General features: G+C 51.2%; 4 protein-coding genes and 1 pseudogene across 7 annotated transcripts; 3 read left to right on the plus strand and 2 right to left on the minus strand.

Moving 5' to 3' along the window:
* Positions 1 to 5,374: 5,374 nt before the first annotated feature.
* Positions 5,375 to 8,691, minus strand: TMEM270 (transmembrane protein 270; the record flags this gene model as incomplete). Its single annotated transcript, XM_079789627.1, has 5 exons — positions 5,375 to 5,674; positions 5,819 to 6,253; positions 7,935 to 8,012; positions 8,156 to 8,240; positions 8,675 to 8,691. 5 exons carry the CDS (start codon positions 8,689 to 8,691, stop codon positions 5,375 to 5,377), a joined length of 915 nt encoding a protein of 304 aa, XP_079645753.1.
* A 5,198-nt stretch (positions 8,692 to 13,889) lies between these two features.
* On the plus strand, positions 13,890 to 14,784 carry LOC307112109 (large ribosomal subunit protein uL22-like; annotated as a pseudogene). The gene is made up of 2 exons: positions 13,890 to 13,944; positions 14,212 to 14,784. The product of its transcript is annotated as a large ribosomal subunit protein uL22-like (transcript).
* Positions 14,785 to 25,272: 10,488 nt separating this feature from the next.
* Positions 25,273 to 29,911, plus strand: METTL27 (methyltransferase like 27). 3 transcript variants are annotated; one of them, XM_079782969.1, is made up of 6 exons: positions 25,273 to 25,304; positions 25,582 to 25,711; positions 26,304 to 26,432; positions 26,624 to 26,759; positions 27,089 to 27,181; positions 28,801 to 29,911. In XM_079782969.1, exons 2-6 carry the CDS (start codon positions 25,589 to 25,591, stop codon positions 29,079 to 29,081), a joined length of 762 nt encoding a protein of 253 aa, XP_079639095.1. In that variant the 5' UTR covers positions 25,273 to 25,304; positions 25,582 to 25,588; the 3' UTR covers positions 29,082 to 29,911. The 3 variants fall into 3 exon arrangements, with proteins under 3 accessions (XP_079639095.1, XP_079639094.1, XP_079639096.1); XM_079782970.1 differs by lacking the exon at positions 25,273 to 25,304 and adding an exon at positions 25,424 to 25,442; XM_079782968.1 differs by lacking the exon at positions 25,273 to 25,304 and having other exon boundaries at positions 25,316 to 25,711.
* A 99-nt stretch (positions 29,912 to 30,010) lies between these two features.
* CLDN4 (claudin 4) lies at positions 30,011 to 31,711 on the minus strand. Its single transcript, XM_079782996.1, has one exon. It carries the CDS (start codon positions 31,464 to 31,466, stop codon positions 30,837 to 30,839), a length of 630 nt encoding a protein of 209 aa, XP_079639122.1. The 5' UTR covers positions 31,467 to 31,711; the 3' UTR covers positions 30,011 to 30,836.
* A 24,700-nt stretch (positions 31,712 to 56,411) lies between these two features.
* On the plus strand, positions 56,412 to 57,887 carry CLDN3 (claudin 3). The gene has a single exon (XM_079795523.1). The coding sequence runs from the start codon at positions 56,878 to 56,880 to the stop codon at positions 57,538 to 57,540; it is 663 nt and encodes a 220-aa protein (XP_079651649.1). The 5' UTR covers positions 56,412 to 56,877; the 3' UTR covers positions 57,541 to 57,887.
* Positions 57,888 to 69,737: the final 11,850 nt, after the last annotated feature.

Raw genomic sequence — 69,737 nt, forward strand, 5'->3', positions numbered from 1 at the left:
GAGCTGTGTCATCCAGAAAGGAAGAGTGGACCCTCTACACACAGAACCCCTCCCCAGAGCGGGAACCCCGGGCAGCATTGACTCCGTACCCAGCCAGGCAGGGGGTGAGGCAGGGCGGCCACAGGGCTCCAGCCATCCAGATGTGCGGCCAGCATTCCTCTGTGGAGACGGTCGGAGCAGCAGCCAGGGGCCCAGATGGGTCTCATTAACCTGGGAGCAGGCTCTTTGGGGCCCAGATGCTCTGTGTTTAGTCGGCTAGCCGGCTTTGGGCTCCAGATGTGGGCCCGGGTGGGGGAGGGACACAGCTCCAGATGTGTGCAGTCTGAGCAGGAGTGGCTGTAGGCTCAGCTGCAGCACCTGGACCCAGGAAGCCTGAGGCCTTGGGGGCTGGGCCAAGGGGTCTCCCCACTCACGCCCTTTCCAGCACCCCAACCCCAGCCCACAGGCCCCAGGGCCAAGAGGGGTTCAGGGTTCCCAAAAACTCTGACTCAGGAATCGCAGAGCCCAAAGGCTTATGCGCCATTGCTTGAGCCCAGGGACCTGCCCGGGGTCGCACAGCCAGGGACAGACAGAAGCCCAACAGGAACAAGGAGTCCGAGGTCCCTTTAACCACAGGCAGCTTGTGGGGGACACTTGCGGGCAGATGCCAGCCTCTCCCCATTCCCACACAGATGCTCTCAGCCCCACACAATTAGGCAACCTGGACATCCTTGGCTGAGCCGTGGAGGAGGCACTACCCTGACTTCAAGGCAGGGTCTGAGGGATGGGGCAACCCCAGGAGCATCTTGGAGGATGCAGCCTTGCCCTGTCAGCACCCTGATCTGGACAGTGCTTCTCCACTTGGGAAGTGGAGGGGCAGGAGCCCAGCTAGGCTGACCGCTGACCCCCAACCCCAGGCACTCAGCTGCCTAGCTGAGGTCGTCAGAGGCATTCCCACTCACTGGGCACCCCCACCTGCCACCGTTTCCCACAGCTCCTCTGTGGGATGGGGTGTCCCCAACGCATAGGTGGCAGCTCCCAGATGAGCCAGCCTGTCCAAGGCCACCAGCCAGGCCAGGCCGGGCTAGAGGAGCAACGAGGGGCCTGCCCTGGCCTGGGCTTGGTCCGGGGGCTCTGCTGGCTGGGGGCGCAATGGGGTGTCTGGAAAAAGCATTTCTAAGGAACACAGAGAAGGTGCCCTCCCAGGGACCTGGCCCTCCTGTCCCCATAGAGCATATCTGCCCCCCATGATGGGAGGGAGAAACCCAGAGACCCCTGCACTGAGTCCCGAGACCTGACCCGGGGGCCTCTCACCACCCAGGGGCCTCCGCCCAGGGAACTGGAAATCTCCCAGCAGCCCCCTCCTCAATACCACCACCTCCTGTCCCCTCCCCACCCCCTTCCACCAGACCCTAGAAGGATCGTGAGAGATCAGGGATGAGGGCAAAGGGAAGGCCCCTTATCCTCCAACTTCAGTCCCCACGTCTACGCAGTGGCTCCAGCTCGGGACTCCGAGTCAGGAGGGCATGGCAGCTGCATTGGGCAGAGGTTGGAGGTCAGGCTCCTGCAACCACGAGGCAGCTGCCAGGAGGCCCAGCCAAACGAGGCCTCTGGGTGGATAGCAGCCCCAGGACCCCAACTTAGGGCAGGGGTGAGCAGTCATGTTGCCCTGTGGGGTGGCTGGGCCTCCCGCAGCCTCCTCCTAACCTTGTCCTGGCAAAGCAGCCCGGGAAAGGGACAGCAGGACCAGCACAGTCTGGCCTGGGCGGGGAGGCTGGCTGGGGGAGCATGCTGAGGCGAGGAGCACTAATAGGTTATGTCAGGCGAGTGCTCTGGGGAGGGGGCCGCGCCTCTCAGCTCTGGCAGCCCCACCTGGGGCCCGCGCCCAAGAGCTGGAGCCTGGAGAGAGATGCTGGCTTGGGTCTGAGTGCAGGATGAGGGCTCGGAGAGGGGCTGCTGGGCCCCGAGCAAGGAACCTCATTTAGCCATGGTGGCCAGGAAGGCAAGAGAGGATGAGCCCCCACCCCGTCAGGCCCCTGTTGGGTGGTAAACACAGAGACCACCTCCATGGACTGGGGTCCCGTGGGGAGAAGCTGCAGGTTCTGTCGAAGCATGCATGTGGCTTGGCTTGGTGGGGAGCAGAGTCCTGGGGACAATCCCTAAGCTTCAGGAGGGCCCCTCATGTCCCCCCACTTTCACTCCTGCCCAGAGCCCCACCCAGGGCTCCATCCCAAGTCAAGGACTCTGGTTCCTCACCCCGTACTCTCACTGCCCTGCCCAGGGTTTGCCCAGCAGCCCCCATCCTGCAAGCTGCACAGTGACAGCCCCTAACTGCCTCTCCTCTGGGGCTGGGAGGGTCAGGAGCAGAGGGGGGGGGGGGCAGGGGAAGATGGAAAGGAGCCCCTCTCTCAGGGCTGTGGGCTCAGGACTTGAAGGGGAGCTCATACGTGTAGGCAGGGGGCTCAATGCAAGGGAGGTCAGCGAAAGGCCAGGGACTAAGCCTGGGACTGAGGAGGGGGCCCCTCGCAGTCATCGCAGGGCGGCCAGGGCCCTGTGTGTCTTGGCCCAGCAGGACCCCTAGGCCGCCAGGTATGTAACAATTCCAGCCATTTCCTGCCCTATTAATGAGAAAGGGGCTGATATAAATACACGCTCAGCATAAATAAATACAGGCCAGGCCCCGGCTGCATAGCAGACAGATTGCGTGGAGCTGCTGGCCAGCCCTTCAGCCAGTTCCCCCCACCCTGCCCTCGTCCCCTCACCTCCCCCCAGCAGTCCAGGGCCCCTTCACACTCAAAGGCCTGAGACAGACAGACTGACTGCCCTCACCCTTGACCTCAGAACGGGGTCCCTGTAGCCCCTGGGGAGGTGGCAGGCCCAGGAGAGGGGGCTGGGCTCCCAGGGGCTCCCAGCACCTCCCGCCCCAGGCCTGGAGCAGGTGCTGCTCATGCACAGACAAGGCAACAGCCCTGGGAGGCCCCAGGTGCTGTGCTTGTGCCTGTTCACAGGTGGGGAAACTGAGGCTCACAGGGTTCAGGAACCAGCCCCAAGGTCACACAGCCAGGAGGTTGTGGGTCCAGGATTCAAAGCCTGAGGCTTTCTGATCCCAAGGCCTCTGATCTGCCCACTGTGTGCAAGGGGCAGATTCTCTTCCCTCCCTTCCTCCACAGCCCCAGCCCCAGGACTCCAGGGTCCTTTACACTCAGGGCCTGGACGCATATGTTTTATGGAACCAGATCTCAGCTCCTATAAGGGCCCTGCCCACAGATCTGCACACGCAGGCCTGGCGCCTCCTCAGCCCCAGACCAACTCCTAGCTAGGGCATTCAGGACATTGAGGTCTCTCAAATGCTGACTGTCTCCTCAGAGATCACCTGGTCACCCCACGCTGCACAGACGTGGACACTGAGGGCCAGAGGGGTGAGAGCCTGATCTAAGGTCACAGACACAGGGCAGAGCCATGGCGCCCAAGCATCTGCCCCAGGCCTTCTCCTCCAGCCTCTGGCTCAGCGTGGGAAGGGCCGCGTCCTCTCACCAGCCTCTCCTTCTCAGGGCTTCCCCAGCTCTCCAGCCTGCACACTGCCCAGGGCAGACCCAGAACCCAGCCTGGAAAGACGTGCGGGACACAGTGGACCATGTTTTCCTCCAGCTTAGAACCAGAGAACAAGGAAACATTTTTACCTTAACGTCTCTGTATCTTTGGTGGTTTTTTTTTTTAATTTAGTAGAAGTAAAAGATAGCAGTATCACATGCACGGCCCAGAACCTCCCGGCTGGTCCTGGCCTTCAGCCCATCCATCCTCCAGCTCATCCTGCCTCCGGTCCTCTCTCCCCAGGCACCCCCTTCCCCCTTTGAGGCCTTTCTCCACCTGCCCCTCCCTCCCTCCCTCAGGCCCTGCAGGCCCCAGCCTTGTCAAGCACCGGCTTGGTCCTGGGCAGTGCAAGGCCCATCCAGCTCCCCATGCTGCACTGGGGCGTTCTCCCTACCCCCCAGGCGCACACTTCTGCACCCAGCTTGCCCTGTAAGCTGGGTGTGTGTCCTGGAATCCCAGGGCCGTGGAGAGCCCTCCCCAGCAGGTGTTCTGCCTCATTGGCCAGACCGGAGCCCTTTACAAGTCTCCCCACAAGGACAGGCTGGGACTGCTCCTCGGACTTGGAGGAAGAGCCTGGAAATTCACTGCACACCCACCCTGGGCCATCTGCAGGTCCATATGGGAGGCAGGACAGAAATCCTGCCCTAACTTCCCTGGGAACCAGAATGGAGAAGGAAAAGCAGGGCAGAGCTCTTTGGAACATCCTCCCGTACTCACACCGCCCTCAGGCTTGGGGGTTAGTGGAAATTGATTGCCAACTCTCAAGAAATCATCCCTTCCCCTCCACTTTACCATATCACTCACCTAAGTGGTGTCTGGGGGATTTGACCCACTGCAGCTTGAACTCTCCTAGCTGTATGAGCCATCCCTCAGCAGGACTGGGCAGCTAGGGGTGAGTGCTGAGATAATGATGTTTCCCTCTTTCAGGAGAGAATGGATATATGGATCTGTGAATGGATTTGTGAGTATGCGGATGGGTAGACAGGCTGAAGGATGGATGGATGGATGGATGGATGGATGGATGGATGGATGGATCTGTTGATGGATCTGTTTATGGATTTGTGGGTGAGCAGGTGAATGAATGGGTAGGTGGGAGGGTAGATAAGCTGAGGATGGAAGGATGGATGGTTGAGTGGGTGGGTGGGCGGGTGGGTGGACATATGGATGGATGGGTGGGTGGGTGGGTGGGTGGGTGGGTGGATTGGGTGGGTGGATGGAAGGGTGAGTGGGAATTAATTGGCTAAGTGTGTAAATGAATGGATGGGTTAGCTACAGACTGACTCAGGAGTAACTACTTCTCAAAGGAATTTTCTAAATCTCTGAAATGTGAGGCCCTGGCACCCCCCAAAGGCCAGAGTCTCTAACTACCCATCTCCTCTAAAACACCAGATACCAACAATCCTGAGAACCAGGGACAGGGCCTAGAGAAAGTTAGGGGTTCTGGGAAACAAAAAATCTAGGGTCCAGTGCTGGCTTTCCCCCTGATTTACTCTGGGCCCTTGGGATTGTTCAACCTTCTGAGGCTCAATTTTCTTATCTGGAAAATGGTGCTAATCAAACCTGATGCCTGTGTTACTATGAGATTTAAACAAAATCACGTGTGTGAAGTGTCTGAGATGGTTATCTGGCATGTATCATGTGCTCAAAGAATGTGATTTCCTTCCCAGAGGCAGCCCTAGGGCACGCATGCAGGCACACACATGCATACATATATATGCACACACACACATATGTGCACACACATCCCTCCAGCCCAGTGAGACCCTAGACCAGGCAAGACCAGGAGAGGCAGATGAAGACACATTTATTCTCCAATGGTTTCACGCTCTGGCAGGACTGGCCCAGCCTTGAGAACCAGAGACTCAAAGAATGGGGACTCAAATAAAGACTCGGCTTCCTGGGGCTCAGCCTCCTGGGCCTGGGCCTGGGCCAACTGGGCTGTGTGCTCAAAGGCCGCCTGCAGCAGGTGGGAAGCAAGGCAGGTGGTCCAAGTGACCAGATAGGCCAGGTGCCAGGCGGTAACCACTATCGTGCTCTCCACCCACCAGTACAGATGCTTCGTCAGTGCCAGTAGCCCCAGGACCACCTGGTTCTCCAACAGAGCCTGGAGGGACGAAGAGGATGGGCAGGTGGCCACCACGAGCTCACAGGGCTGCACTGCCTGACGGCTAGCCCTCTAGCCCAGCCCTGGTCATGCCCAGCACCCCAGGCCTGCCCTCAGCAGCGTGCCCTGCACCCTGCCACCCACCTTGCTGGGCAGCCAGCCCAGGCTGCAGCGGTGGGCCTTCCACAGCAGCCTGCAGGCGAGCAGCAGCAGCAGCAAGGCCGCCAGCATCAGGCTGTGCAGACACGACAGGAGTAGGTCCATCCAGGTGGCCGCAGAGAGACCCAGCTGCTCCCAGGCACCTCGCTGCTTCGGGTCCAGGCCCAGGGCCCGGGCACAGCCCAGCATTCCCGCCCACACTAGCCTGGGCACCCTCAGAACCAGCCACACAGGGACCTCCATCAGTGCCAACCCAGCCCGTAGGACGGAGCCCGCTGGGCAGGCTGTGAGCACGGGCAGGGGGTGGGCCTGCTGGCTGCAGGACCCCTGGGCCTGCTGGAGCAGCCCTGACAGCCAGTGGTTGAAGAGGATGATCTTAAGGAGCAGAACATTGTAGAGGTGGACCCGGTTCTGGACCAGCTGCAGGAAAAGGGGAGACAGTTGTCACCCAGCGTCACTCAGTGGGGGCAGGAACCCTGCCTGAGTTTTATTGTAGTGGTTGGGGCTGCCAGGTCACCTTGAGCCAGGCCCTCCTCCTCTTGAGGCCTCAGATACCCCACATATAAGAATGATCTTTATCTGTTCACTTCTAAGGGCTCCGTTCTCTTAGAAAGTGTCTCATCTTACATGTGGTTCTCTCTCTTGTGGATTTAAATAATTATTTCTAGAACTCCAGACTGAAGGAGATTGACTGACGGTGATGATAATGATGATGTCGATGACATAGGAGTGACCATGCCCCTCAGCCCTCTAATCCTGTAGGATTTGAATCCAGGTCAGTTTCTTCTCCCAAGCATCTGGGCTTTTCTGCACATCGTTGCTTCTTGGTATCATGAGCACAGCTGGTAGCAAAGGGCAGTGTCATTAGGGGTAGAGAGTGTGAGGCATGGGGGACAGGGACAGAATGAATGAATGACTGACCTACTGAGAGGGGTGAAGGAGAGGGAGGGACCTAGGATGATGTCCATATTTCTGTCCTGGGTGACAGGGTGGACATGATGTCTCCCATCCATGGGGAGGAAGTGGGGTTGGATGGGGAAAGAGTCTGTAAATGAGAAAGTTTCACTAGAGTCTTGGAGCTGAGAAGCCCCTCCTCAGAGCCCCGAAGCCCCCAGCCCCTGAGTAACACCAACCCACCAATCTGGACCCCGTGTGTCCTTGTCCACAGGACCAGCTGGAGCCCTAAGGGATGGGGTGAGAGGCAGCAATCTGGGGTTGACTGTATGCCCTCCCATATGGGGGATCGGCAGAGCTGAGGGGATGGAGCTGTGCTGAGAAAGGAAGGGAACACAGGGGTCCAACTACAGGAGGAATTAGGATGGAGGCAGGAAATGGCATCTGCCCCCACCCCCACCAGCTGATAGTGTGGAAACCAGGGAGGAGAGCAGCCTCCTATATCCCACATGACCTATAAGGTCCGTTATGGCAGAGAAAATGGAGGTTCAGAGAGGTAGAATAATTTGCCCAAAGTCACACAGCTAAAGAGCAGAGCAGCCAAGATTCAAATCCAACTGTCCGTCTCTTTCTACTACACCATGTCATCTCCCCCGTTCTGTGCCACAGCAGCCGGCCCAGGGGACCCTTTTCTGATAACTCAGCCCACTGAGCAGCTAGAACTCAGAGATGTGGCCCCAGTCATCAGCATTTGCGTGTCTTAAAACAATGAATGGGGCCTGGCCGACGTGGCTCAGTGGTTAAGCTGAGGTCACAGTTCAATTCCCGGTCAGGGCACATGCCCTGATTGTGGGCTCAGTCCCCAGTGTGGGGCATGCGGGAGGCAGCCAATCAATGATCCTCATCATTGATGTTTCTCTCTCTCTCTCTCCCTCTCCCTTCCTCTCTGAAATCAATAAAATATATATAGATATGTTAAATGGATGGGAAAAGCAATGCCTATCCCACAGGAGTGATTCTCTAGAGAAAATGCCGGCCCTGTGCCTTGGGGCGGGGCTCCTGGGGGCTGCCAGATTATCCAGGAGGCAAGCAGTCACCTAGCCTCCCTGCTCAGACGGGTCACCAGGTCCGGCGGCTCCTAGGTAGCTGTGAAGAGCCAGGTGTGTGGCCCAACCCCTCCCCCCTTTACCCCCGGACCCCCACTTACCAGCACTGAGAGCTTCACCACCAGCAGCAGAATCCCCATCAGGCTGGATCTGGAAGGAGGGGCGGCCCCCACGTCCAGCTGGGAGAGGCAGGTGACCTCACAGACACCGCAGGGCGGGGGCCAGGTTACCGTGGGGACCCAGTTGCCACAAGAGAATGACCTGCTTCCCTCCCCCTTCGCTGCACCAAAACTGGGGTATTTGTCTGCTACGTCCTGTCCACCTTCTCGTTGGAGACTGCTCCTAGGGACATGGACTCCCCAAACGCCCAGCCCCACACGGAGGGCCTCAGGGCCTGCAGCAGGCAGCTGGAGCAGTCAGGGCGGGCGGACAGAAACAGGCTGCGCCTCCCCACATCCTTCCAACTCCCCAAGTATCCAAGGCTGGGAAATAAAAATCTCTACCTCAGGGCCACAGGTGACAGGATGCTTGGAGGCAGAGGGAATTGAGGATGCTCAGCTGCCCAAAATGGAAGGGGCCTGCCTAAGCCCCCACACCCATTCATTCCTGCATTTTACTGAAGGTTGGTCCCCAGTCACAAAGCAGGGGGGTGAGGTTGTGACCTTTATTCTCCGGTCTTAGTGACACTTCAGCGGTGTTACAGAACAGAAAGACTTCGTCTACAGCAGTAGCAGAACCGAAACACGAAACAGACCACTAAACACGGAGAATTGCCGTGGAGAAATATCAGCTATTTTATTATGAATGGAGCCACCAAGGAGAACGGGACACTGATGCTCACAGGATGAACTTCCCCATGGCATGCAGGTTACATACAGGGCAAACACCACCAGACACCGTGGGTGAGGGGTGAGGGGTCCTGCTGGGAGCTGATTGGTTAGACAGGAGGTGAGGGCACTAACTCATCTCTTCAGGTCTTGAGGGCAGGCAGCTCTAGGCCTTTCCCCGCATCCCTTGGTCTGGTTTCCTGCGAAAGCAGCCAGGAGAAAACAGTCCACCTTAAGGCTCAGGAACTAAAACATACTAGTAATGTAGGTCAAAATGTTATCTTTTGCCTGCCAGTGGTCAGAACCCTGTGACCATTCCTTAGGTCCCGGCTACTGTCCCCTGCTGCCTCAGGGATTGCTGATTATAGGGAGGGGTGGGGGAGGGGGAAGGCTAGGTGAGAGGGGGGGGCGGGAAAGAAAGAGGGAGAGAGAGAGAGAGAACTTCTAGAGCTAGGGTTTATAACTAGTTAATCAAAGTCATAAGGACTCTTGGTTTCGGTGGGTTCTGAGACTAGGTAGAGGAGAGCAAGGAAGAGAAAATGTGCCTCGGAATGTCCTGGAAAGGGACATGTCCTGGGGGAAAGGGGGCAAATCTGCGGAGCGAGCCCCCTCAGGGCCACAAGAGGCCGCAGGAGGCCACAGGCTGCCACCAGAACGTTGGAGAAATTGCTGGAGCCATTAATTAGAATACTTAGAATTCTGGGGGAATCCGGAACCTGGGGCACAGCTTTCTCACACTGCTTTCCTCTGCAGGCGGCCCCAGGGGGGTGGGGGAGGAGGCTCTCACCTCTTTTAGAAATGTTTCAAAGCACGCTCCCTGGGGCACAGGCCACTGTGAGTGCCGGGGAGAGGGCCCCTCCGTGCAGACCGGAAGGATGAAAGCCACCGGCCCTTGCACGCAGCCTGGTTTCAGTCCTCACCATTCCCTGGGCCTGGCGCCCTGTGCAGGGCACAACCTGCCCCACTGTCCCCGGCAGCCTGCCAGAATGAGTCCCTGGAATGTCAGCGATGACCTTTGTCCCGGGCAGCCCCGTGGACCCACTGGTTTCCTTTCCTGGGGCAGGAGCTGGGGCCTGGAAGGTGGAGTATTCAAAGTCCCTCCATTCTGTCCTCTGCCTTTGAGCCCCTCCCCACCCTCTCTGTCTCCAACACTATGGCACTGAGAAGTCATGAGGGCTTCAGAAAGGCCTCGGGGAGCTAGGTTTTGAAGGATGGGTAGGAGTTGCGCAGAGAAGAAAGAGAGTGTGAAGGATGGTCCGTGCAGAGGGAGCAGCTTGATTTAAACAGTTCAGTGTTACCAGAGCATAAAGTGGGACGTTGAGAGGAGCACAAAGTACGTAGGTGGTGAGGTCAGCAGGGGCCACATGGGTCAAGGAATATTCTGTTAAATGACAGGAGCCATTGAAGAGTTGAAGCAGCAAGGCCACTGGAGATCACTGTGGGCTTCAGAACAGCCCCTCTGGCTGCATGAGGAGGCTAGATGAGGAGGGAGAAGGGGTGAGGGGATGTGCTAGGAACCCACAACAATAAACCCTCCGGGCATGAGATGATGGGAGCCTGGACTGGGGCTGTGGCGCTGAGAATGGAGAGAAGTGGGCAGATGCCAGAAATGCGTGGAAGGTGGAACTGAGAAGGATGGAAGCTGTCAAGAACGGTGAAAGGTCCAAGATTGTACCCTGCTTGCAAACTCACCAGTCAGCCTGCCAGAGACTCCTGGATGCTAGGAGAAGGCGCAGCCTCCTGGGTCAGAGATGAAGGACCAGTTATTACAGCACCAGCAGTAAACTAGAGTCTAAGTATTTTGCATTGACTCTTTGAGTCCCAAATCCCGCAAGGTGACGTGATTAGAGCCAGGTGACACCTGAGCACCCTGCAGGTGTATTACCGAAGAGAACCCCTGAGCTTAAGGAACCCTAGTCTTTTATAACAGGCAGAAGCCAAGCCTGCTCCTTGCTCCTGAGAGACACATTATCCGCCTCACGTTGGACCATGCCTGTGCTTCACTCCAGAAGGAGACATTATACATTCCAAGGTGGTTTGATACACAAACATTCTGGAAAAGATCATTCAGAACAAAGAGAAATCAATTCCTTTGCAGAAACACAAGTGACCTATGGAAATTTTGCCTCCCAACCAGAGGACTGAATAGGAAGAGGGGTAAATTGAGGCAGGGCTCAGGATCCCCCTCAGAAGGCTTGGTTGGGCAAAGGGTGGGTGGTGCTGCTGCCCACTGAGGTGGGGTGGGGAGTTGAAGTGAGTTTGGGGAAGAGTCTGAGAGATTGCTGGGAGTCAGATGGTGAGGACTGAAACTAAGACTTGCAACTCATTTCCCCTCCTCACCTCTTTGGCTTGCTCCCCACCATCACCGGCATCACATACCCAACACTTGTCCCTGAGTTGATGGTCCTCAACCTCATATTGACCAAACTGCCTGGACCACGTGGCCCAGGCAGGAGCTGGAGTTGAAGAGACCTCATCCTGCCGCACTGGCCCTCAGGGTGGGCCCCTTGGGGTATCTCTTAAGTCCCATTAGGATGCCAGGGCCAAGTCTCAGTCTCAGCTCCACCAGCAGCTGCTGCAGAGAGCCCTCAAACTTGAATTCTTCAGCAAAGAGCCCTCCACCCCCTAGGTTCAAGGCCACCCCTGCACTATTGTGCTGTGTGTTACCTTGGGCAATACCTCCCCTCCTGAGCCAGTCCTCACCTTGCAGGGTAACAGAGAGAACCTGATGAGATAACCCAGTTATCAATGAACATTGCCTTGCACGACGTCAGGGGGCACCATTCCCCGGTCCCTGCCCTGAATCCGAGAAGATTCTCCTCCGCTTCCAGGACCAATGGCGGCGAGAGTAAAGGCAAGGAGCCCCCCTCAGAAGCTTCCCACCCACCACCAGCGTCCAAAAGCTCTCAGGTGCGCTCCCCTACAGGTGCAGGACCACGGCGCGGCCGCACGAGGGCAGCAGATACCAGGGTTGCGGGCCGACACAACTGGGCGCGCAGAGCAAATTGGTGGAAAGTTTTCAGTTGCTTCTTTCGTCCTCTAGCCTGCAAGGACAAAACGTTGTGTTAGCCCTGTAACAACAGTGTTGCGGTGTGTTATCTCCAGGAGCTCGCCGGGTGCAGGTCCCGCCATGCCTGGGTTGCTGGGGATGAAACCAGCAAGAAATGATCAGGACATATGTATCTCCCTTCTCTCATGTTCTAATGTTAAAAATTCACTTTATTTCAAATATTTACACCCCCCCCTCCCCCAAGTATGCAAAAATGATAAACATGCCTTCATACTTCTTGGAACTTGTATTTATTCTTTCTAAAGATGATTTTTATCGAAACCACTTGAAATGCAAGAATAATGATTAAAAGCTTGTGAAAGCATGAGGGACCTGTCTTGTTAAGGGGATAGAAGGGTTTGAACTGACCTCTGTGTCTTAATTACAAGTCTGTGCTGCAGGCCGTAGTTTCCTTATCTGTGAAAATGGGGTATACATTGCAGAACCTGCCAGGTGAAGTTGTAGGGAGGAGTCAGTGAAATAATAGGGTCTGTGAGTGCTTTGGGCAGTACCTGGCCCACAGCAATGCTTGGGGCTGGTGGGTAATGAAGTCATCATTGGTGGATGATAAAGAAGCTCCAGATTTTTTAAAGTAAAATAGACTGCAAGTTGGACAAAACTACTTTAAAATAAATGCAAATTTGTATTTTTTTAAATTGATTTCAGAGAGAAAGGGATTGGGAGAGAGAAACATCAATGATGAGAATCACTGATTGGCTGCCTTCCACATACCCCCACCGTGTGCATAAATTTTATTAATTTATAAACCAATATGTGGAAATATTCATTTCAAACTGCTTTCAGGCAATTCATTTGGAGCCTGAAATTTACTCGATTTCCCCCAAGAAAACACTGCCAAATATGAACAAAGGTCATTGCTATTGTAAAATTTATTTTAAAATTTTTAACAGAAAAATGAATGAAATGGTTCAAAAGTGGGGTTTTTTTGGTGCCAAAACCCAGAATAAAAGCATTTTTAAAAGGATATAAACTTGCCAAAGCACTCCATTGTTCAAGAACATTATTCACCCCCAAAATAAAGGTTCGCATAAAGGTACAAAACACATAAATGCCAGCAACTGAGTGCAAAGTCACACCTGCGAGGTACAAAAACCAACATGAAAAAATAGCGATGATAAATACATTTTTTCCAATTCATTTATTGATCAGTTTGTTCAGAACCAATGTGTTTAGTGCACTTGTTTTCTGCCTGTTCACCTAGACTTCTCTCTGGAATATTCTCCCACCCACCAGCTACCCATCTTCAACCACAAGCACTCCTTTTTTCTCTGTTTGCTCTTTTACCTACAGGCCTCTTCCATTGGGAAGAAAATGTTTCTCGCCCGACCTATGTGGCTCAGTGGTTGAGCTTCGACCTATGAACTGGGAGGTCATGGTTAGATTCCCAGTCAGGTCACATGCCTGGGTTGCAGCTGGGTCCCCAGTGCAGGGTGTGCAGGAGGCAGCCAATCAATGACTCTCTCATCATTGATGTTTCTATCTCTCTCTCTTTCTCCCTTCTTCTCTAAAATCAATAAAAATATATTTTTTTAAAAAGAAAGAAATGTCCATCCATTCATCAAAGGCCATTTAGGTTGTTTTTATATCTTGGCTATTGTAAAAAATGCTGTAATGAAAAATAAATGCATCGGGCTATATCAAACTAAAAAGCTTCTGCACGGCAAAAGAAACTGCCAACAAAGCAAAAGGCAGCCAACCAAATGGGAGAAGATATTAAAAACAACAGCTCCAACAAGGGGTTAATACTCAAAATATATAAAGAACTCGTACAACGCAACACCAAACAAACAAAAATCCAATTAAAAAATGGGCAGAAGCCTGGCCGGTGTGGGTGTGTCATCCTTTGCACTGAAAAGTTGGGGGTTTGATTCCCAGTCGGGGCACATGCCCGCCTTGCAGACTCCATCCTCAATTGGGGGCGTGCAGGTGGCAGCAAATCGATGTTTCACACTCTCTCTCCCTCTTCCTTCCTCTCTCTCTAAGAAGAAATCATTTTAAATTAAGAAAAGAAAATGGGCAGAGCACCTGAGACACTTCTTCTAAGACATACAATGGTCAACAGATATAAGAAAAGATGCTCAACTTCACTAGCTATTAGGGAAATGCATATAAAAACTACAATGACTCTTCCTGTAAGCAGCCTGAGCTGACCTCTGAAAATGGTGTGCTATTCACCTGACCCAGAAAACCCCACAAAACCATGCAAATCAAGAGGTTCAAATCTGCTCTGGCCGGGTAGCTCAGTTGCTTAGAGCGTTGTCCCTATAGGCCAAGGTTGCAGGTTCGATCCCCAGTCAGGGCACATACAAGAAGCAACCAATGAATGCATGAATAAGTGGAACGATAAATTGATGTTTCTCTCTCTCTCTCAATAACTAATTAAGTAGTTATTTTTTAAATCAACCCATGGATGCATAGATAGGTAGAACAACAGATCGAAGTTTCTCTCCCTTCCTCTCAAATCAATAATTTTTTTAAGAGGTTCAAATCTTTGTGTTCACTTTAAGAACACTCGCGAAACTGCCCAAGCCATCAAGGGTATGTATATCTGAAAAGCCACCAAGTATCTTAAGGGTGTCACTTTACAGAAGTGTGTGCCATTCTGTTGTTTCAATGGTGGCGTTGGTAGGTGTGCCCAGGCCAAACAGTGGGGCTGGATACAGGGTCAGTGGCCCAAAAAGTGCTGAGTTTTTGCTGCACACGCTTAAAAGCGCAGAGAGTAATGCTGAACTTTAGGGTTTCGATGTAGATTCTCTGGTCATTGAGCACATCCAGGTGAACAAAGCTCCCAAGACGTGGTGCAGAACTTACAGAGCTCCTGGGTGGATTAACCAGCGGTCGGCAGCCGGTGGTCTGAGGGCCACTGGTGGTCCGTGAGGTCCGAAAGGTTGGCGGCCGCTGGATTAAACCATATATGAGCTCTTCCTGGCACATTGAGATGATCCTCACTGAAACAGAGCAGATGGTTCCTAAACCAGAAGAGGAGGTGGCAAGAAGAAAAAGATACCCCGGAAAAAAAACTGAAGAAACAAAAACTTAATGGCCCGGGAGTAAATTCAGCATGAAATAAATACTAATAAATGCAAAAAGAAAATACAATAAACTACAATGAAATACTACCTCACACCTGTTAGAATGCCTATTATCAGTAAGACAAGTAATAACAAGTGTTGGAGAGGTTGTGGGGGAAAGGAACCTGGTGGAGATTTGACTGGTGATGCGGGCTGTGAGCGAATTCACAACTGAAAGAAGAGATAGATGCAGAGAGGACGTTTATTTTACTTTCCCTGAAGGGAAAGGGGTTTATTTTACTTTCCCTGAAGGAAGACGGCCGGAGCATTGCTAATCCATACAAGGGCAAGAAAACAAAGGACAGCTTCCCCTTTTAAGCCCCGGCTAAGCAGCAAGGAAGGGCAAGGGGTTGGGGGCCCCTGGGGGTTGTAGTTTGTTTTGCAGGACACGGTCCTGGCAGATGTCCTAGGGAGGCGGCTTATCAGTGTTTCTTCCCAAGCCTGTAAGACAAAATTATGAAAAGTTCCAAAGAGGCTTGTTTGAAGGTAAGGGGGGAAGGGGACTTTCTACTAATTATCCCTGAGTTGTAAAAACAGCAGGGAGGAGGTATATGTAAGAATGTAACCTTGAGAATAGCTTATCTTGTCCCTCAGTCTGAACAGAGGGGCTGTTTGAATCAGAGCTAAGAATCTTGGGGTTTAATTACAAGGTGCTTCTCATAAGTTGTGGAAAGCTACAGCAAAGAAAAGGAAAGGCCTTGTTCTACCCTAACATTGCTCTCGTTCACTGCTGGTAGGAATGTAACCGGTACAGTCCCTGTGGAAAGCAGTATGGAGGCTCCTCAAACAATTAAAATAGAGTTGCCATGTGACCCAGCAACCCCTCTTCTGGGGATCTACCTGAAATTTTTAAAAACATTTATTTGCAAAGGTAGATGCACCCCTATGTTCACTGCAGCACGATCCACCATGGCCAAAGCATGGGGACCACTGAAGTGCCTTACGACAGATGATTGGATGCAGAGGATGTGGTACATACATACAATAGAATATTGCTCTGCCATAAGAAAAGACGGAATACTGCCATTTGTGACGACATAGTGGACCTTGAGCATATCGGACGAAGCGAAATCAGTCAGGCAGAAAAAGTTAAGAACCATATGGTTTCACTCATATGTGGGATATAAACTTGAAAGCAACAAATAAACAAATAAGAAAAGCAAAAACTCGTAGACAGAGACAACAGTATGGTGGTTACCAGATGGAAGGCGGGGAGGAGGAGAGAAGGGTGAAGGGGGGCCAAATGTATGGCGACAGAAGAAGACTTGCCTTTGGGTGGCGAGCACACAATGCATTATACGGCAGTTGTGTTGCAGAATTGTATTCTTGAAGCCTATATAATTCTATTAACCAATAAATTCAGCTTTTAAAAAATATAGTGCCATGAATATGGGAGTGCAGCTATCTCTTCACAATCCTGGTTTCAGTTCCTTTAGATAAATACCCAGAAGTAGGATTGCCAAATCATGAGGTAATCCTATTTTTAATTTTTTGAGGAGCCTTCATACTGTTTTCTATAATGGATGGCTGTACTAATTTACTTTCCCACATGTGATTATATATATATATATATATATATATATATATATATATATATATATATAATGGAATATTATTCAGCTCTTAAAAAAGAAATCCCTCCATTTGTGACAACATGGATGCTAAGTGAAATAAGCAAGACACAGCCCTAGCTGGTTTGGCTCAGTGGAAAGAGCATCAGCCTGCAGACTGAAGGGTCCCAGGTTCAATTCCCGTCAAGGGCATATGCCTGGGTTGCGGGCTCGATCCCCAGTAGGGGGCATGCAGGAGGCAGCCAATTGATGATTCTCTCTCATCATTGATGTTTCTATCTCTCTCCCTTCCTCTCTGAAATCAATAAAAAAAAAAAAAATTTTTTTTTAAAGAAAAGAAATAAGCAAGACTCAGAAAGAGAAATACTTCCTGAAGCTGAACTCTTAGAAACTGAAAGTAGAATGGTGGCTGCCAGAGGCTGGGGTTGTGGAAAACAGGGTGTTGTTGATCAAAGGGTACGAAGTTTCAGGAATACAAGATGAATAGATCTAGAGAGCTAATGTACAGCATGGTGATGATAGGGAAGAGGATAGGCTTTATTAAATCCTCTCAACACACATACACACAGATGGTAGCTATGTAGAGGTGATAGATATGTTCACTGGCTGGATGGTAGTGGTCATTTCACAATGTATATCAAAACAGCAAGTTGTGCACCTTAAGTATATACCATTTTTATTAAAAGAAAATAATGTCCCTCAGTCCCCGAAAGGAGTTCTGCAGCCACTTGGTCACTCCTGCCAGCCACCGGCACCCAGCTTCTGCCCTCACCGCCCACTACCACTGCCCTGGCCTCTCAACGATAAACGTCTTGTTGCTGCATGTAGTGGAGAGACACCACGAGCAAAGCCAAAAGGTAGTTGAGAGCCTGGGAGAAATGCTTACAACCCATGAAACAATCCAAGGACCAGTACCCAGAACACCCAGAACTTCTAAGTGTTACCGGTACAAGGTTCGTGTGCCTGATGCTTCAAAAAGGAGGCAAGTGTTCAATACATCCCAGTTTGGAGTAAGGGAAGGCTTATTGATGGAGAAGGCCCAGCTCAAGAAGATGAGAGTGCCTTATGGCTTCCACAAATCCATCTTAAGAGAGTCTAGAATGCCCTGGCCTGGGTGGCTCAGTGGGTTGAGCGTCATCCTGTGCATGGAAAGGTCACCAATTCAATTCCCAATCAGGGCACATACGCAGGTTGCAGGTTTGATCCCCAGTAAGGGAGTGTATGAGGATTTTTTTTCTCTCTCTTTCTCTCTCCCTCTGCCTTCCTCTCTCTCTAAAATCAATAGAACCCAGCCAGTTTGGTTCAGTGGATAGAGCGTCGGCCTGTGGACTCAAGGGTCCCAGGTTCAATTCCACTCAAGGGCACATGCCCTGGTTGTGGGCTGGATCCCCAGTAAGGAGCCTGCAAGAGGCAGCCAATCAGTGATTCTCTCTCATCATTGATATTTCTATCTCTCTCTCCCTCTCTCTTGCTCTCTGAAATAAATAAAAAAATATATTTTTAAAAATAAAATAATAAAATAAAATCAATAGAAACTTTTTTTAAGAAAGCCTAGAATTCAGGCATCTATTATGTCACGGCCAGGGAGGAGGAGCCAAGCAGGAGGAGTTCTGGAGGCTCTTGTACATCTCCAATAAAGAATTATCATTTTGGCCAAAACCGGTTTGGCTCAGTGGATAGAGCGTCGGCCTTCGGACTGAAAGGTCCCAGGTTCGATTCCGGTCAAGGGCATGTACCTTGGTTGCGGCCACATCCCCAGTAGGGGGTGTGTAGGAGGCAGCTGATCGATGTTTCTAACTTTCTATCACTCTCCCTTCCTCTCTGCAAAAAATCAATAAATATATATTTTTTAAAAGAATTATTATTTTGTACAAATCCCCCCCCCCCCCCCCCAACCTCCTGTCTTTGGAAAAGCAACCTCTGACAAGGGGCTGCTCAAGCCTCAAGCAGAATTCCTCTAGCTAATTAGCATATCGGAGGCAGGAGCTATTAGCCTGAAGGAGGTGGAAGAAATACAAGCTAGAATTAAGACCCAGAGCAGGAACATTTCATTCTGTTACACAAGGAACTCCTGCAAATATAAATAAGATAAAATCAAATGGCTCAAAAGCACACATAGGCAATGGCAATTCACAGAAAAGGAAACCCAAGAAGCCAATAAACTTATGAAAAGATGTTCAGCTTCATCAAATCGAGGGAAATGCAAATTAAAACCGTAATGTGATACTATCTCGTTTGCAAAATCAAAAGAAGTCAGACAATACACTGAGCACTGACGAGTTCCTGGGGGAAACAGCATCGATTCCACGATTCCACGCTGGTTTCCAATCCTCACAGCCACCCAAGGTAAGAAATGTGTTGCACAAAGCCACCCGTTACAAGCATGTGAAACTGACGCAAGAAGTTAATAAAACAATAATTACCCATCCAACTTGCAATGCAATTTTTTATTTCCTATTCATTCTATTTCACAACTGACTGAATTGTTTTCACTACCCCCTAATGCGTTACAAACTCCAGTCTAAGAAGCACTCCTTAGAGAATCATCCACTTGCAAACAAAAAAAAACATGTGCAAGGCTATTGATGGCAGCATTTTTTCCCCATCAATAGGGGACTGGATAAACGAACTAGGTGTAATCGCCTAACGGATGACTAAGCAGTGGTTAAAATGAATGAGATCTATACCCACCAGAATGGAAAGATCTCAAAAATAGTGTTAAGTGAAAAGGGAAATAACAGCTATAAAATGATAAAATTTATATAAATTTTTTTTCAAACCCGTTGAGCAATCGTGTATGTTGTTTGGACACATATGTAGTGAAAATCTAAGAACAAGACCTAGAATAGTGATGGGCAACCTTTGGAGCTTGGTGTGTCAAACTTCACCAAAAAACTGAGCATAACTCGGGTAGTGTGTCACTTTGAGGAAAAAAACATTATTTCGCAAATGTTTCATCCTCAGGAGCAGCAAATGTTTCATCCTCGGCAAGCAGCCACCTCAAGACGTTAGGTGTTTCATCCTCGGCATGCGGCCGCGTGTCATCAGAAATGGCTACGCGTGTCAGTGCTGACACGCGTGTCATAGGTTTGCCATCACTGACCTAGAAGGTCCTCACCCATTTATGCTGGTAGCTGGTTCCCAGGGGCAGCAGATGGGGAAGGGGGAAGTCCGTGGGAATGTCAGCTTCATCTGTAATGATTTCTTCTTCTACTACTTTCAAATAATTTAAGGCAATAATGGCAGAGTGCCAACATTTGTTTACTTAGGGTGGTAGATGCCTGAATGTTCAGAACAAGTCAGTCAAGCAAAGGTCTGAAGGAAGAGTGATCTAGGCCCAAAAATAGCCATGCAAGGGCCCTGTGGTAACTGCGGTAACCATGCCTGTTCCAGGGACAGAAGAGGCCTGGTGAGGGAGAGGGGAGGAGACAGGTTAAGGGTGAGGTTAAAAAGAAATTTGGATTTTCAGTTTTACACAGGGAAGTAAGTTCATCAGATTTATATGTAAAAACATCATTCTGGTTGGGCTTTTTTTTTTACTATTGAACAGAGTGATAAAGAAATACATTGCAGGGGCGGGGGGGGGGGGGGGGGTTATTGTACTAATCTCTTCTTTTCTGTGTATTTGAAATTTTCCAGGAACAGAAAGGGTAGATGAGAGCAGACTGGCAGAGGTGGAGGGACGAGGTCACAGAAGGTGCTGATGGGCAGAACATGGGACAGGAGAAAACTGGCTTGGGCTGAGCTCCTAGCTACACAGAAGTTTGGGGGCTCTGCAGAAACAGGGGGCCGAGGAGGAGCGGGCTTTGGGGGTGTGGAGAAAGGGAGCTGGATTGGGGCACATTGCCAGCCAGAGGCCGGTGGCCTCCCAGGGGAGACGTTAGGTGCACAAGTCCAGAGTTCAGGGAGAGTCAGGGCTAAGCGCCACCTTTGGGAATGACGGGCACAGGAATACTGGTTAAAAGCACGGGGCTAGATGAGATCACCTAGCAAGTGGGTGTAGCTAGAGAAGAAAGGAGGACCCAGGACTGAGCCAGGGATCTCCTACCTGGAGGTGGAGGAGGAGGCTGCAAAGCAAACAGAAGAAGCAGCTTCTGGGGTGGGAGGTGAGCAGAAGGAAAGGAAGTTGCTCTCTTGTCCCCCCAAACCCCACCATCTGCCTGTCAACCACAAGGCAGCCCCTCCATGGCAGCCCCTGAACCAAACCCCAGCCTGGTAGCCACACTCCTCGTGGCCCGGGCCCTGCACACATCAGCAGCCACACCTGTGTATCAGACACACACACAGCGTCGGCGAACACATTCACACCCCCCCCCCCCCAGGAGCAAGCGCCGCGGCTGGCACCAGCAGCCATTCATTCCCTTCTCCCTCCTTGCTGAAGGCAGCCTTCCCTTCCCACACGGAGCCAGGAAATGCCAGACCACACTTTCCCAGCATCTGGGGCTTCTGGAAAAATATTCACCACCACCAGCACCCAAAGACAAAGAGAGAGACCAGGAGACAAGGCCCTGGCCTGCCTCGGGGCTCTGCATGTGAGGACTCACGAATGCCTGAGCTGCTGCCACCCTCTTGTGACCAGAAGTTATCGACAGAGCAAACCCAGCGTGGCAGACAAGAGAACGGAGCTTGGGTCCGTGGTGAAATCAGTGGGCCACTGGGCCCACCTGGGTACGGCTGACCCCTGGACTTCTTGTAAGAAAACGTAGCAAACCTTAGTATTTAAGTGACCTCAAGGTGGGTTTTTGACACTTGCATTCAGATGCTTCCTCACACACGCCCCTCACAGCCTGGCCCCTGGAAGTTGTGCTGTCTCCCAGGACTCATGCCCACCAGCATCACCATGTCTTGACCTGACAGGCCCTCATCCTCAGAGTCTCCTCAGCCACCCACGGCCATTGGCCTTTGGCTTGTACATCTGTGAGACTGGACAATAGTTTTGAAACGTGAACTGCTGCTTTTACCACCTCTCCTCACCCCCAAACTATTTTGTTGCCCAGCCCTTCTCCCCACGGTGGTGGCAGCTTGACTAGGTGTATCCACTGCCTCAGGAGAGCAGCATTTTCAGCAAATGACAGAAAACACTGTTGGGTTCCAAAAGCTCAGGACCCGAAGGGAATGGGGATTAGAGGAAACAAAAACACTTCATGAGTCAGAGAAAAGCTTCTTGCCCCAAGGCTGGCGCAGGTTCCTGGGCTCAGGAGGGAAATAAATGGAGTGGGCTGTGTGGAGAGAGAAGTCAAGGGGGGCCCAGGGTCCACCCACAGAAGGAGTAGAGCAACATCCAGAGACCACCAGCCCTCACTGGTGTCCCTCATGGCAAGTCTCATCTGCCACCAGGGCCCGGGAGCCATCGTTGTAGGAGCCGTGTTGGTGCCCACAAACTGTGCAGCCCCCATCAGTGAGCGAGATACCACTGAGAGACTCAGAGGTCAGACATGCAGGCATCCCCAGGACCCCCACCAGGCCTTCCCTGGAGCAACCCAAGCCACCCTCTGATGGCCCAACAGGACTGCCTTTACTGGGGCCATCCACCTTACACTCCTCACTACCACGTCTCCATAGCACCCACACACTCCCCGTGCCCCACCCCAAACAAAGGAGTGGCTCTGGACGCCTCGTCAGGGGTGTTGGCTTAGAAGGAAAGCCTACACGTGGATACTGAGGAGATAGTGAACAGAGCCTGAACAGAAGAACACTCCTCCCCCGGGTTAGAGTCGGGCTGTTTCTGACTCATCTCTGTGACTCCAGTGCCCAGCCCAGGGCTTATAAAACAGGAGATGCACAATAAATATTTATTGGCCGAAATGAACTGTGAGGCTGCAGAGCTGGGGCCCATACAGTCAGCTGGCTGAGCCAGCCTCCATCCCAGCCTCCCACTCGCCTTTCAGTGAGGACTCAGGCGTGGTCATGTGACCCATTTTGGCCAATAGGATAAACCAGAAGTCATGGGGTGGGGTTTCCAATAAGCTTTTGTGATGACAAATACACTCAGCTGGCCTAGCTTTTTGTCCTTTCCCCTTAGTCCTGTCTGGAGGTGTAGCAGCCAAGACAAGGTGACAGCGGTGAGGACAAAGGCCTCCATGCAAAAGGTGGCAGAGAGAAGATGACAAAAGCCCGGGTGCCTGAGGGCATAACTGAACCCCAGACCCTGCTGTCCAGTCTCAGCTCCCCTTTTCAGAGCAGTAAATCTCTAAGTCACTGCCATGCGGGTGTCCTTTTATTTGCAGCTGAGCACAGAAGATTCACACATATTCAGCATACACCTTTGGACTAAGACAGATTTTGATTTAGATCCACTCCCCCAAAACTGCTCTTACCAAAGTCACTACATGAACTAAAGGAAATGACAACAGCTATTGTAATAGACAAATCCTTACATCTCAGTAACTTAGCACAATGAAAGTTTATTTCTTGTTCATGTTGTTAACCTAAAAATAAAGGTTAGGCAACAAGGGAGAGGCAACAAGCAATTATTTGACATCCAAAAGATAGCTACGCAAGAAGCTGTCGACCTAAAAATGTCCAAACATGTAGGGAATTTTTATAAGGACTTATTTGAGCAAAATTGACAGCATAGGCCAGGAAGCAAGATCTCAAATGCCTCCCAAAATGGCAGCATACAGTTTCTTATACGCATTTGATATGAAGGATGGAACATAAGGAAGATTACAGGAGGGTAGGAAAAAGCAAGATGGGGATGGGATTGCAGGTTAATGAGATTATGTCTTTGCTTGAGGTGGTCCCCTTTAGAAGGAGGGTCCTGACGTGAAAGGGTGGATACATATTAAGAGCCTCTGAAAGGGGGCATTTTAAAGGCATGTTAATCTGCTTACATACACAGAGACAATGGACAGGGCTTGCTTAAAGCAAAGATAAGCCTTTTACTAAGGAAGTTATTCCTGGGAGGTGACTATGCACCATGACCTGCACAGTTAGGAATTTATGCTCATAACACCCTGTGATGTTACATTCCATAGAACCCCTTTTTTTCACCCACAGAGCTATTGTAAACTGATTTAGGCAGAAACTCATATAGTATCCAATCAGGAGGTGAAAGCAAGAGGTATTTATGAGAAAGGGAAGGGGAATAATTACATGAACCAAAGGAAGGAGTTTCTATAGGTGCAAATAAGCTAACATAGTGATGCTAATACTAAAGAATGTCTTTAATTTTCAGTCCAGTAGTCATAATGTCTGCTTTTTTTTTTTTATTAGCTTTACAAACAGTTGTTTGGAATGCAATGCTGCTTTAGGCCCAGTCCAAAGGTTATTTTGCCTACTTTTAATACGCCAAAGGTTTGAGTAGTAAGACCTTCGAGGCAGTTACTCTGGGATGGTCGCTCCAACTTCAAAAAGTAGCTCTGCTTATTTTATTTTTCACGATGTTACAGTCCAAGGCAGACGGATGGAGAGGGCACTGCTCCACACAATCATTTAGGGTCACAGACGCCTTCATCTTGTAGCCCTACTGCCCTCTGGGTGCTTGGGCCCACTTCATAGAGAATCGTATAGTGGTTGTTTTTTATTGTCCAGGTCTAGAAATGGAATGCTTCAACCCCTGTTAACGAACATAATTAAACCAAGTAAGCTGAAGATCTAACTGGCTTTATTAAGTGGTTCATGGATGGAGCAGCATCCCATCCATCAACTAGAAGGGCACTTGGATGAGTTGTACGAAAAGGAAAGAGGTTTTTTGTTTATTTTTTCCAAGCTCACCTGAGCTGGGTATTGTAATGATGTCATAACAAGGTTTTGTCACTGGCAACGGACCAGGTCTGGAGCAGGTCTGCCTTGAGCCAGCCTATAGTGTGTGGGTTCTTAACTTCACGCAGGGAAGATTTCATAACACAAGTCCGGTGATTTTGAGGACGTTTATTAAAGCTGGGGACAGTGACCCAAGGAAAGGCTTGGGATAGAAGGAGCTACAGGAGAGAGACTAGGCGGGGCTACTCTGGCTCTCAGAAATGTTATGGCAAAGAACTGAGCCAAGGCTGCTTGAGCTCACAGGTTTATGACCGCTGGGCTTCAGACTATGATCAGGTAAACGCGCCGGGGTCCTCCGCCCCCCAGAGAAAAGGGGGCCTTGGGGACAGGTTCAAGAGTTTATCCCGAGAGGAGCTGCTGCTGCCCACTGCTCCCCTGGTTGCAAGTTTCATGGGGTCCCTTAGAGCTTAGGAGATGAATGCCTGTGAGGAAAGGGAAAGGTGTGGGTGGGCTCCCAGGAGGGAGTTTGCTCTGGGCCCTTCACCTTGAGGGTTTTAAAGGCTGAGAGATTTAGGGGAGGATCTCAATAGACTATTCATCAGCATTTCCAAGTGTGCCCCTTCAAGGCCTTGGTCTCCCACTGATGGGTCAGCACAAGGGGTCATTAGCCCTGGCAAGGCCACCTGGTTTTGTTGCTTTTCTGGGCCTGGAGCTGAAATACAACTGAAACCTAGATGTTATCTCTAGGCAGGAAGGATGATGTGTTTAAACCACATGACCAGCCCAGAGATATGAAAGGTCAGGGGTCTAAACCACATGATCAGTGATATGCCAGGGGATGTGATCAGTGATAATGGCCACCCTGGGGGCGAGGTCCGGCTCCAGTTTTGCTTGTTGTTGGCTCCGTCTCTCAGCCCTGAGAAGTCAGGGGCTCCCACTAAAAGCTCATGGCTTTTTAGGAAGCACACAGGACGTCGGAGCCGAGGGCAACCGGAAACCCACCTACTCAGCCACCAAGAAAATATCGCAAATGAGTCTTACTAGGCTGGAGGCGGGCCAAAACTTTGAGCCCATTGGCTGATGGTGGAGGGGCGGACTGCCAGCGACTTTTTTGATTGGGTAGTTTTTCTTAGAAGACAGCCAATCGCGGGCGGCGGGGGCGGGGCCAGGCTAGCACGCAGACCCGCTGGGAGTTCCAGCGCCCCGCCTCCCCGCGGTCCGAGCGGAGGTAAGTTCTGACCGCCCCCCCTTCACTCTCCCCACCGCCGGAGAGACCTTTGGCCCTGGAAACCCGCTCACGGCTGCGGGGGTCCGAGCAGGCCCGCCCTCCCGCTGCCGGAACCCCTTCTCCAGCCCTGAACCGCAGGTGTCCGTTCCCTGCTCAGTGTCCCCGCCTGTGGAATGGGCGTGTGCGGTGCCTGGAGAGCCTCTGCTATGCCAGGCGGAGGGGAGAGGTGGGGGGTGGAGGTTGCGCTGGACCTCAGGATACGGAGGCCTTTTCCCAGCAGGAGGATGGCTCAGGAGGAGGGCGGAAGCCTGTCCAAGGTGCGGGCGCGGGTCGGGGCCTCGCATGGCATCACCGACCTGGCCCAGAAGCTGCACTTTTATGACCGCTGGGCTTCGGACTATGATCAGGTAAACCCGCCGGGGTCCTCCGCCTCCCTTGCTCGCCCAGCCTCAGTTTACCTATCTGTACACCGGGAATAGATACCCTTGCACCCCAGGGCGGCTTGTGAGAATGAAGTGAGACCTGGGCACAACCTTGCAGTCGGGTTCCCTCTCGAACTGCCCCCTCTTCTGCCCACCCACCTCAGCCCTGCGCCTGCCCTCTGACCAGCCCCATCACTCCACAAGGGCAGCCCCTAGAGATCAGGGGCCAAGACCTCCCTCCCCACTTTGGGACTGCAGCCCAGGCGGAAGGACTGCCTGCCTAAGGAGGTGCCATTGAAGGGCCACTGTGGACTAAGCACAGAGCACTGCCTTGGCCAGCAGAGCAGGTCTCAGCAAGCAGTGGGCTGAGAGGATAGCACCTCATGCCTGTCTCCGCTCACTGCAGTCCCAGCGGCCCAGCGACCAGAGCATGGGTGCGTGCACACACACACACACACACACACACACACACACACACACACACAGCTTAGCCTGGCTGACTCCTAGACCACCCCACACTGAGGCCCCTCAAACACTAGGACACAGGGTGGTAGTCAGCTCAGCGCTCTGTCCCCAGGATGTGGCTGCCCTGCAGTACCGTGCCCCCAGCCTTGCAGTGGACTGCCTCACCCAAGCCCTTCCAGGCCCACCCCAAGCCGCCCTGATCCTGGATGTGGCCTGTGGCACCGGACTGGTGGCTGCCGAGGTGAGGCCTGCCCAGATCCCCTGCCCTCTTTGAAGCCCCCACTTGCTCAAATTTCTTGCCACCCTGGCCCCAGACTCCCTGGTTCCCAAACACTTGGGCTACATCCACTGCAGAGCCCACTGCTCTCCTTAAGGTGCAGGGACCCCTCTGGGAGGTGGCAGGTGTGAACTGTGACAGCCCGCCCACCCCAGCTGCAGGCTCGAGGCTTCCTCCGGCTGCATGGAGTGGACGGGAGCTCAGGGATGCTGGAGCAGGCCCGGGCCCGCGGCCTCTACCAGCGCCTCAGCCTCTGCACCCTGGGCCAGGAGCCTCTGCCCAGCCCTGAAGGTACTTCTCTTGCCACGTTTCCATCCCCCTTGCTGAGCTCTCCATGAGCCCCCTTCTCTGCTGAGCCTTCATTCCCCTCTGAGCCCCCCAGTGCCTCACTAAGACCCCCTCTGAGGTCCCGTGAGCCCCTCTCTGAGCTCTCCGTCCCATGATCTGACCTCGGACCAGAATTGGGCTAACCTGCCATATCCCCCCACGGGATCTGGGTCCTGCAGACACTAGAGGTTGGCCTGGTCCCTCCCCAAACCCACCATGGATACCATCCTCCAAGGTAGTCTGAGGCCACACCGAAGACAAACCACCACACCACGTCTGCACTCTTCACACAGGGACCTACGACGCAGTGCTGATGGTGGGCGCCCTCAGTGACGGCCAGGTGCCCTGTAGTGCGATACCTGAGCTCCTGCGAGTTACCAAGCCAGGTGAGAAGCAGCCCGACCAACCCCCCACACACCTTCCCCTCTCCACACCCAAAGACTCAAGCCTCAGAATTCCTGAGGCCAACCAAGTGGCATGGTCTCGCCTAGGGTCACACAGCCTCGCCTAACATCCCAGCCACCAGCTGCTGAATGCTGACCCAGGCAAACAAGCAGGGCAGACAAGCGGCCTCCTTGCCTCTTATTCATTAGGCAACCAGGAGTAACTCCACTCACCTCTCTGTAGGCATAGGCCCTTTCTAATAGGATTACCGTGATAATTGGGTGAAATAATATATCTAAGGCCTTGGCTTTAGCCTTGGCTTGAAGTCTCAGTTCAGTTCCCTCATCTTCCAGCTTCCTCACTAACTCATGGATGACTGTTAGATGAGTCGTTCTTTCCTGGTCTCAGTTTCCTCCTCTGTGAAATGGGGCTAATGCATGCTACTATGTGTCTTGCCCTGTGCCGGCCTCTGCCCTGAGGAGAAAGAATACACCCTGCCCTCTGGGCTCCATCACCAACCCACCACGTCCCTGCTCCCCAAACACTTGGGCTACATCTTCAGTAGGGCCCAGGGGAGAAAGACCAGGGCTGGGATGGGGAGTAGGAGCAGTCCACACAGGGACACAGCCTAAGTGAAGTTACAGGCAGAGTGGAGTCTGAGGGTCATGAGGCCCTGACGTGGCTGCAAGACAGGACCAGGAATCCCCAAAGGTTCCCCTGTCACAGCAAGATTGCATCTCCCTGGAGGGGCCGCAGCACAGGCTGTGGCTAAGCCTGGGCAGGTCTGGGCAGGCCTCGGAACCATGGAGGCTGACAGGTGTAGGGACATTGGTGTGGGGTCAGAGAAAGAGGTAGTGATTGGGCTCAGGACAGGAAACTCCCATTGCCTGAACCCGTAAAGACCAGGCCTCAGAGCCCAGCCTGTGCTTACCAGACCCCTCAGCTGGCCAGAGCCCTGTCTGCCTGCCCACATCGCACAGGCTCCCCCATCAGAGTCCTTCCTCTCAGCCCCTCTCCACCAGCAAGCCCTGCTTCTCCTCGCCCCTTCCTCCAGGAAATCTTTCGGACACCAGTATCTAAGTGTATCCGAGCCTGCACTGGGCATGCTGTGGGTACCCCGAAAAGGTTTGAAGGGGTGAAATCATTCATTCATGCAGCCAGTGCTTACTGACTGCACTGGCCTTTCTGAGACAGGGTAATTAATGAACCCCACGCTGCAAGCGAGAAACTGAGACTCAGGGAGGTGAAGGGACATGTCCAAGGCCATGTGCTTCCTTCCTGTGCCTCCAGACACAGCCATATCCTCCAGCAGAGGCGCTGGGTGAGTGGTGAGGATGGAGCCCCCTCTGTCCAGAGAAATAAGAATTCCCAGCATAAAGGATACTTGGACCCTAAAGGGTACATAGGAGGCATTCAAGCTGGAGAAGCAGAGGTGATTCCTGAAGGTGGAAATGGTGAGCCCCAAAGGCTTGGAGATAGGAAAAGGCTGGCCTGGGGGTAAGCTAGGAGAACTCATGTCCTTGAAGGCACCCTTGGGGACATGAGCCAGTAGGAAAGGGGACCACTAACCTGGAACTTTGGCTCCGGCCTCTCACCTCCCTTCCCCCCCATCCCTCCCCAGGTGGGCTGGTGTGTCTGACCACCAGGACCAACCCCTCCAACCTTCAATACAAGGAGGCCCTGGAGGCCACCCTGGACAAGCTGGAGCAGGCCAGGGAGTGGGAGCGCCTGGTGGCCTGGCCTGTGGACCGGTGGGAACTGGCTACCACCGAGCTGGAGGTGGTGCCTGGCACTTCTGACGGTGATGGCTTCATCTCTGGCATTGTCTACCTCTACCGAAAGCGGCAGGTGGCCCAGGTTGAGGGAGGAAGGCCCAGTGCTCAGCCCCTAACTGGCCTCTGACCTTCCAGGTGACTTCATCCAGGCCCGTCCTCGGGCCTTCTGTACTTCATCTGTAAAACGGGCCACTGCACCAACCCCGCTTCTCAGGAAAGCTCTGCCTATTAAATGAGTCCCAGAAGGGGCAACAGGATTCTGACTCTGCAGTTCTCTCACCCAGGGAAAGAGTGACATCGTCCCTGTGGAGGACAGAAGTGAAAAGAGGCTCCAACCCCGGTTGTCCCTGAGCCAGACCCGATAGGGCCAAAGATGGGACTTGATGACTCTTCCCAGGCTGATGGGCCCTCTCACCTCTAACTCACCAAACAGGAAACCTGCACGCCTGCCTCTGGGCCTTGGCCAAACGCTTTCACATGTCCAGGACTGGGTTTCTTTATCTCCAAAGAGATCGGAACTCAGGGTGAGGCTTGGAGGTTGCCCTATGAACAGGGCTGGTAATCATTCCTCCAAGCAGGTGGGGAGGCTTCAGCGGGGGAGGAGGCTCCGAGCTGGGCCTTCAGGATGAGCAGGATCCAGAGGGGTGGGGAAAGGAAAAAGGACATTCCAGGCCCAAGGCAGGGAAAGCCTAAGCAAACGCCAGGAGGAAGAGTGAGCAGACCAGCCCGGCTGCCCAGACTAAGTTGGGACAAACGGAGAGAACAGGCGGCCCTTTCACTAGGTCTGGATGTCCGCCCTCCCTCCTAAAGTCCCCAACACCTCACCAGGGTTCTGGGCACACACTTTCCTGTATATGGGCTTCACCCGCTAATAATTGAAGGGCTTGAACAAGGTGATTACAAAGGTCAGGCCAGTTCCAAGTTTTGTTTGTTTGTTTTTACGAAACCAGTTTTTTAAGTTCCCAACCAGGCTAGACACTGTGGTCCTACCCCTCGCTGACCCCCTCCACCCCCTGCCCTGCCCACCCACAGCTGAAATCAGAAACATACAGAGTCTTCCTGTGCACAGGTCTCATTTATTGTAGAAAATAATAGTAATTACCGTGACAAATAGATCTTATATTACAAAACAAACCACAGAGGAGGCAGGAAAAAGCCCCAGGATGAAGGCCAGAGTAAGACTGTTCCTCTGCCTTCCCCAGGCCAGCCAGTGACCTTGACATTGGCAGACCGAAGTGGCCAGTTTCAAGGGGCCCAGGGTTCTCCTGCTGAAGCCACTGAGGATACAGGGTGGGCAGCCAGGGCTGCCTCTACAGCCCCCTCCCCCACCACTACCCAAACCAGTTTGTAGCACCTTCACCCCTCCCTTCTAAACCCGTCCGTCAACTCTGCTCCGTAGGCAGGTGGGTGGGTGAGGCCCCAGCCATTCTCATGGCCACAGGGTTTCCACAGAAGGCACTTGGAGGGAGTGGGGACGATCAAAGAACAGTGGCCAACACGGGCATTGGCAGGGCACCCAGTCGGAGATCCCCAGTAGAGTCAGGGCTGAGCCGTCCTGGCCAGCAAGAGTCAGCTCCCCGCTCCACTGCCATGCCCGTTTGCTGCCCCCCCCCTACCCCCTCCCCGGCCCCCGTGTTCATATCCATTCAGAGGAAGGTGGCTAGGAAGTCTTTCAGTCCGTCCTCGGAGTGTAGAGGAGGCCTTAGGAAGGTATCCGAGAGGGCCAGAAGGGGCTGAGGGCTGCTGGCCAATGTCCTGTCTCAGTCCCTGCTTGCCCATCCCCCAGCAGCCTGCGGGCCACGGCAGGGCCATCCTGGGGTTACAAGCTGCGCTGAGCTCAGTCCAGGGAGAAACAAAGTCAACAGAGTTGAGCAGTGGCACCTTACACGTAGTTGCTGGCGGGGGCGGAGCGGGCGGCAGAATACTTGGCTGAGTAGGGTTTGTCAGCACGGGGTGGGCAGTTGCAGCAGAGCAGGGCCCCGCCAAGCATCATCAGGCCGGCAGCCGCCCAGCCCACGTAGAGGGAGGCCCCTATCTCCCGCTTCTGACCGGAGGCCACCAGCGGGTTGTAGAAATCTCGGATGATGGTGTTGGCCGTCCAGGACACGGGCACCATCACCAGCAGGCCGGCCAGCATGAACACCACGCCCGCCACAATCATGATCTTGGCTTTGCTGCTCTCGTCCTCCACGCAGTTGGTGCACTTGCCACCCATCACGGACAGCAGCACGCCTATCACAGCCACGACGATGCAGATGACGATGAGGGCGCGGGCCGCCTGCAGGTCCTGCGGCAGCGCCAGCATAGAGTCGTACACCTTGCACTGCATCTGGCCGGTGCTCTGCACCACGCAGTTCATCCACAGGCCCTCCCAGATGGTCTGCGATGTGACGATGTTGCTGCCGATGAAGGCCGTGACCCGCCACATGGGCAGCGCGCAGCTCAGTATGGCGCCCAGCCAGCCCAGCACGGCCAGCGCAATGCCCATCACCTGAAGCCCCATGGAGGCCATCGTTCCGCGTCTGCTGGGGTCTAGGACCTGGAAGTCTTTGGGGATCTGGCCCTGGGCGCTGTAGAAATCCAAGTGCTGAGGATGGACACTCGGTGTCCACAGGGAGGCCTCACTGCGAGTCCAAGGCGAAGGCAGTCGGAGCAGCTACGAATGTCTCTCCCAGGAGTCGGACGCCAGCTCAGGGAGTGTGACCAGACAGACCAGTTCCTTCCAGCCGACAGCTGCTACTCGCACTCACGCTGGAGCTTGGGGCGGTTATATTGCTCTGTGGAGGGGCGGGGATAGAGGGAGGGGTTTCAGTCCCTGGGGCCTTTCCCTGACCAGTTTCTCTGGATTCCTGAGCCCAGGCCAACAAAGGCACTTTACCTCCCCAGCTCTGGGCCCCTGAGTCACAATCTCATAGGAAACTGCCCTCTCCCCCATGCTGAGGTCAGACACTGAGTCATAGCTCCCCGGCACCTGGAATTGCACAGAGCAGGGGGGCAAGGTTTGGGACCTGAAGACCAGGGTTCCCACACCCCGGGGCTCCCTCATTCCGGGCTCGGTTGGTGGGACTGGGGTGGTGACCCTCAGGAAGGATGCAGGTGAGAATGAAGTCCTAGGAAAGTCAGAGCAGCCCCGCTTTGATTACGGTTGTTGCGTCCTTATCACCTGCATTGATGGCCTGATCACTACTCATTGACCGTGAGTTTGCCTCACTGTAATCTCCACATTGACCTAATGAGGTCAGCTTGGGGAATGAGGAGCTGGGGGGCCAGGAACCCTGGTCCATCACCCACCCTCCCCATCTCACACCGTCACCACTGGCTTCCCAGCCCTGCCAGGTTTGGGGGGCTTGGAAGTGATGCCATTTTGGCCAAAGAGAGAAGGAAGCCTACACACACACACACACACACGTGGAAATTTCAGCCAGTGGGCTTCCTTCCTGCCAGGCTGACCCTGCTTGGCCAGAACTGGGTAGAGGAAGTCACCAAGAGCAAGCCATGGGCCAGACCCCGGGGACCTCAGCCCAGCAAATGGGTGTTTACTCTGTGAAGACACACAGAGCAGTCCTGGATGGGAGCAAAGTTCCGTGAGACTTCAAAGGGAGAGAAAACTCAGACCAGGGTGGAGGTGGGGTTCCGAGGAGGAGGCTTGACAGGGAAGGGGCGCTGATTTCTTGGGTTATACTGTGGAGGGCTCTGGTGACAGAAAGCGTCATGAATGGGTCCCCCTGGAGTTGTGCAAGGCCGCAGAACTGGGTGGAGGAGGACATCCGGGGAGAGAGAACATCAAGAGCAAAGGTACCCCAAGGTAGGAAAATGTTGTGGGAACGCGGAATCCAGTCTGACAGAGTCTGAGGGTGTGGGGGAGGGGCTCGAGTGAAAGGGCCCAAAACCTCTGCTTTCTAAGCCCCAGGGCTGTACACAGAAGCACAGGATGAGCCAGGGCACTGGGTGCCAGCTGGAGGATTCCACACACCTTTTAGAACGGTGTCTCTGGGACAGGGTGGAGGTAAAACGGGGCAGGGAATCCAGGATCAGGAAGGACCTGGTTCAAGGCAGGGGGCTTAAGGGGCCTAGAGGAAGGGAGCACTGTAGGGGTGAGAGGGTATCTGAGGTCCATCCCAGCTGGATCCAGGGAACCCCTGATCTACATGGCCACAGCATGTTTCTCTTCTCCAGCTTGCTGAGGGGACGTGGGGAAGGACGCCTCGGGGGCCAGGGCTCTACTGTATCCCTGAGCACCCGGCGTTGCCCAGCATCTTGCATGGCACCCAGGGGTGACTGATTCTGGTGAGACGTGAGGGCCTTGAGCTTCCTGCCAGAGGACCAGTAAGCATGCGTGATTTGGATTGAAACCATCGGTGAGCCCTCCGCACAAGGGAGGCCCTTGAGACACCGGATGAACCGCAAGGCTGGCTGGGACAATCTAGCATAATGAGGGGGTTGAGGTCTTCTATCGTGTCCCCCCTATGAGGCTGGGGGCTCCTGGAGGACACAAGCAATAACTGACTCCACCTCAGAGCTCCCACGGGCGTTGACTCATAGTAGGTGCTCAGTTAATGCTCCAGGTGGTCAGTCATGCAGAAGTCAGTCTCCACATTCCCAGCGCCTTTCCCCACTCCCCACACCTCCCCCCCCACACACACACACACCAGAACACACACCAACACAAACAGATGGTTTCTACCTGGACCACGCCTCCCAGGGTTTACCGTACAAGGTCTGAGGAACAGTACACACTGAGGCATGTGAGCTGAACAGCAGAGATAACTGCCCTTCAAGATGGACAATAAGTAATTTCCTGCAATGACTTCATCACAGCCTCCCTGTCGGTAAGCAGGGCAGGGAATCTTACTGCCTTTGCACCGATGGGTAAACTGGGACGGCAGGGGCTCGCCCAGGATGTGGTGGGCACCTTACCCAGGTGTTCCTTATCTGTTGTCCCAGCCCTTCAAGCTTTCTGATTGCAGAAGGGAGTTGGCCAGATGGCCAGAACATCCTCCCCCATCCCGCACTTCCTGCTGTTGTTCTCTTGGGACACAGCCAACTGACACTTGGAAAAGCAGGAGTGGGGGAGGGGAAGCATGCAGGCCCTATAACTTTTCACCTGTGGCCCAACAGAAGTGACTAAGAAGCTGTCCTTCCCTGCTCAGCCCAGCCAAGCACAGCAGGTGTGGGGGAGGGACAGAGGCCAGGGGAGGGCAGGTGCCGAAGGGGTAAGGCAAAGGGCAGGCCCAGGCCAGGGGAAGTCTGTGGGGAGCTCAGGTGTAAAGGAGGTGCAGGAGGGAGTCCGGGGAGCCGTGAGCAGCTCTGCACATGAATGGAGCTGGAGAGACAATTGTTGATGCTTGATTTATTACAGGAGCCACACTGGCTGGGTCCCACCCACCTGCAGGAAAAATACCAGCCAAGCCAAGACATTTTTCCTACCCTCACTATGGCTCCCTGAGCCTGGCCTCCCAACAGCGCAGACAACCTTTTACTTTATAATGTGTCTGCCATCCATCACCTTTGCTCTGGGGCAGAGGGGGCAGGCTTAGCACGTATTTCTTTTTCTTTCTGCCAACATACACTGCATAGTCATATGCCAATGGAACTGTATCATGCATGCTGGGTTTTACCCAGGACAGCTCTCTCTCCCACAGACCGGGGCACCCATCCCTGCCCACCCCATAGCCATCTTATCAGCCCTGTGATCTCAGAGAAGCCAGTGCCATTTCAGAGCCTCACTTTCCCGTGTAAAATAAGGACATGACCACCCCTCCCTATCTAAGGCAGATGTGAAATGAGAGGAGGATGTGAAAATGCTTTGTGAGCTGAAAATGTTTTAGTATCATGAGGAGGAAGGAGCTCAGTTTGAGTCACAAAGCAGCCACCCCTCGGCTCTGGTCCTGCTCACACCAGGTGAGAGTTAGGACTTCTCGGACCCCTGTCCCCAGAGCCCCTGGGGCTCAGCCAAATCCTGATCACAGCACAGCACACACCTCCGTGCCCTGCACTCAGCTCCTTGGGTGTCCCTGGGAAAGGTGCAAATAAATTCCCCCATCCAGCCCTGAGCCCAGAGCCAGTGATGGGCCTGCCAGACCACCCCAGGGTAGCCAGAGGAACCTCAGAACCTGAAGTGAGGTAGGGGGAGCAGGGAGCAGGGTGGGAAGGAAGTCTCCTGTCTGGGGCCTGGGATGGACCCCTCTGAGAGGTAAGGGAGTGACCGAGTAGATTCAGGTCTCCAGAACTTTATTCTTTATCTTCTGGGAATGGAAGACTAGGGCCAGGGGAGCCAGTGCCAACTTAAAGTTATTCCTCCCCACCAGATATAATGTTTTGATCCTTATAATACCAGAAGGAAATAAATATTACAAATATATTTAAAGATATAATAAATATCTTTTTTAAATTTTATTGAGTTTTAGAGAGAGCAGAAGGGAGAGGCAGAGAGAGAAACACTGATTTCTTGTTCCACTTATTTATGCATTCATTTGTTGATTCTTGTATGTGCCCTGACCGGGGATTGAACTCAAAACCTTGGTGTATAGGAATAATGCTCTAACCAACTGAGCTACCAACCAGGGTGATATCTTTATAAAATTGGGGGAGCGGGGGGAAGCAGTCTCACTCTCAGCTAAAAAATTAGTCTAGCTGGAAGTTGGTCCAAAACTATTTATTTTTGCAGAAGTTCACTAACATCTCAGACCACAGACACAAGTTAAAATCCTGTTCTTTTTTAACCAGTGACAATGCCAAGATGTTTTAAAAAAATTAATTTCAGTAAATAATTTGCAAGGGGTTGTCATAATCGTCTGTGAGTGTAAAGAATGTGTCACCGGGTCGCTTCAGAGCCATCTCCCTGACTTGTTCCGAAGGAGGATCTCCTGGAATCTCATAGCAAACAGGCAGTCAGCTTCAGATTTTCAGACCTGCTGGTATGGACCGGCCACCTCCTGCCTGGCTCTGGAAGCGATGGGAAGGGCTGGGCCCAGGCTGGGACTTCTAGAATCTACGGGAGGATGTGGTGACTCCTTTGTGGCTCTCCTCTGAAATAACCCCAGTCCTCCCTGGATTCAGTCCCAGCTCCGCCACTTCCAATTAGGTGACATTGGGCAATAGAATTAAACTCTCTCAACAACGTCCCCATCTGGGTAAGGAGGATGACACCTCCCTCCCAGGTTCTGGGAAGCTCCGTTCAGACCGGGAGCTGGGCTCTCCGGCCACTGAGATTCCTCTGGCCTCCTTCACAAGGGGCCCGGCAGGCCCAGCACAGGCTCTAGGAAGCCACGGGCCCTGGGCTCAGGAGTAGAGGTCCGGGGTCTTAGGCTAAGCAAGTAGCCCCGGAGCCTCAGCCAGCAGCCAGCCCCGTGGCCTTCCTCTCACTTGGCCCCAGACTGGGTAATGGCAGACCTGATTACATAGGAGGCCTGGCCGCCCAGCTGGCCAGACTGGCTGAGCCGGTGCTGCCCCCAAGCTGGGCCCCACGTGGGCTGAGGGAGAAGGTGGAGGTGGGGTGGCCACAGCTGGGGAGTCTCCAAGGAACAGAAGCAAGGCCACACTACTGCCTGCTGGCTGGAGTCGCACCGTCCAGGCTGACAGGGGCCTCTGGGGACAGGACAGAAGGACAGGACATGCGTTCAGGGAGAGGGAACAGCTGAGTGAGGGGTTGGGAGCTCAGTGAAGGGGCTTTGAGAGGGGCTCAGACAGGTGAAAGGGGAGGAGACTTAAAGAGAGGATGGGACTGAGTGCATCCAATTTCAGCTTCTGTCTGGTGGTTTCAAAAGCCCTGTATTCATCCATGACCTTGGCTGTCCTCACCATCCCACCCAGCTGCCCAGCCCTTCCCAGGCCACTCCTAGTTCTCAGAGAGGTCCATCCCGGGCCCCAGACATGAGACCTCCTTCCCACCTACCCCACTCCCTGCTCCCCCTACCTCACTCCAGGGCAGTCCTCTTCTCTGATGGTCGTGTCTTCTGAAAGGTTTGCGACGCAGGAAACAAGACACAGAGTCCAGGCGATGGAAAGGGGGGAGGTTTTAATCTTGCGCTCCCGGGCGAAACTCACGGGTCCGAGAGTGGGCCAGGGAAGTTGGCGCCCAAAAGGGGGGCATAGGTACTTCCTTTATACAGCTGTTTAGTGAGGGGAGGGTGGAGGGCATGAGAGGTGTGGAATTCCTGCCTCGGGCAGGGGTCTGGGAAGGATGGCAAGGGTCTAGGAAGGCGCCAGTTATCTTTGTCACCATCTACCTTGCGGATGCTTGTATGGCTGTGGACTTCCCCCCTGCCTCGACCTAACATCTTCAACTTTCCAGACGCAGTGGAAGGAGAGCCCTGAAGGCCAGGAGAGCCCTGAGGACCTTCCAATCTGATGGCACAGTCAGGTCTGCCCAGCCCACCCCCCCTCCCCAGCTAGGGAGGCGTCCTTTCACCCTCTCTCAGTCGTTGGTTAGCACACGTTTTTAGAGCACCTGCTATGGGCCAGGCACTTGGCGAGGTGCCTTCGTGTTAAAATAAGTCATTTTGATCTTACCGCAAAACCATGTAGGGCTTTATCATTCACGTTTCAGAGATGGGAAAACTAAGGCTCTGCTTGCTGATGTGACATTCCAGGGCCACCAGAATAATAACCAAAAAAAGGGAAGTCCCTGACGCTGGGGCTTTTCCTCTACACCCACGCTCTCATTCATTACTCTTCACTTGTTTCTTCTTTCATTCTTTCACCAAGGATGTGCTGAGGACCTGCACTGGGCCAGGCCCAGGGCTGGGCATGGAGCTCGGCAGGGAATAAGACTGGCGCCTGCCCTCGAGCCCCTCCCTCACCATCTAAATAGACAATTCCTGACACCAGAGAAGCCAGCTCTGTGTGAACTCTGGAGAGGAAACAGCTCCACCTGAGGCCCAGGCAGGCTTCCTGGAGGAGGTGGCAGGGGAAGAGGAGACCTGAAGGGTAAGTAAAAGCTTAGAAGTTGATGAAGAAAGAGTTCTCCAAAACGGGGAGTGGCAAAGGGCCGAAGGGGCCTCGGAGGGGTCTGGAGCTGGGCAGGGGGTGGAGCTGGCCTGGAAAGCAAGTTGGGCACAGCAGGAAAGGCCTCAAGTGCCCAGGCCAAGAGTTGGAGGCACGGGGGAGCCATGGACAGGCTTTGAGCAAGGACAGGCCTGGCCAGCTATGACCTGTGGGGCGGTGCCTGGACCAGTGTGGCAGGTTGATTCTAGGAGAACTGATAGGAGGGCTGCCCTGCTTTTGGTTGGACGATGGAGCCTCAGAACAGAAGAGGTGGGGCTTCGCTGAGGGCTCATCTTGACCCAGGACCCCCCAGAGCAGCCAGCTCACTGGCCCCTGGGTCAGCAGAGACCTGGTCTCTAGTGGGCAGAGCCAGGACAAGGGGTGGGGTCACCCCAACCTGCTTCCTCTTTACCCCTCTGGTGATAGCCTCCGAGGATCCTGGAACCCGGCACCCTTTTCCTCCAAGAAGCCTGGGCAGGGCATACACCTGATGACGACAGCGTACAGAGAAGCTGCCTCCATGACACACCAAGAGGGAGAGAGAAACCAGCAGCTGATCAGGGGACTGCCAGGCAGGCAGCCAGTGAGTCAGTGGTGACGGGCCAGGGGCAAACCCCAGAAGTCTGGGGATCATCCATGCCCCAGCCCCAGGTGACTCAGAGATTATATTACCCTCGCTCCTGGAGCAGAGGCCCCCAGGCCCGGCCTTCCAGGCCTCCAGCCTCCCTCCTGCTCCATCCCTCCCTGCATGGATGGGTGGACACCACCCACGCTCATTCCTGACACACACCGATTCTGACCCCTTGACTTCTTGGGGCCCAAAAGTCCAGCTGCCAGATTTTTGCCTTAATGCCAGATGCACCCACTGACCCAGCCTGGCCAGCAGCCCTCACTGCTGGCTTACAGCTCTAGATCAGACTAGTCCCAAGGAGGGGCACACCCCACCCCTACCTGTTCCATCAGCTGGGAGCAGAAGGTGGGGCCAGGCCTGGAGCAGCCACATTTGTTCTGATTCAGTTTGTGGTTAGGTTTGAACTTTTTTAGTTTTCATGTTCTCTTTATAGCAGGGCTTAACCTGCCGGTTTAAACTTTTGACATGTGCCTAAGTACTCACCCCCAGCACTCAATCACACCCTCCCTCCCTCCCTCACTTTGCACACTCCCTGCTTCTCTCTCCAACTGGGCTGTGGGAACTGGAGATGCCTAGGGGCTGGCCAGCTGCCACTGGCTTGGTGTCACTACCCCTCAGCATCACTCTACAGCTGCCCACCCAGGCCAGGCCTTCCCACCTACAGGCCATATGAAGCTCCCACCACATTCCTAAGTGTGCAACAAGGGTTCCATGTTTCTTTTTTCTTTTTTTTAAATTAAAGTATAGTTGACAGGCCAGGGGCAAACCCCAGAAGTCTATATTATATTAGTTTCAGTTATACAACATAATGATTCAACATTTATATACCTTCCGGTGTGGTCACCACGTAAGTCATCTGTCACCGTACCAAGTTATTATATTATTGACATTCCCTGTGCTGTATACCACATCCCTGTGACTTACTTATTTTATAACTGGAAATTTGTACCTCTTATTCCCTTTTACCTTTTTTACCCAATCCCTCTCCTCCACCCCACCACCTCTGGCAACCATCAGTTTGTTCTCTGTGTCTGTGGGTCTATTTCTATTTTACTTTGTCTATTTGTTTGTTTTGTTTTTTAGATTCCACGTGTAAGTGAAATCATATGGTATTTGTCTACCTCTGTCTGACTTATTTCAGTTAACTTAATACCATCTAGGTTCATCCATGTTGTTGCAGATGCAAGATTTTATTCTTTTTTTATTGCTGATTAGTGTTCCACTACATATATATATACTAGAGGCCCAGTGCACAAAAATTCGTGCACTCGGGGTGGGGGGTGTCCCTCAGCCCAGCCTGCGCCCTCTTGCAGTGTAGGAGCCCTCAGGGGATGCCCAACTGACAGCTTAGGCCTGCTCCCTCTGCGGGAGGCGACCGGGTGGGCTGGCCTCGCCCCCCCCCATTGCCCCTCCGCTGACACTGGTCACCGCCACCCCCCCCCACCTCGATCGTCATCCCCTCCCTCTGCCCACTGGCATGCACCTTGGCTGGTCTGGCGCCACCTGCTCGCCGGCCCTGTCCCCCGCCGACCTGTTGTTCCACTGTTCGGTTGATTTGCATATTACGCTTTTATTATATAGGACAGTGGTTCTCAGCCTTTCTAATGCCGCGGCCCTTTAATACAGTTCCTCATGTTGTGGTGACCCCCAACCATAAAATTATTTTCGTTGCTACTTCATAACTGTAATTTTGCTACTGTTAATGAATCGTAATGTAAATATCTGTGTCACAACCCACAGGTTGAGAACGACTAGCAGGGTCGCCTAAGACCATCAGAAAACACAGATACTTACATTACAATTCATAACAGTAGCAAAATTACAGTTATGAAGTAGCAACGAAAATAATTTTATGGTTGGGGGTCACCACAATATGAGGAACTGTATTAAAGGGTCGCAGCATTAGAAAGGTTGAGAACCACTGATATAGGAGATATATATATATCACATTTTCTTCATCAATTCATCCATGGATGACCACCAATGTTTTTTTTTTTTTTTTCAATCAACTCCATTCCAGTTCTTCGCCATCTCTGCAGGCTGACAGGACTCTCAATCTCAGCCGTTCCTGTAGCTCTTTCTCTGACCAGGGATATTAATTGAAGCAAATGTGCCATGCTAACATAGGGTGTGAATAGTAGGAAAACTGGGTGTGGGGTTTATATGAGAACTCTCCATACTATCTTCTCAATTTTTCTGTAAGTCTAAAACTGTTCTCAAAAATAAAGTCTATTTTTAAAAGGGGAAAAAGGCCCTAGCCGGTTTGCTCAGCGGACAGAGTGTCAGCCTGCAGACTGAAGGGTCCCTGGTTTGATTCTGGTCAAAGGCACATACCCAGGTTGTGGGCTTGAGCCTCAGTGGGGAGCGTGCAGGAGGCAGCCTATCAATGGTTCTCTCATCATTAATGTTTCTATCTCTCTCTCCCTTCCTCTCTGAAATCAATAAAATTATATTTTAAAAAAAAAAACAAGGGAGAAGAAAGAAAGAAGAAAAGAGAGAGAGAAAGAAGAAAGAAAGAAAGAAAGAAAGAAAGAAAGAAAGAAAGAAAGAAAGAAAAGAAAAGAAAAGAAAAGAAAAGAAAAGAAAAGAAAAGAAAAGAAAAGAAAAGAAAAGAAAAGAAAAGAAAAGAAAAGAAAAGAAAAGAAAGCTAAGCCTCCCCCATCCAGTGAGCCTTCCTGGTTCATGCTTGGGCAGTGAAGGGGCATTGAGTTTGCCAGCAGGACTCAGTACTCAGCCCTGCTCATGTTCCAGAACCTCTGATGAAAAATGTCCTGTTCTTAGGAAACGCATGCTGAAGTACTGAGCAGGCAATTGTCATGGTGTATTCATGTCACTCTTAGAAAAAAAAAGTATGTGTGCAGGGAGGGAAGAGAGTGTGCACAAATGTGGCAAAACGTTAACAACTGGTGAACCTGGGTGAAGGGTATATGAATGTTCCTTGTACTAATCTTGCAACTTTCTTGTGGTTTTTTAATTTTTCAAAATAAAAAGTTGAGAGAAAAACTAAGAAGGGACCAGTCAGGCCCGGCTGGCATGGTTCAGTGGTGGAGCCTCGACCTGTGAACCAGGAGGTCAGCCCGTCCCTGCCAGGGTCCCAGAGCCAGCCCATGGCTGGATCACACTGGTACTGCCCACCCGCTCCGGACAAACACACATACCAGGGCTCTCCTGGCTCCTGTGTCCCCAGCCCCATGATCACTGAGGTCCCGGTCTCTCTCCAGTGTCTGACTCAGCACCATGTACCTTGGGCTTCCCTGCTGATAGGAAGGTGGCTTCCCCATCCCTCTTAACTCTACTGTCCAGGCCTCCTTTTGTGAAGAGTCTGATACAAATATCCTCCGGGCTCTGTCCCTTCTCTGTGCTCAGACCAGGCCTGGAAGCTCAGGCCTTGTTATCTTGGAGTACAAGGCCAGTAACATTAATAATAACTACCTGACCCTGGCCAGGTAGCTCATTTGGTTAGAGCGATGTCCCAATACACCAAGGTTGCAGGTTCAATCCTCATTTGGGGCACATACAAGAAACAACCAGTGAATGCATAAATAAGTAGAATAACAAATTGATGTTTCTCTCTCTCTCTCTCTCTCTCTCTCTCTCTCTCTCTCTCTCTCTCTCTAAAAATCAATAAATAAATTTTAAAATAATAATAATAGTAACTACCTGAATGTCCATAGCAGCACTAGTTGAATAGCCAAAATGTGGAACCTTGAAAACACTGTGCCAAGTGGATGAAGCCATACAACAAAGGCCACATATTGTATGATTCTGTTTGCATGAAATGTCTAGAATAGGCAAGTCCATAGAGACAGAAAGTAGATTAGTCGCTTAGAGCTGGAAGGCTACACAAAGAATGTTCTAAAATCGATTGTGGTGCCTGGCTGGTGTGGCCCAGCAGTTGAGCATCGACCCAGGAATCAAGAGCTCGTCAGTTCGATTCCCAGTCAGGGCACATGCCCCGATTACAGGTGCAGGCTTGCTCCCTAGGAGGGGGCATGCAGGAGGCAGCCGATCGATGATGTCCCTTTCTCATTGATGTTTCTATCTCTCTCCCTTCCTCTCTCTCATTAAAAAATATATATTTCTTAGGGTGATGGTTGCATCACTCTGTGAATGTATTAAAAAGCACACATTTTATTTTTTTAAGAATAGTTTATTGATTTTTAAAAATATATATTTTTTTATTTCAGAGAGGAAGGGAGAGGGAGAGAATAATGAAACATTAATGATGAGAAGGAATCATTGATCAGCCACCTCCTGCATGCCCCACACTGAGGATCGAGCCCCAAACCTGGGCATGTTCCCTGACCGGTAATTGAGCCGTGACCTCCTTGTTCATAGGTCAATGCTCAACCACTGAGCCATGCCAGCCAAGCAGTTCATTGATATTTTAGAGAGAGGGGAAGGGAAAGGGAGAAAGAGAGAAAGAAATATAAATCCCCAGACCAGGAATTGAGCCAGCAACCGCCTGGTGCACGGGACAATGTCCAACCAACCAAGCCACACTGGCCAGGACTGAATTACACATTTTAAATGAGTGAATTGTATAGCATGTGAATTATATATCCACACAGCTGCTTTAAAAATAATATTTAGCACTTCTCAATGCCTGTTGGGTTCCAGGCAGGCCCCATAACAACCTCTGTTAACTCTCAGGACACTGATCCATACCCCCGGTCCAGAATGAGCTGGGACGCCCAGCAAAGAGACAGAGTAGCCCTCTCGTGTTTGCTGCTGGGAACTGCAGCCGCCGAGGTGTGTCCTGTCTGTTGGCCAGAATTTTGAAAATCGCTCCTTCGCTCTGGCAGGGGGAGGAGTGAGAAGGAAGTCCTGGCAGGCAGAAATGCGATGGGGCCACCAAAAGTACCCCCGAACTGGAGTTCAGTGAAGGGAGGGGGTTCAATGCAAAGGGTGACCCATAGGTGGGGTTTACAGGTTTAACATCACGATAAAAAGTAAAAGCTGGCCCATACCATGGGAATGGCAGAGGTCCATCCTCCCCAGGGGGGGGGCCCGGGGGTCTGGCTGGGCAGCCTCGGTGGGCTCCCTAGGGCCTGCAGAGCAAATGTGGCTGAGGCCCTGAGGCCGAGGCTGGGGGGGGGGGGGGGGAGGAGGGGGGTGGCCATCCAAGGCAGGGCTGTGAGGTCCACAGGAAGGGAGTAGCCCACACCAGGTGGAGTAGCCCACACCAGGTGGAGTGCCCCAGGAGCAGGGGAGCACTCCCTGGTGGAGGCCAGTGCCACTGCAGTCCTCCTGGAGGGAGGTCCTGGCACCCAGTCTTCTGTCTGTCCAGAGGGGTGGGCTAGGGCCCCATAGATCCCTTAGGGCTGGGGCCTGAGACTAAGAGCGTGAGAATGAGGCACAGGACTTCTTCCGGGCCCTCCATGGAGAGGGGCAGGAAGGAGGGCATGTAGGTGAGTGCATGAGGAGGAGGATGGGGAGGAGAGGCAGGTGCTGCCCTGGAGCCCCGGGGATAGTGGCACTTCTACTCTTCCTCCTCCCAGCGTAGGAGGAAGAGTAGAAGTCCCCTCAATCACAGCCAGGCCCACGTAGGCCTGGGAAGATGTGAAACCCCGGCCCACACGCTCATCATGTGGGAGAGCCAGCCAGGCCAAGGACAAGCCGCCGGCTCCCAGGCCCCACCCTGAGCTCCTTCCCCTCTCTCAGCACCAGGTCCCTCACCGAGCTCCTGCTCCTGATTTCACCCACACCCGCCCCTGGCCCTTCAGGGGGGGAAGAGAGCTGAGTGAGGAGACCAGGCACCGAGGGGAAGGAGACTCCGTGGCGGGAGGGGCTTCAGCAAGGGGCGTGAGGACTCTGGGAGGGAGAGACTCTCAGAGGGAGGTGCTCAGCGTGGGCAGAGGAGGCTGAGGACCCGGACCAGTCGGCCAGGCAAGTCCCGTGGGGGCAATCTCAGACCACCTCGCTTCAGAGGGGCTTGGTCACATCTGAGCGGCACCCTTGGCACAGCCTGGAGGCAGCCCAGGCTCAGTGTCCGCAGGCCCGCCTGAAGCCTGAACACGGAAGAAGCTTGGGGAGGGCCTCTTTATGGCTCTTGTGGCTCCTGGTGAAACCTGGCCCTGGGGACGGGGAAGCAGTTTCTCTGGGGCCGGTGGGGAGCGGGGAGTGACTCATTCTTCTCTTCCAGGCTCCAGGACACCTCCGAGGCTGGGAATTACCCAGAAGCAGCCAACCAGGCCAGTCCGAGAACAGCAGCTCCACCCTCCCGTGGCCTCTCACCTCACAACTCCCACCCTTCCCACAGGGAGGGGCGGGCCATGCCCAGAACTGTGGACACCTGGAAGAGAAACACACACGCACAAACCCACACAGACACACACCCACACACGCACTAATTCCGAACACAGCCACCCTCGCCCAGAAAGAAACACCCACCACACACAGGCACGTGCAAGCACCCAGTCAGAGAGCAGAGGACAGTCCACCACGAAGCCCCCCACAAAGCACGCCACCCAGGGAACACCAAGACCGGCTCACGGGCACAGCAGACCGGGGCCACCCACACTCTCGCCGGCTCCAGAACCAGTTTCGCTTCTCCGCTGGCCCGTTGAAGAGGCTCCCTGGGGCAAGAGGGGGAAGGAGACAGGCAGCAGAGGTAGAGGGGATGCCAGTTGGGGTGGGGGCATATCCCAGGGGCCTCCCTGCTCAGGGGGAAAGTACAAACTGGGTTTTAACCTAGGGCCGGGTACTTTGTCACCAAAGAACCTGAGGTGCCTTCACTGTCTCCTGCTCCCAACATGTTCCCTCCTGGAGGCCGGGTTTCAGTACACACATAAAGCTTGGTGTCCCAGCCCAGGTGTCTATGTACCGAAAAGCTGGCTGCAAAATCACCCCTCCAGGAAGCCCCGGATCCCACATTCCTGTCAGAGCAGCTTAGCACCAGTTAGGGAGCCAAAGCTCCCAGTGTGTGGCATCTGCTGGCTTGTTTGGCAGCTTCCGGTATGTGTGATTCCTCCACACTTCCGCTCCAGACGGAGGCTTCCCAGGGCAGGGGCTGAATGTATTTTATACCTCAAAAAAAATAACATAAGCCCGGATGTGGTGGCTCAGTGGATTGAGCGTTGTCCCATGGACCAAGAGGTCCCGGGTTCAATTCCCAGTCACGGCACATGCCCGGGTTGCAGGCTCGATCCCCAGTAGGGGGCATGCAGGAGGCAGCCAGTCAATGATTCTCTCTCATCATTGATGTTTTTATCTCTCCCTCTCCCTTCCTCTCTGAAATCAGTAAAAATATGTTTTAAAAAAGAAGATAATCATAAAATGGTAAAACATAAGCCATAGTCTTAGAGAAGATATTTGCAACCCATATCACCAACAAATGATTGATACTCAGAACATATAAATTCCATAAATCAACAACAAAAAGACAAACAGCCCTAACTGGTTTGGCTCAGTGGATAGAGTGTCAGCCAGCGGACTGAAAGGTCCCAGGTTCGATTCCGGTCAAGGGCATGTACCTTGGTTGCAGGCACATCCCCAGTAGGAGGTGTGCAGGAGGCAGCTGATCGATGTTTCTCTCTCATCGATGTTTCTAACTCTCTATCTCTCTCCCTTCCTCTCTGTAAAAAATCAATAGAATATATTTTTTAAAAAAAGACAAATATTCCAATAGAAAATTAGGGAAATGCCATAAAGAAGAAGCTCATGAAGAAAACATTGAAACAAACAATAAACAAATGAAAAGATGTTCAATGTGACTGATAACCAGAGAAATACAAATTAAAACAATAATAAGATACCACTTGACACCCACAGAATGACAAAAACAATGAAAAGTCTGGTGCTACCAAGTATTGGCAAAGATGTATAGCAATAGGAACTCCTCAACATGCTGGAGGAGGTGTCAACACAACAATTTTAGAGAATCATTTGGCAATACCTGGTAAGGTGTGTATACCACCCAGTGATCCGGCAAGTTTACTTCTAGAGAAACTCTCACGCATATGCACCTGGAGGCATTTACAAGGCCATGTGTCATATCTTATTTGTAATAGTAAAACCATTGTAAACAATCCAAATGTTCATCAAGAGAACAGATATAAACTGTGGCCTACTCACACAAGGAAATACTATGCAGCAGGTACAATAAACGAACCAGAGCTTCTTATATAAACACTAGAGGCCTGGTGCACGAAGTCGTGCACGGGTGGGGTCCCTTGGCCTGGCCGGTGATGAGGCCTATTAGGGGGGCCGGCCAGTGGGGGGAGGGATGCCAGGAGGTGGGCCAGCGGTGGGGAGGGGCTGCAGGAGGTTGGCTGTGGGAGCGCACTGACCACCAGGGGCAAGCTCCTGCATTGAGCGTCTGCCCCCTGGTGGTCAGTGTGTATCATAGCGACTGATCAACCAGTCGTTCCAGTTGTTCGGTCATAATGGTCGCTTAGGCTTTTTTTTTTTTAATATATTTTATTGATTTTTTACAGGGAGGAAGAGAGAGGGATAGAGAGTTAGAAACATCGATGAGAGAGAAATATCGATCAGCTGCCTCTTGCACACCCCCTACTAGGGATGTGCCCGCAACCAAGGTACATGCCCTTGACCGGAATCGAACCTGGGACCCTTGAGTCTGCAGGCCGACGCTCTATCCACTGAGCCAAACCGGTTTCGGCCACTTAGGCTTTTATATATATATAGATAGATGGATAAATTTTGAAAACATACAGTCGACAGAAAAAACAAATTGTCCAATATGTAGAACATAAGACCATCTATGTAATAATGTTTGATGCACAAGATAGCACTATGTATTGTGAATGAATATATACCTAAGCAGCAAAATTATAAAAACTTGAACAAGGTGATGACACATCAACTTCAGGCTAGTGTTACCTGGAGGAAAACAGGTGAATGGGAAAAGGCAGGGGTACAAAGAGCCTGCAGCAGAATAATACTTGTTAAATCTGAGTGTGGTGGGATCTCATGGGTGTTTCTTATATTATTCTTTATACTTTCCCATATGTTTGAAATATCTCATCGTTTTAAAAATATGTAAAAGGGAGCGAGGCAATTTTACAGTCTAGCAGCAAGAAGGTGGGCTGCCATCTTGGTTTCTACACAGATCCCAGCTTATGCCTTCCCTCCTTCACTCAACATTTCAGTGTTGCTCCAGCACTCTTCTCCCACCCAGATGACTTTGTCTTCATTCCTGGGCCTCCCAGACCTTGGCAGTCCTGCCCCTAGGGGTTAAGGGGGAGGGGAGAATGTTTTCTGTGAATGTTTTATCAGTTCCTGCCTGGGTCCACAGATAACATTGAGATCCTAGAGACCTAATGCATCCCAGTCACATTCACAAAGGATGACCTAAAAAATGCATAAGAACCCCCACCCCACCCTTGTCTTTAGAAAGATGTCAAAGGGCCCGGCCAGTGTGGCTCAGTGGTTGGATGTCAACCTATGAACCAGGAGGTCACTGTTAGATTCCCAGTCAGGGCACATGCCAGTTGCAGACTCGATTCCTGGTGTGGGGCATGCAGGAGGCAGCCGATCAATGCTTCTCTCATTGTTGATGTTTCTATCTCTCCCTCTCCCTTCTTTTCTGAAATAAAATAAAAAAGATATATTAAAAAATAAAAAGATGTCAAAGGTATCAAAATATGTGGTCTACTGCACCAAAGGTGAGAGCGTCCTTTCCTGTCCTCTCTTCTCACCTTCCACCCCACAACTGGCTAAGCAGATCTTCTAGAAACTGCCCACAAAACCTCTCTTCTATCCCTGTTCTAGCTGCATGGTCTTTCCCTCAGCAAGCCATTCTTCCTCCTTCTGGTAAGTGAGATGGGCCAGGAGGGAAATCTGGCACAATTATTAAAGCCCCTTGAGCAGACCAGGGGAGGAGGAAGTCTGTAATGCTCATGTGTTCGGCCTCCAGGAGAAACAGCACAGGGCCTGAGAGCATCTGCGACACGGCAGTCCAGCCTCCCACTGCTGTCTCCCAGGAGGAGTCAGGGCTACCTTCCCAAAGCCATTTCATCATCCTGCAAGGCCAGCGGCTTCTAGATGGGGTTCATGGGGAGAGCAGGACATCACCCAATACGTCTCCCGCTGTGAGGCAGCTTCAGCATTCACCAGAACCGCATATGAAACATTAGCAAGTTCATGAATGGTGGTCCTGGCAGAAGCATGATACACAAGTAAACCAAATTCACACCCCACATAAGCACCTTCTGAGGTATAGACAAATTACCGATGACCTCACAACTGGGAAGGACTGAGCCTGACTGGTCCCTACTGGATTCGGGATCGGTACTATTTTGCTGCCAGTGGGCACTCGGGTCAGGCCTGGTCAGACAAAGCCTTGCATGCTTCCTTTCCTGCCACAGTAACCACTGTGGTCACAAGCCCATTGAACAGACACCAGGCTGGCTGGGGAAGAAAGCACCCACAAGATTGCTTAGAGGACACAATGCTATTTGAGCCCCTCCAGCAGCGAGATGTTCCTTTGAGTCGGAGCTCAGAGTCAGGACACACAGTGTTAGGACTGCCCTACCAGGGGAACGTGGCCTCTGTCAGTGATAAGGCGCGAGGCAATAAGGGTTGAGTAACCTCTGATAGGGCCCTATCTTAAATCAACTTCTTTCTCCTTGGGCCTCAAAAGCTGCTTTGTTTAACTTCGTGCTGTTTGGATGAAGATATGATAAGGTCCCCAAGGTTTAAATAAACTTAGAAGTCAACAGCGGTTACTACCCTCCATTCCCTGGAAGGGAGGCTTAGTGGGGTGAGGACACAAGACCCCGGAGGGGCAGGGACCCAAGGTCTCCCACTCCTCTCTCCCCTGCAGTCCGCAGCCCCAGCCAATCCCAATTGAGGTTCCCTTGAGTTTCTTTCCTTTCCTGTTTCTCGTTTTGGTTGCAAGTAGGGAACCCAGGGCCAAAACATTTAACTCCAAAGCTTAAGCCAGGGGTCTCAAACTCAAGTGGTTACAAGAGTCGAATGGGAAACAAAAATGCATGCGAGGAGCCAAGTGAAAGGCAGTAGGTGGGGGACTTCCACTTTCAAGAAAAGGGAGTAGGCAAAAACCCGGGACTGTATAGATACAACAAACAAGAGGAGATTGAAACTGGAGGGAAGGCAAACCAGGTAGGGACTAGACCCAAAGAGTCTAGACCCAAAGAGGTGTGACACCCTCATCGTTGTCACCATCCTGCGGCCACCTTCAGGCTCCTCGTGGCACACGGTGAGTGGCTCGGGTTTTCTTTTTCCCTCATACATCCCAGACTCGGAACTGAAGAAGCAGGCAACTGAGAGACACCAATGGGCACAGACAAAAAAAGTCCCAACGAAAACCTGTTTTCTCTAGTCAAAGAACCAAAAGAGGGGGGCAGACCAGAAACACAGAAAACTTTCAGACAATAACCACTCTCCTCTAGCCAAGGACCAGAGAAAAAACTGTGGCCCCACCCAGCCCACACCACAAAGGTCAGGTGCAGAAACTGGATCTCCATCCTAGTAGAGGCTGTAACAAAGCACACCAACACCCCCACCAGGGTGGTGTCACAACCCCCGCCCCCACAGTGACTGGAGACCACGTGGTAAGTCTAGCCTTCTATACCTGCCTGATAGTAAAAGGCACCACACCCACTCCCCACTGGGTGGGAATCATAGGAAGCCACCCAAACCATGCAATCAGTGGAAACCATCTGGGGAGCTGGAACTCCCACCCCTATTTAGCAATAACAAGGAACCACCTTCCTCCCTTGCCCCAGGTGTCAATCAAGGCTTCTACTTCTACCTGGCAATATAAGGAAGCCCCTCGCCCTTCTCCTGTAGTGTCAAAATAGAACAGAAGGTTTAAGTAAGATTTAGACTTTGGGAACATAATACAAAACTGCCCAGGATCCCACTAAAAATCACTCATCTGACTAAGAACCAGAAAGATCTCAAACTGAATGAAAATAGATGCCAACACCAAGATGACAGAGAATAGAATTGCCTGACAAAGATAATTTTAAACCAACCATGATCAAAATGATTACAAGAGTAATTATGAATGCACTTGAAGCAAATGGAAAATAGAAAAATTTAGAAAAAAAATAAGAGATATAAAGAAGAACCAATAGAAAGTTTAGAACTGAAATAAAAAACTCAGCAGATGGCACAAGAGCAGAAGGGAGGAGGGCGGTAAACACACAATACAGTGTACGGATGATGTGTTATAGAATTGTGTACCTGAAACTTGTACAATTTTGTTAACCAGTGTCACCCCAATAAATTCAATAAAAAGGAAAAAATAGATGAATTTAAAAAAAGAGGAGAAGGGAGACGAGGAAAGAATGAATGAGCTGAAAGATAGAACAATAGAAATTACTCAATCTGAACAACAGAGTTAAAATAGACCGAGGAAAAAAAATTAAAAATAACAGAGCCTCAGGTAACTGTGGGACTATAACAAACATCTAACATTTGTGCCATCAGAGTCCCCGAAGGAAAGGATAAAGAGGGCAAAGCTAGAAAAATACTTGAAGAAATAATAACTGAAAACTCCCCAAATTTGGCAAGACACATAAACCTACCGATTCAAGAAGCTAAACAAATCTCAAACTGATTAAACCCAAAGAAATGCACACTAAGAAATATCATGATCAAACTTCTTAAAACAAAAGACGGGGGGCCAGGGGCGGGGGGATCTTAAGAGCAGCCACAGATAAATAACGTCTTACTTACAAGGGAAGACAATTAGAATGGCAACAAATTTATAATCACATATCATGGAGGCCAGAAGGAAATGGCACAATGTTTTTCAAGTGCTGAAAGAAAAGAACCTAGAATCCCATATTCAGTGAAAATATTTCTCAGGAATAAAGAAAATCAAGACATTTACGGAAAAAGGACAATTAAGGGAATATGTCACAAGCAGATCTACCCAAAAGAATTACTATGACTGGCTCTCTAGAAAATCCCAAGAAATCTACAAAAAGCTCCCAAAATAAATGAGTTCAGCAAAGCCACAGGATTCAGGATAAATATATAAAATAAAACATACAGTTTTTGCTCTGTGGAAGACCTGTTAAGAGGACAAAAGGACAAGCTATCGAGTGGGAGAATATTTGCTAGCCACACATTCAACAAAGGATTACTACATAGGATATATATAAAGAACTCTCAAAACTCAAGAATTTTTTAAAAAGCAAGGAATCCAATTAGAACATGGACAAAAGGCATAAAGACACATTTCAATGAAGAAGATATACAGACATCTTCTTCAAATAAGCAAACAAGCACAGGCAAAGATGTTTAACATCATTAGTCACAAAGGAGCTGCAAATTAAAACCACAGTGAGATACCACTGCACACCTAGCAGGTGATGAAAGTAAACTATACCCAATGCGGGCGAGGATACTGAGAACCGAGGTCGCTGGTGGGTATGTACAATGGGAAGGTCTTGCTGGGAGCAACTCCGGAGAACAAGGATGGTAGTTTCTTTAAAAGCTAAACATGCAACAACCAGAATTTGCATTCCTAGACATTTAGTCCATGGAAATAAATACATGTTCGCCCTAACAGGTTTGGCTCAGTGGATAGAGCGTCAGCCTGTGGACTGAAGGGTCCTGGTTTTGATTCCAGTCAAGGGCACATGCCCAGGTTGTGGGCTCGATCCCCAGTGGGGGTGGGGGGTGCAGGAGGCAGCCAATCAATGATTCTCTCTCATCATTGATGTTTCTATCTCTCTCTCCTTCTTCCTTCCTCTCTGAAATCAATTTTAAAAAAATTTATTTTTAAAGAAATACATGTTTGCACAAAATCCTGATGGCTACTTCTTGGGGATTGAACGCTTGGCAGGAGATAGGAAATGGACCAATTTCCTAGCTGTGGGCACTCTTCTTTTTTTTTTTAATATATTTTTTTATTGATTTTTTACAGAGAGGAAGAGAGAGGGATAGAGAGCCAGAAACATCGATGAGAGAGAAACATCGACCAGCTGCCTCCTGCACAACCCCCACCGGGGATTTGCCCGCAACCAAGGTACATGCCCTTGACCGGAATCGAACCTGGGACCCTTGAGTCCGCAGGCCGACGCTCTATCCACTGAGCCAAACCGGTTTCGGCTGGGCACTCTTCTTTCAATTCCTCTCTTCTTAGCCCTTTGCTCCTTGGAATCACACACACACACACACACACACACACACCATTCTACCCAAATACACCTTGTCACCTCCACCAGCTAAATCCTTCTCTACCAACTCCTGCCCAACCTCAACACAGCTGCAGAACTCCCCTTCTCCCGGTGGAACAACCGCCAGAGGGGACAATTTGAATATTAGGCTTTTATTATATAGGATCCTTCTATGAACATTTCTGTACAAATATTTTGTTTCAACACGTTTTCGTTTCTCTTGGGTAAGTAATAGAATGGCTGGGTCATATGGTAACTCTACCTTTTGAGAAAAAGACTGTTTTCAGGAGCAACTGCAATGCTCTACATGCCCACCAGCATCATAGGAGGGTTCCAGTTTCTCCACACCCTCTTTCTGATTCTCATCCTCATGAGGGAGAAGCGGTATCTCTGCGGTTTTGCTTTGCATTTCTCTAATGACTAATGGTGTCGAACATCTTTTCATGTGCTTTTGGCCATTTGTATATCATCTTTGTCTATCCTCAATGTCTATTTAGATTCTCTGACAATTTTCTAATTGGGTTGTCTTTTTATTATTGGTTTGTAAGGAGCCATGGTAGATATTAAGCCAAGGTTGCAAGAACACAAAAAAACGAATTGGAGCTGTTTTGCCCAGAGCCAAAGTCTTCTTTTGCAGAGTCCCTGAAGTTTGGCCCCGGGTCATGAAGCTTTCTGTCCTCATCTCCTCACAGCCCTGCCCAGCAGATCCACCTCACTCGGGCTCAGGAACAAAGCACCTCTTTCTGCCTGCCCACCCCCCTCACCCCCTGCCCTGACCTGAGCGATCAGAACATACTCCTCCTCTGCACACAAGAGGAAACTGAGACTGAAGGTGGAAAAGGACTTTCTCAAGGTCACATGACTGGTAGAAGCAGAGACAGCGCAAATTCAGGTCTGCCCAACTAAACCCCACACTTTCTCCACACAATTTCCCTGCACATTTGAATGTCCTGACCTGGTTGTTTTCTGGTTAATTATACGCTTACATCACCTCCATTCTCATTACAACCCTGTGAGGTGGTCATATAAACATCATTTTCTTCATTTTACAAAGGAAACTGAGCCTAAGAGAGGTGACATGACTTTCCCCAGCCTCACAGCCAGCAAGAGACAGAGCTCACAGCACCTCACTCAGACACAACCACCGGGGAACCCACCTCAGCCCTCCACTAAGCCCAGCCACACTGCCTGGGGGTTCTGTCTCCCTTCTGGGTCAAAGCCACCCCCACTAACCAGGAAACTAACAGCCAGCAGTCCACTGAAATGGACCTAGCCTCTATGAACTTCCTTCAGGGCAACCCCCACCCAGCACCGGCTGGGCACTCCCAGCCTTGCCCAGCCCAACCCCAACAGGCCCCACCCAAGACCTTTGCCCCTGAAAGAAGTAGGACCCTAGTTTCCTGGGCATCTGGCCCTGTGTACCTTACCTTTTTTTTTTTTAGAAATCTGCTTTGTTGTTGTTGTGTTGTGTGTTTTTTTTTTTTTGTTCTTGGTTAATCCTCACCAAGGATATTTTTCCACTGATTTATAAGAGAGAGTGGGAGGGAAAGGGAGAGACAGAGAAACATAGATGTGAGAGAGGCCCATCAAATTGGTTGCCCCCTGCAGGAATGGACCAGGGCCAGGGATGGAGCCTGCAACCAAGGTACATGCCCTTGACCAGAATCGAACCTGGGACCCTTCAGTCCTCAGGCCGATGCTCTATCCACTGAGCCAAACTGGCCAGGGCTACCTTACTCTTATATCACCCTAGGGCAGTGGTCGGCAAACCGCGGCTCGAAAGCCACATGAGGCTCTTTGGCCCCTTGAGTGTGGCTCTTCCACAAAATACCTCGCGCGGGCCTGGGCGAGTCTATTTTGAAGAATTGGCATTAGAATACTCAAGGGGCCAAAGAGCCGCATGTGGCTCGAGAGCCTCGGTTTGCCGACCACTGCCCTAGGGCTTTGGCACTTATAGAAAAGGATACAAGCTACATGCCTGTGATTTGAGAGATCTGGAGAAAACCAGAAAATCCCCCACTCAATGAGGTTTCTTTTGTTGTTGTTGTTGTTAATCTTCACCTGAGGATATTTTTTCCATTGATTTTTAGAGAAAGTAGAAGGGCCCTAGCCAGTTTGGCTCAGTAGCTAGAGCGTTGGCCTGCAGATGGAAGGGTCCCAGGTTCGATTCCTGTCAAGAGCACATGCCTGGTTTGTGGGCTCAATCCCCAGTAGGGGGTGTGCAGGAGGCAGCGGATCAATGATTCTCATCATTGATATTTCTATCTCTCCCCCTCCATTCCTCTATGAAATCAATAAAAAAATATATTTTTTTAAAAAGAGAGAAAGTAGAAGGGAGGGAGGGTGGGAGAGAGACAGAGAAAGAGAGAGAGAGAAACATCGATGTGAGAGAGACACATCTATCGGTTGCCTTCTGCACACACCCCAATGGGGGTGAACCTGCAACCCAGGTCAGTGTCCTTGACTGGTAATTGAACCTAAGATCCTTCAATGAGGGACCAACCCTCTAACCACTTAGAAACACTGGCCAGGGCTCAATGAGGTTTCTTATCTGGCTTGGAAGTGTGCTTGGTTTCTCCCAGATTACAAAGCCCTCTGGTTCAGGAAACACAGTAGTGTCCCGTTATCAGTCATTTATGCCAGTAGGAGGGCCTAGGCAGGCAAGGTTGCAAGAACACAAGAAAGTGATGCGCTTCCCTCATTCAAGTCATGAAACCAACGTTCTTGTGAGTACCCAGCACTGTTCTAGGCACTAGAGATACTGCAGTGAACAAAACCAGCGGAAATCCTCGCCCGTTTGGGGACATTCTGGCTGTCCCAATGGAGCTGACATGCTGGAGCAGAGAGAGAATAAAAAAATAACTAAGAGGAATGTGGAGTATGGCAGGTGGTGTTAAAATCGAAGGAGAATATAAAGTGTGAAAAAAAGGACAGAACACTGTGGAGTGAGTAGTTGTAATTTTAAATAATGTGGTCAGGGAAGGAAGGCCTTGCTGGGAGCAAAAACCTGAAGGGTAGGAATGAGCCTTGTGAATATCTGCACGTGTCCCATTGTGGAATGCCCATGGGGCCGGAAGTGGGAGCGTGCGGTTTAGTGGAGGAAGAGCCAGGAGATCCGAGGGCTGGAGCGAGCGGAAGAGAGGGGACGGGTGGAGGGGAGGGACAGCCCAGGTGTGGGAGCAAGGGGTTGCAGGTAAGGTCTCTGACTTCCCACTTTTGCCCGGATCAAATCTTTCACCACCATTTCATTAGGGTGAATCTCGGCACTGACTTGGAGCCCAGAGGGAGGGAAGACAGGGCTCTGGGTGAGGGATCCAGAGTTATTGCGAGGGATTAGAGCTGAGGATTAGGCGGGGGTGGGGGGAGTTTTAGTTCAGCACTGGCTCAGGGGCGTCTTCGGAGTGCTTTTGAGGGCGGTCCCTGGCTACAAAGTCCAGCTCTCTAGGGCTGGCAACCCCCTGGGCCTGAATCAGGCGGGTATCCGGCGTGGCGAGCGCTGCTCGGAGGCCCGGGGGACGGAGGAGCAGGTGCGCCGCTCACTCCCGCGAACACCCGCGGCCACGCCCACGCCGCCCTTCCAGTCCCCGGGGATCCCGGGCAACTGGCTGCGCCCCCTTCACCGCGCGGCCGTGCCAAACGCGGAGTCTGGGGACCAGTCAAACAGCCTGTAATTTGCAACCTACCCCGACCTGCAGGGGAATTGGTTACCTAGCAGTGGGGACTCGGCGAGGGGGGCCGGGCTCCAGCCCAGGCCCCGCCCCCTCGCGGCACACACCCCACCTGCGCCGCGAGCCACTCCCGGCCCAGTCCTTCCTCCCCCGGCCCTCGGCGAAGGTGGGAAGAGGGGCCACGTCACTGTCCCCAGGTCCGGGAGAACGCGGCTCCGCCCCTCCCGCCCCCGCCCGAGCCCTGAGCCGGATCGAGGACCAATCGGCCCCAGCTCCGGGCCAGTTCAGTCGCCGCCGCCGCCGCCACCCACAAAGCCACAGGCAGGTGCGGACGCAGCCGCGGCGCCGCCGGCAGAGCAGAGCCGTTAGCGAGCGCGCGGTTCGTCGGTGCGTCGGTCCGTCCGTCGGGGCGTCTTCAGTCGTCGCGCCGCCGTTCTCGCCCAGGCCCGGCGGCCGCGCCCCTCGTCGTCCCTGCACCCGGAGCCGCCCGGCAGAGCCGGCTTTGGAGCGGCAGCCATGTCCATGGGCCTGGAGATCACGGGCACCTCGCTGGCCGTGCTGGGCTGGCTGGGCACCATCGTGTGCTGCGCGCTGCCCATGTGGCGGGTCACGGCCTTCATCGGCAGCAGCATCATCACAGCACAGATCACCTGGGAGGGCCTGTGGATGAACTGCGTGGTGCAGAGCACCGGCCAGATGCAGTGCAAGGTGTACGACTCGCTGCTGGCGCTGCCGCAGGACCTGCAGGCGGCCCGCGCCCTCATCGTGGTAGCCATCCTGCTGGGTGCCTTTGGGCTCCTCGTGGCGCTCGTGGGCGCCCAGTGCACCAACTGCGTGCAGGACGACACCGCCAAGGCCAAGATCACCATCGTGGCGGGCGTGCTCTTCCTGCTGGCCGCCCTGCTCACCCTGGTGCCGGTGTCCTGGTCGGCCAACACCATTGTCCAGGATTTCTACAACCCGATAGTGCCCGAGTCGCAGAAGCGCGAGATTGGCTCGGGCCTGTACGTGGGCTGGGCGGCTGCGGCGCTGCAGCTGCTGGGGGGCGCGCTGCTCTGCTGCTCGTGCCCCCCGCACGAGAAGAAATACGTGCCCGCCAAGATCCTCTACTCGGCGCCGCGATCCGCCGGCCCAGGCACGGGCACCGGCACCGCCTACGACCGCAAGGACTACGTCTGAGGGGCCGCCGCGCGCCACCACCGACACGTGCTGGAGCGCCCACCAGTCCAGCCGCCCGCCTTGCATCGGAAACCAGCCCTGCCCAGATGTCCGGCAGCCCTCTCACTGGACGGGCAGGGGCCAGCCCGTCGCCCCTTCCCCCAGCTGCCACCCCTCCGCGGGCAGGCGGTGGGACAGCGAAGCCTGGGGAGCAGCCCCCATAGACAATGAAACCTCCCCCTCTGGAGTGCAGGGTGGGGTGGCCACGCCGACCTGCCGGAGGCCTCAGAGCCCTGGTTGGGCAGGCCCCGGCAGCCTTGAAAGGGGCCACTTGATATTCTCCAATAAAAGCCTTTCGTTTTGCAGTTGCCTGCGCGCCTCCTTGCCCTGAGCGCGCGCGCACAGGTCCCCCACCTCCCTGAAAGGCTTGGCCTTGGCTGGATTCGGCTAGGGAGGAAGCTTAGAGAGGAACAGAGAGGTTCAGTAACCGGGAAAGGGAGGCTGCAAACTGAACTGGGTACTGGCGGTCATCTGGCCTACTCACTGGGGATTCAGACGGCTAAGAGGCAGGTGTGGGCACGTCCAGCGTGTTTTGGTGGAGAGAGCCAAGGGGGTGGGGGCAGGGTGTCAGGGACCCTCTTCCCCAGGCTGACATTTGGGTTTGTGCTCGGAGCGTGTTTTCCACAGCGCCTGCCTGCACCCCAGGATCGCCCCTGTGCTACATGAAAGAGCACATTCAATGCTATGATTTCATATTTGGAAAAGGAGAACACAAAGACCTATTGTGTTTGTTTGTTTCTTAGCAAAAGTAATGCTGGGCAGAACCTTCTCACTTGGGGTGAAAGATGAGAGAGGGGCCTCGTTTTCTTCCATGGGGGGGTGGGGGTGGTGGTGGGTTTGAGGGGGCGTTGCTCAGAAGCACTGGCATCTTGGAGAAGGTGCAGGAGGGTCAGGCCCTGGGAAAGGGGGCCTGTGCCCAGGGCCAGGTAAGAGAAATTCTGCATGGCAGGATAGATAGCAAGGTGAGAGAGGAAGTGGTGATGAGGCCCAGGGGCTCAGAAAAGACCAAGGCATGGAGAGTCTCCTGGGAGACTTTGACAGACTTTGGACCTTACTCTGGTGTTATGGCAGTCATGGAAGGACGCGCCTTGTCAAAGTTACGCTCTCTAAAACAACCGCTCCGGCAGCCCCTGCAGAGCTGGGACTCAGGGAGGCCAGTGAAGGTGGAAGACCTTCTAAGAGGCTATGTAGCCAGCCCAGTATGAGATGATGCAAGCCAGAAATAAAGCAGGGTCAGCAGGACTGGGAGCAGGGCCTGATGGGGCTGTTAGCAGGGCTTGAGAACCATTTGGATATGCAGGGAGGGAAAGAGGGGAGAACTGGGAGAGCCCCAATTTTCCACCCTAGATCATTGATTGCATTGTGAAGCCATTTACCAAAATAGGAGACCAGATTACTGGGGGAAGATGATGGGGTTCCGTTTTGAGTGTACAGAGATTGACAAGCCTGTAGGACCTTTGGGCGAGATGTCCAGGAAATGGCTGGGCATATATAGAGCTCTGGAACTCAGGAGTGGTAAAACTTGGCTATTGTTAGCATACAGAAGGGAACCGAAACCGGGGAGTGGATGAGGTCAGTCTAGAAACCAAAGGGAGGAAGGGTTTCGAGAGGGCAGGCATTGGCCACGGTGTCCGAGGCTGCAGAAGTGGTCAGGGAAGATGAGAGACCTGAGGAGTAGCTGTGAGATTAAAAGCAGCAGTGTGGCTCAGTGGTTGAGCGTCAACCTATGAACCAGGAGGTCACGGTTCAATTCTCGGACAGGGCACATGCCTGGGTTGTGGGCTTGATCCCCAGTAGGGGGCATGCAGATGGCAGCCAATCAATGATTCTTTCTCGTCATTGATATTTCTCTCTCTCCCTCTCCCTTCCTCTCTGAAATCAATAAAAATACAAATTTAAATTAAAAAAAAACAAACAGCAAGGTGGTCACTGGTGGCCTTAGCAAGAGGCGTGGGGGCAGACACAGAGGATAGAAAAGTGAGTGGGAAAAGGGAAGCAAAAACAGAATATGTAGACCCTGCATCCAAGAGGTTTTCTTATAAAGGGAATCAAGGCCAAGTTAGCAACTTGAGGGGGAGTGAGGGTAACAGGACAGGTATTTAAAATTGAGGAAACTTGACATTATTTCAGTTAACTGTATCTCAAACTTCTTTCCTTGAAGCAAAATTAAACAAAAGGTCCCAAAGGCAGTCAAGTTTTTCAGTAAAATACTCCACTTAGCTCCCCAAAAATTCTTTGGTGAAGGAACACTAACATGTTACCCTATATGACCCAAGGAAGAGGAATAGGTTCCCATGAATAGTAAGAAGACCCTAGCTGTAGGTCATCCTCTGAGAGATTCAGGAAAGGACTTGGGGTTGTCATTACTCTCTCCAACCAGTTCCCCCTTGGGAACCACTCTTCCAGCCTGGGGGTAAGGAAACAGGAGGAGTGACTGGATATGAAGGGACAATTGATGGAGATGGGTCCTAGGGAGAGCTGGAGAAGGGATGTGGGCTCACAAAAGGCAGAGGGGCTCAGTGGGGGACCTCAGTGAGGGGAAGGTGGCATAGAGGAGGGGTCAGTGAGTGGGAAGGGCCCAGTGAAATGGTGGGGCTCCAGTTGGTTTGGCTCAATGGCTAGAGCATTGGCCTGCAGACTGAAAGGTCCCAGGTTCGATTCCGGTTAAGGGCACATGCCGGGGGTGCGGGCTGGATCCCCATTGGGGGGCATGCAGGAGGCAGTGGAGCAATGATTCTCTCTCATCATTGATATTTCTATCTCTCTCTCTCTCCCTCTCCCTTCCTCTCTGAAATCAATAAAAGTATATTTAGGAAAAATAAAAGAAATGGTGGGGACTCAGTGAAGGGGGTCAGTGAAGGGGAGGGGCCTCAGTGAGGGGAAGGGTCAGAGAGGGAGGAGGCTTAGCAATAGGTGAGGGGGAGGGAACTGGGGGGAGAAATGTTCTCTGGGCCTGTCTGGGATGGGGTTTGAGGGGTGGGCAGAGAGCCAAGCCTTTGCATCTCACTTCATCCCCATAGTCTCTGGCTAAGGTGCAGGTTAGGCCAAGCCAGCCCTGAGGGGTACCTGGTGGCTTCTTTGTCTCAGAGAGTCCTGCAGGCAGGAGCAAGGTTATTCATTTACCACTAGCTTCAAGGGAGCAGCCTGGGCAAGACACTGCCTGCGGCAGAGCTGCAGCCTGGGGCCCAGAGCCAGCCAGCCCACTCCCAGCACCTCCAAGCCAGAGGGATGTGGTGCGGACTGGGGTGGGGCCGGGTGGGGTGGGAAGGGCGCAGAGCCTCAGACTCTTCCTGGCTCCCTGGTCTCTCCCTGAGCATGGGCTACCTTGGGGCCTCCTAGAGGGCAGTTAGGTATCCTAATCTGTATTATATCACCCCCAACAGGCACACATCCTTGCCCGGCTTTAGTGTCTGTCCTAATTCATTCCCTTCTTATCCTTTCTGGAGTTTAGAATCTAAACAGAGTTGGTGGAATTTTCAGCACAAGCTGAGGAGGATCCCACATGAGGGGGTCCCAGGAAATCTTCAGGTGGCTGGAGAAGAGAAAGGCATTTGGTGTCAAGGAACACCTTGGACTGGGAGTTAGCTGCTTTCTAGATCCACTCCTTCTGCTCTGTGACTGAGCAATTCCCTTCCCCTTCTGGCTCTCAGTTTCCCCATTATTTCAATCAGGGAGGAACCAGATCATTCATGAGGGCCTCTCTAACTTGTCTTTTCATCCCCATTTTTATCCTTATCACCCCCTGCAGAAGAAAATTAGTCAGACAGAACCAAACTGACCAGGAAAGCAGGGCAGTTCACTTCTCTGAGCCTCGGTTTTCTCATCCACAAAATGGGTATGCTAATACTGGGCTGTCTTGTAGATCAGCTGAGTCATCTTCTGGCTTCCTGTACAGCCTACCTCACCCCATCACACATCTATCTTATTTGGTTTCTTATCAGATTTCCCCACCAGAAAGTCACCTTCCAAGGTCAGGGAGAACTGAAAGCAATGGTGGAATGAAAGCAATGCTAGGCCTTGATTAAGGTGAGGACCTTAATTAAGGTCAGTAAGTATTGTTGGTATTTCGGTGTTTTCAGCCAGGCAGGCACCTGGAAACATGAGGAAGATGGCTGGGTCGTGAGAAAGTTCCTGGGATTTCTTTACAATCCACAGGCCTGAAGCCCACTGCCGGGCCCTGGGGCTCCGTCCCACCCCACCTTCCACGGTGGCGGTGGCGCCGCAGGCCTCCTGGTCTTGCCACACCTGTTCTAGCTCTTCCTCCTGCTGAGACCAAAAGCCAAGTGCTATATCAAACAAACACAGCATTTATTGTGGCTCCCTCAAGGTCTGCAGCAGGCAGGGAAGAACAGACAGTACTTTCCTCTCCCTCCCCTCCCAGGGCTCCATTAAAGGTCAGCTGTGCCAAGACGGGGAAAGAGCAGGTGAAGAGGAGAGCGACAGCACCGGCTCTGGTGCTCAACGAGAGACCTTGGGCGAGTCACTGGCCACCCTCACTCTCACCTGTAAGAGAGGTGGTTCCGTCCCTGTGACGCCCATAAGAACCCTACAATGTAGGCATGACACTGTGAGGCCGATGATGAGACATTAGTCTGGAAGGGAGGAACCTGGAGCCAAGGGAACATTTCTGTCTAGTAACTGTCACCTCCCTGGGGCCCTCAGGGGCTACGGTAGATGCAGCTTTTCTTATTGCTTAAGCCAGTTTGACTTAGGATTTCCAGCCAAACGCATCCTAACCAGTACAACTTGGCTGCCATAAAAAAAGAATCAAATACAACGTCTCTTGTGAAGTGGTCTTGCAGAAAAATCAAAACAATAAATCAAATCTGAATCTGATTGAATTTCTAGATCAGGTTTCAATTTACAGGCCACGCGAAGGAGAGAGGAACACATTAACAGAGAATGCAATCAGCAAACGCCAAATGTGGAGAATTCTATGGGACAAAGAAATGGGTTCCTCAATAAAAAATTTTCAAGGGAAACAAAAAAATGAGATGTAGGGAAACCTATATAGATCAAGAGACTTAAAAGACATATCAACCAATCACAGTTGTGGACCTTAATTGGTTCCTGATTTGAACTGTTTAAACGTTTATGGAATTTATGAAACAATTAGAAATTTGAACGCTGAGTGAATAATTGGTAAGTGTAAACAATAATATAAACAGAGCCACTTTATTTTTTATTTATTTGTTTTTATTGATTTTTAGAGAAAGAGAGGAAAGTAGAGGGAGAGAGAGAGAAACATTGATAAGAGAGAACCATCGATCAATCAGCTGCCTCCTGCACGACCCCCACTGGACATCAAGGCCACAACTAGCCCCGGGCATGTGCCTGCCCTGCCCTGGAATCTAAAGGCGACCTCTCAGGTGCACGGGATGACAACCAACAGAGCTGAAGAGAGCCACTTTAAAATGGATCTGGAGCCGAAACCGGTTTGGCTCAGTGGATAGAGCATCGGCCTTCGGACTCAAGGGTCCCAGGTTCGACTCTGGTCAAGGGCATGTACCTTGGTTGCGGGCACATCCCCAGTGGGGGGTGTGAAGGAGGCAGCTGATCGATGTTTCTAACTCTCTATCCCTCTCTCTTCCTCCCTGTAAAAAATCAATAAAATAGATTTTTAAAATGGAGCTGGAGCTGCCATACCAGAGGTGCACACCTTATACTTCAAATAACCTTAGGACTGGCCCTCAGCAAACTTGTGCCTCAAAAAAAAACAAAAAACAAAAAAACCTGTTGGCAAAGATAACAAGATTATTGTGAATACTGTACTGATGACTACTAGACTGAAAATTTTAAACATTATTTAGAATTAACATCACTATGTTATCTTCCTTCTATTGATAGAATTGTCCCCCTTCATCTTCTCGTAAATTCCCCTTGTGTTTATCTCTTAGTCAGGACATTATTTGAGCTTCTGCCTAAATTAATGATTCCTGAATAGCTCTATTGATCTCAAATGAGCACTTGTTTGCCTCTCATTTGAAAGGCCTTCTCATTTTTAAGTTATTACAAGGAATTATTACTTTTTAAAGTGTGCAAGTGATATGGTGGTTTATGTTTTTTAAAAAAAAACAAAATAGTCCTTACCTTTAATGGAAACATACTGAAAAAACAATAATAATAAAATAAAAGGCACATACCGAAATATTTACAGATGAAACATTAACAGATATGATGTCTGAGACTTAGTTCAAAATAATGTGCAGGTGGGAGTGGAGATACACGGAGTATAGATGAAACAAGATTGGCCTTGAGAAGTCTTCATATATCAATAGTCACCCTAAATGTAAATGGACTGAACTCACCAATTAAAAGGCACAGAGGAGCAGGATGGATTAAAAAACAAGACCCAACCATATGCTGCCTTCAGGAGACCCATCTCAGCTACAAAGACGAACATAGGCTCAAAGTGGAGAGATGGAAGATAACACTCCAAGCAAATGGCACCCAGAGAAAAGTGGGTGTAGCCATACTTATATCAGACAAAACAGATTTAAAGATAAAAAAGGTAACAAGAGACAATGAGGGACATCAAATATAATAAAAGGCTAATATGCAAATCGACCAAACAGCAGAACAACCGGTCGCTATGATGCTCACTGACCACCAGGGGGCAAACGCTCAATGCAGGAGCTGCCCCCTGGAGGTCAGTGCGCTCCCACAGGGGGAGCACCGCTCAGTCAGAAGCCCGGCTCATGGCTGGCGCGCACAGCAGTGGTGGCAGGAGCCTCTCTCGCTCTAAGGATGTCCACCTGCCAGCTTAAGCCGTCAGTTGGACATCTCCCCAAGGGCTCCCGGACTGCGAGGGGGCGCAGTCCGGGCTGAGGGACACCCCCACCCCTGAGTGCACAAATTTTGTGCACCAGGCCTCTCGTTATACAATAATAAAGGGAACAACACATCAAATAGACATAATACAATATATATGCACCCAACCTGGGAACACCAAAATATATAAAGCAATTACTAACAGAACTAAAGAGAGAAACTGATAAAAGTACAATTATATTGGGGGCTCACTATTATCTCACTAACAGAAATGGGTAGAGCATCCAACCAGAGAATCAATAAAGAAATATTGGCCTTAAATGACACATTAGATCAAATGGGTATAATTGGTATTTACAGAGCTTTTCATCCCAGAACACTAGAGTGTATACATTCTTCCCTAGTGCACATGGAACATTCTCAAGGATAGACCATATTTTGGGTCACAAAACTGGTCTCAACAAATTTAAGAAAATTGAAAGCATAGCATGTATATTCTCTGACCACAACTGTTTGAAGCTGGAAATCAACTTGAAAAAAAAAAAAAAAGAAGAAGAGCTGGAAAAATCACAAGCATGCAAAGATTAAATAACATGCTACTGAACAACTGTTTCAAAGAAGAAATAAGAGAACAAAAGATCCACAGAGACAAATGAGAATGACAGTATGACATATTAAAAATGTTTACCCTAGCCCAGTGTGCTCAGTGGTTAGAGCATAGCCCCCACCTCCCACGTCGAAGGGTCATGGGGTTCAATTCCCTGTCAAGCGCATGTATCCGGATTGTAGGTTCCGTCCCTGGCCCTGGTCAGGACACATGCAGGAGGCAACCAATTGATGTGTCTCTTTCACATCTCTCTCTCTCTCTACCCCCTTCCCTCCCTCCTTTCCACTCTCTCTAAAAATCAATGGGGAAAAATATCCTTGGGTGAGTATTAACAAAAACCAAAAAAATTTTATATGTAGCAAAAGGGCCCAGCAGGCGTGACTCAGTGGTTGTATTTTAGTTGTAATTTTGATGTGGTTGAAAAGATAAATAAAATTGACAAACCTGGCTAGCCTCACTGAAGAAATAAAGAGGAAAGACTCAAACAAAATCAGAAATGAAAGAGGAGAAGTTATAACGAACACCACAGAAATACAAGGGATTATGAAAGAATAATATGAGCCCTGGCAGTTTGGCTCAGTGGATAGAACGTCGGCCTGCAGACTCAAGGGTCCCAAGTTTGATTCTGGTCAAGGGCACATGCCCAGGTTGTGGGCTCGATCCCCCGTAGGGGGTGTGCAGGAGGCAGCCACTCAATGATTCTCTCTCATGATTGATGTTTCTATCTCTCTCTCCCTCTCCCTTCCTCTCTGAAATCAATAAAGAAATATATTAAGCCGAAACCGGTTTGGCTCAGTGGATAGAGCGTCGGCCTGCAGACTGAAGGGTCCCAGGTTCGATTCCGGTCAAGGGCATGTACCTTGGTTGCGGGCATATCCCCGGTGGGGGGTGTGCAGGAGGCAGCTGGTCGATGTTTCTCTCTCATCGATGTTTCTAACTCTCTATCCCTCTCCCTTCCTCTCTGTAAGAAATCAATAAAATATATTTTTTAAAAAAAGAAATATATTAAAATATATATATACTTTTTTAAAAAAATAAAAAAAGAGCCAAAACCGGTTTGGCTCAGTGGATGGAGCGTCGGCCTGTGGACTGAAGGGTCCCGGGTTCGATTCCGGTCAAGGGCATGTACCTTGGTTGCAGGCACATCCCCAGTAGGGGGTGTGCAGGAGGCAGCTGATCGATGTTTCTCTCTCATCGATGTTTCTAACTCTCTATCCCTCTCCCTTCCTCTCTATAAAAAATGAATAAAAAAAATAAAAAATAAATAAATAAAAGAAAAAAAGAAACAATAGGGTTTTCTATACATAGGATCATGTCATCTGCAAAAAGTGACAATTTTGCTTCCTCATTCCCAATTTAGATGCCTTTTATTTCTTTCTCTTGCCTAATTGCTCTGGCTCAGACTTCTAGCACTATGTTGAACAGTGGCGAGAGTGGGTATCCTTATATTGCTCTGATCTTAGAGGACAGCTTTCAGGTTTTCACCACTGAATATCATATTAGCAGAGAGTTTATCATATATGGCCTTTATTATGTTAGGTACTTTCCTTCCATGCACATTTTATTATAAATGGATGTTGTATCTTGTCAAATGCTTTTTCTGCATCCATTCACATGATCATATAATTTTTTTTAAAGAGTCATCTTTTTTAAAAAAATATTTTTTATTGCTTTCAGAGAGGAAGGGAGAGGGTGAGAGAGAGAGAAACATCAATAATGAGAGAATCATTGATCAGCTGCCTCCTGCATGCCCCCATTGGGGAACCCAGGACCCTTCAGTCCGCAGGCCAACCCTCTATCCACTGAGCCAAACCAGCTAGGGCTGTTTCTTTTTAAAAAATCTATTAGAAACAATAAACAAATTCAGTATAGTTGCAGGGTATAAAAATAAATGTACAAAAATCTATCCTATATAATAAAAGGCTAATATGCAAATCGACCAAATGGCAGAACGACCGGTCACTATGATGCTCACTGACCACCAGGGGGCAAACACTCAATGCAGGAGCTGCCCCCTGGAGGTCAGTGCGCTCCCACAGGGGGAGCACCGCTCATCCAGAAGCCGGGCTCATGGCTGGCGAGCACAGCAGTGGTGGCAGGAGCCTCTCTCACTCTAAGGATGTCCACCTGCCAGCTTAATCCGTCAGTTGGACATCTCCCCAAGGGCTCCCAGACTGCGAGGGGGCGCAGTCCGGGCTGAGGGACACCCCCACCCCTGAGTGCATGAATTTTGTGCACCAGGCCTCTAGTATATTAATAATGAAATATCAGAAAAAGAAATGAAGAAAACAATTCTATTTACAATTGCCACAAAAAAAAAAAAGATAAAATAGCTAGGAATAAACTTAAGGGAGTAAAGGACCTATACAGTATACTGAAAACTATAAGACATTGTTGAAAGAAATTGAAGAAGACACAAAGGAAGAAAAAGATATTCCATCCTCATAGGTTGGAAGAATCAACATAGTTAAAATGGCGATATTACCTAAAGCAATATATAGATTTAATGCAATCCCCATCAAAATCCCAATGACATTTTTCAAAGAAATGGAGCAAATAATCATCAAATTTGTATGGAATCACAAAAGACCCTGAATAGCCAAAGCAATCTTGAGGAAAAAGAACAAAGCCAGAGGTATCATACTCACTGACTTCAAATTATACTACAAAGCTGCAATTACTTTAAAAGCGTGATATTGGCAGAAAAACGGACACACAGACCAATGGAACAGAATTGAGAGCTCAGAAATAAACCCACACATACATGGGCAATTAATTTTCCACAAAGGAGCGAAAACATACAATGGAGAAAGGAAAGACTCTTTGATAAATGGTGTTGAGAAAACGCCCAACCAACCAAGCCCCACTGGGCAGGGCGGTATTTCTGTTCTTTAAAAAGAAAGAAGTTTCCTTAACTTCACATCTCCAAACAGATACCACCCCATTTCTCTGCTCACCTTGTCAAGAGTTATCTGACCACCCAATTTCATTTCCTCCCCTCCCAAATGCCAATCAGCCGCTCTGGTATGCTCCTGCCCCCACTCTTTCATAACCTCAAGCTGCTCCTGGCAAGGTCCCCAGAGTTGCCATGGCCAACAGTCGCTTTTCAATCTGGAGCTTACTCGTCACTCTCAGCAATTGTGGACATAGTTGACTGCTCCTTTCCCTTCAGGACTATGGCTTATTCTGCTCTTTGTGACAGCACCCCACCTGGCCTTCCTCCCCCCTCTATGTCCACTCCTCCATCTCCCTTCCCTGGTCTTCCTCTACTTAACTCCAAGGATCCTCTGTCCTGGGCCCTCTCCTCTTCCTCTAATGTGCAAAGGACAAGACCCTTTGATTGTCTCACCCTTTCCCATGGCTTTAACATCCTCTGGTTTTTGGCCCTTTGCTTCAAGCTCCCCATTCAGGCATTCAGTTGCCTCCTTAGATACCTTGGAGGTAGTGGAGGGCAGCAGTTAACAGCATGGCGCCTAGAGCTCGACCACTTGGGATTGGATCCTGGCCTGCAGCTTCCAAGCTGTGTGATCCTAAGCAATTAATTAACCTCTCTGTGGCTCAATTCTCTCAGCTATAAAGGAGGGACCATAAATAATATATATATATATATATATATATATATATATATATATATATATATATACCCTCTCACAGTCATTATGAGGATTAAATGAGGTAATGGATATAAAGCACTTAGAACAGTGTTTGGCACATACTAAGCACTCAATAAATGTTAACTATAGTCGTCCCTCAATATCCCCCATCCCCCATGGGATTGGTTCTAGGACCCCCACAGACACCAAAATTCAAGGATGCACAAGTTCCTTATATAAAATGGTGTTGTATTTGCATAGAGGCTACAGCAGAGTGTGCCTGCATATCAGTTCATTCATGTGGATTCAGTATAGTGCTCAGTGTGCGGCAAATTCAAGTTTTGTTTTTGGAACTTCATGGAATTTTTTTCCCAAATATATATTGTTAATCCTGACTCGAGGATATTTTTTCCATTGATTTTCAGAGAGAGTAGAAGGGAGGGAGGGGGGAGAAGGGAGAAGAGAGAGAGAGAGAAATATTGATATGAGAGAGACACATCAATTGGCTGCCTCCCCCACCCACCCCGATAGGAGCAGGGATCAAGCCTGCAACCCAGGTACACGCCCTTGACCAGAAATCAAACCCAAGACCCTTCGGTGCATGGGCCAACACTCTAACCACTGAGCACACAGCCAGGGCTTTTTCTGAATATTTTTGATCCACAGTCGGCTGAATCTGTGGATGTGAGACCCATAGATACAGAGGGCCTACTATATTATGATATCTCATTGGCATCTCAAACTTAACAGGTCTCACGTGGAACTCCTGATTCTTCCTACCACTGGTACCCTGTAGAGAAAAAAAATAAAATAAATGTTCCTCTCCAGAATTTCCCACCTCAGCAGAACTACCCACCAATGTGTTCAGTCCAGAAACATGGGGGTTGTCCTTGATTCCTTCCCTTTCCTCATCACCATCTTCCTCTCTACCCACCCAATTTTTAAATCAAATCCTATTGATTCTAAGTCAAAATATATCTCAAATCTGTCTGTCTCTTCATGCCTCCACAGCCATCTCCCAGTCAAAAGTTACCATCATGTCCTAACTGGACAACTAACTGCCCCCTAGCTGACTTTTCTTCCCCTCCTCCGTTTCCCTTTTATTCTGTCCCCCGCCATCTGCCACGAAGCCAGTCTTATAAAAATGTAAATCATGTCTCTTCTGCTTAAAACCTTTATTGGCTCTC

Source organism: Cnephaeus nilssonii (genome assembly GCF_951640355.1).
Source record: "Cnephaeus nilssonii genome assembly, chromosome: 2".
Lineage (NCBI taxonomy): Eukaryota > Metazoa > Chordata > Mammalia > Chiroptera > Vespertilionidae > Cnephaeus > Cnephaeus nilssonii.

What these genes read in the sequence shown, in the direction of transcription:
- METTL27 (XM_079782968.1), top strand. Translation starts at nt 25,478, where the DNA reads ATGGGCGTGTGCGGTGCCTGGAGAGCCTCTGCTATGCCAGGCGGAGGG. An exon ending in GGGCTTCGGACTATGATCAG is followed by an intron (nt 25,712 to 26,303) that starts GTAAACCCGCCG and finishes CTCTGTCCCCAG; the next exon opens with GATGTGGCTGCCCTGCAGTA. An exon ending in CCTGCGAGTTACCAAGCCAG is followed by an intron (nt 27,182 to 28,800) that starts GTGAGAAGCAGC and finishes ATCCCTCCCCAG; the next exon opens with GTGGGCTGGTGTGTCTGACC.
- CLDN4 (XM_079782996.1), bottom strand. Translation starts at nt 31,466, where the DNA reads ATGGCCTCCATGGGGCTTCAGGTGATGGGCATTGCGCTGGCCGTGCTG.
- CLDN3 (XM_079795523.1), top strand. Translation starts at nt 56,878, where the DNA reads ATGTCCATGGGCCTGGAGATCACGGGCACCTCGCTGGCCGTGCTGGGC.